Here is a 64,152-nt window from a genome sequence, read left to right as displayed (position 1 = left end):
ACTTCCATATAAATTTTGCACAAGCAAATTACGCTGAATAAAGTGTTGCACACCATCCCAGTCTTCAAGTGATGTGAGATTCCAGGGGTTTCAAGTACTTATCCAGGGTTTGGTTTCCTCAGGATGAGGGACAGCAGAAATTGTGGGTTGTTGTTTTTATGCCATATGGTTTATTTACACATATATACAACCTGAGCCTACGATGGCGAGGTTTACAACATTAACACCCCGAGAGGGTATTCTCTCAAGGCCACAGACTGGGATTCCACGAGAGATCAGGCCTGGCTCTGTTTCCTTGCTGCCCAGCCTGCAGCCTCCTGCTGCTAGCTCAGCGCTGATCTTTGTCTTTCTAACTAACAGACAGTTGAGGGAAGAGGGGGCACTCATTTTTCTTCTGGCACAAAGCCACTTTCTTTGTTACCTTAACCACCCATAGTTTGGGGGGCCATTACCAAGAAACTTGTCTGGTTATCCCAGCACTTGTTGGATCCAGGAATTAGAAGGGATTCAGGTATACAGCCTGCCTCCTTGCAAACTCACAACAATGTATTTTGGAGAGTGGTTTGTAGATCTGTCTGCCCATCTATTCTCTGTGGGTTCAGACACCTCCTGAGATATTGTTGCAAAACTCAGCATGAGAGGGGAAGCAGTTTTTGTCAACATTTGGATGCCAGCCACCATTTTGAGTAAAAATGGTGGACTGAAAGATTACTTTGGCATGACGTTACCCATCTTTCTGGTAAAGGTTCAGCCACCTCTCAAGATACCATCACCAATCTCAGTATCACTCCCTCAGGGGTAAATTAATCTTAGCTTGCAGTTTTTACCAACTCACTATGCTGGAGACTGGCTGACTCTCCTTTACCTTCACTTTAAAGAAGCATGTTGAGCAGCCATTGCGTAGAGGAGACTTAAACATAAACATATAAGTTACCTCTAAAAATGAAATGCACACAAACTTTGAATTGTACTGTAGAATTGCATTAGTTGTTAAAATGCAGGAGAAAGTACCAGAATTAGTCATTTTGTAGGGGAGGTCCAGCTATAACAAAGGTGTAAGAAAACACTCTAACGGTTAGTCTAACCTATGACAGATCTCCTCTGAGACTCCAGTGTCATCCACAAGCAGAAGGATTACAGGAAACTTTTAAATAGTGCTTTATTTTCTTTCCTGGGGAGCCAAGGGACTTCTGAGTACTTTACTAAGGTCATTTGCTATTTCTGCTATAATGTTACCAGCCCTGGCTTTTTTCTTTTCTTTTTGCATCACCTCAGTTAAAGCCTATTTAGCTTAAATCCTCCTTAGTATTCTAACTAAACTGGTTCTAACTAACAATGTTGTTGTTTTTGTGATGAGGATATTTATATTGCTTTGGCATTTTGAAAGTTGCCAGAGTGATGCTGGCTTATGATTCAGTCATAGAATGAACTACTTTTGCAAGTTTAGATAGCCTATGGAAATCCACATAGGGATGCTTCTGAAATTGTCCTGATCCAGTTGTTTGCCCAGTTTTTGGACCTCCAAATTTACCTAGGCAATAATTTAGGTAGAGGGATGTACCCGGGCTCACTTGTTTTCATCTGCATATCAGAAGGGTCTTCTGTCTTGTTTCCAACGTAATCCCAGCCCATTAGGAATCTGTTGCCTGAATTATGAATCTGAATAGAGTGCAGAAATCTCTGTGCACACAGCTTGCTACCATTTCCTTTAGCTCATTTCTATTTGCATACGCATCTCATAAACATTGTACATGTATATATTGCTAAATATTCCAAATATAAAAAACCACCAGACATACAATATCATGATGTGGTCATACATACCGCTGCATCAAGCTTCTTTGCATGCAGTGCTTTGCTGATGTTTAGTTGTGTGAATTGATATAATCCTACAAAAAAGGCTATAAATAGTTACTAGTTATGATAGCTATATTGTCTCCAGTATGCCTCTGAATCCCAGTCCCTGGAGATTGTGAGCGGGAGAAGGCAACTGAACACATATCCTGCTTATGGGAGACCAACGGGCATCTTGTGATGTAGGCCATTGTGAAATCCGAACACTGCACTAGGTAGACTGTACTTGTGTTCTTATTTTTCCTAGATTCCAGTAAAAACAGTGCACAAATATATATATATATATATATATATTAGGAGCATAGAATTGTAGAGTTGGAAGGGAAGTTGGACAGGACCCTGAGGGTCATTGAGTCCAACCCCCTTGCAATGCAGGAATCTCAACTAAAGCCTCCATGACAGGTGGCTATACCTCCTTAAAAGCCTCCAGTGACTTCTGAGGGAGTCCGTTCCACTGTCAAACAGCTCTTACTGTCAGAAAGTTCTTCACACAATCACATTGATATGGGGGGCGGGGGAGGTTGCTGTGTTTTATCAATGCACACATGAACATTGGTAACGTTTGAGGGCAGTGTGTGTGCAAATATGCCAAAGAAAACGAATCCTGCAAGAAACTGCATGTGTTCTGATTCCAGACCGGATCTGCCTAGCAAGAATTCATGATGAGTGAGACTTGAAGCAGTGTGTGCATTATCAGCTAAATACCTGGCTTGTGGCCTCTTTATGAGGAAGAGTTATGACCCAGGAGGCCAGCTCCCAGAGAGCTGACTCAGAGGTGTGGCGTGGCTGGAAGAGTTAGTTACTATTCCGTGCTGGCCCCCAAGCCTCATCAAGAATAAAATTTAATTTCTCATTAACTCAGGTCGTAGCGAGTTCATACGTAAGCAGCAGAAGACAAGACCGAGTGGATCTACTGAAAAATAATGGAACAAGTAAAATCCTCTCGCCTCTACGTAATACTAGAATCTAGCAGGTTCACCCAGTAAATTGTTTGGGAGTAGATTCAGAATGGACCAAATGCAGCATTTCTTCCCACAACACACATACTTAATGTCTGGGATTCCTAACTACAAGATGTGTTGATGGCTACTAGTTTAGATAGTTTTAAAGGGGGATTAACGTATTCATGGAGGCTAGGTGTATCATCAGTGGCTGATAAGGATACTTGCAGGGAAGGAACCGCCATGTTATGTGTTCATTTTGTACATTTCTATCTCTTGCATTTTTCCCTATCTTGGGATTCAAGGCAGCATCCATAGGGTTCCCAGGCAATCTCCCATCTGGATACTGACCAGGCCCAGTTCTGCTTAGCTTCAGCAAGGTGGCTGCTTCATGTGTGAACAGCAGTTACTGGGGAGCAACAGCTGGGAAGAGCTATTGTCTTCAGACCCTGCTTGTGAGTTTCCAGAAGCATCTGTCTGGTCAGTGTGGGAAACAGGATGCCAGATTTTAGGCCTTTGCACTGAACCAGCAGGTCTCTTGTGTTCTTATGCGCCTCCTGCGAATGTGCTTGGTAGCAATCCAGCCAGGCCCCAAGTAGTAGTCCTCAACTGATTTAAGGGGAGGCACTCTACCTTAGCTGGTGAGAGAACCAGGGTTTGAAATTTGTAGTTCTATGTCTCTAACAAGCTGGAATCATCTTTCAGAACTATATCCAAGTCTAATTGCTGGGAAAGAAACCCAACAAATGATTTCTTATCAACAGGTTTCATCATGCTTGTAAACCACAAAAATGTAAAGGATTAGCCAACGTAGAAACAGCATGTAAAGAGAGATTCAGAATCAAAACACTTTTAATCTTTGGGTTATAAGTCGTCGTGAAACACTGGAGTCGCCCCCCTGCCCCAAACACACTCTAAGGCTTTTCTGAATATTTGGAAGAAGGAATTGCAACATTTGGTGTGGTAAAACATTTTATAAATATTTCATAGAATTGTGGAGTTAGAAGGGACCACAAGGGCCAATTAACCCCCTGCAAGGCAGGCATCTTTTGCCCAACATGGGGTTCAAACCCACGACCCTGAGATTAAGAGTCTCATGCTCTACCGACGAAGCTATACTGATGCATTTCTCGTCACTAAGGCCAGATTCAGCATTACGCTTAAGAAACTCGCAGCCTCTGCTGTGCTCTGATTACATCACTGTGACTCTGTGTGGAAAGCATGTCAAACCTTTTATCTGTACCGGTCATTTTTTAAGATTGCCTACAGCTCAGTGTGGCTATTCTTTCACATGATATAAGGCCATATTCTTTGTTGCGGAGAAACCTAGTTGTGGCCCAACTGTAAAACCAGATGTATTATATGGTATGTAATATTGTAATCAATTTCAGATGTGACATTAGCAAGATTGCAGTAGTGTGCAAAGGTCAGGCTATGGAATCACTAATAAATGCAGTTCTGAACTGGACCTGCCAACTCACTGAATCCATGGCTGCTTGGCAAAATGCGGGCATTCTCACTGCAATTTTAAAACATTAGCTTATATCAGTGGTACTTCTACCACATTTGGATTCAAGTCATGTGCACATTGAACTGGACATTTTAAAGCCTATGTACATCTGTACCTTCTTTAACCACACACACACACCCCTAGCAACCATAGTGTTAAAAAACACTGTATTATTATTTTATTTTAAAATGTCATTCAAGATGCATAAACTGAATATTAGCAATTTGCCCAGGCAGACTCTTTCAGAATATTGACCAGTAATGAATCTGGGTTGTTGTGAAATAATGCTAAATTCATGTTTTGATACAGCTCAAGACATTCCATATTTCCTGCTCTTGAATGTTCAATGCTACATCCTCCTCCATTACATGCTACTGGTACTTAAAAGGATTTAGGGCATGGGCCCCCAGTGGTAGAAACCTCTGTTGTTAACTTTTACTTCGAATCCAGACTCTTGCAAGCCTTTATCTCGGCTTCAACAGCCATGCATGAAAGTATCCAGGAACTCCATTGTCTCTTAACCCTGCACTGTCCACTAGAGTTCTGGGTAAGAAACTTTCATTTTGTGTGCCATCACTTCAGCCTGCTCATGTTCAATGACATGAGCGACTGTCTACCTGATATTTTGGTCATCCTCAAACTGAGGGAGGCTCCTCGTACAAGTTTCTGGTATCAATCACTTGGATCATAAATCTTGGCTGAGGAAAACGGCCATTTAGAGGTCCACCTGCACAAACAACAATCAGGCACGTAAAATAAGAAAGACCATAAATCTCAGACCTGATGATTAGTAATTTAAAGGGGGGCGGCTAGAAGAAGGGATGGTCTAAAGTAACAATTCCTAATAATTAATTAAGCCCGAAATGCTGACAGTCTGTTTAGTTAAAAGTACAGTGAAAACACAAACAGACTGCATCACATGAAGCTAACACTTGTAGATGTGTTGACTCAGAAGAAAGACTCATTAAGTTTAATGGGACTTACTCTCAGGTAAGCCTGCCTAGGGTTGGAGCCTAAGAGTATGGAGGGTGTTAGCCAGTGCATGGAGCGTGTTAGCTTGCACTGAAATGGCAAGGGGTTCAATTTCACTCTTTGCTCTTTGGTGTTTTCCATGGCTGAATGACGCACATGCAGATAAAGAGGTAAGATAGTTTTGTTGCTCATTATTAAGAAGGAGGATCAATATCATGCAACAACCTTTAGCAGACTTTTAAATGCTGAGCTCTCCATGGAACTGGGTCTCCCTATTATCACTTAATCATTATCACGTCTTTCTTGGGGGGGGGGTTAATTCTCTGAATCCAGTTCCACATCTTACAGTTGGCAAGATTCAAATACAGCATGTGATAAGGTTCAGTCCCTGGATCCAATCTTGTGACCAGAAAAGCATAAGCTGAGGGCCAAATAACATCCAAGAACTTCAGCTTCTGCAGATACAGGACACAGATGCAGGCCAAAATAGAAAGGGGGATGTGGCTAGTACACAAGATTCTTTTAGGTGTACCCTGCCAAAATAAACCTAAAAATGTGGCCTCCTGTTCTGCACAATGGCCTTTTATCACTGGTGCCATGAGAAGGGAATAGACAGGACTAAGATGATGTGCTAAGGTAGGGGTGGCAGGGTGAGGTGGCTGCCTCAGGCAGCAGGATGCACAGGGGCAGCAGATCCAGCCTCCTCAACTAGATCATACATGACAGATGGCCAACCAACATCAGCTTAAAAACTTCCAGTGAAGGAGAGTTCACAGCCTCCCAAGAGAGTCTGATCCACTGTCCAACAGTTCTCACAATCAGATAGTTCTTCCTGAAGTTAAGCCGGAATCTCCCTTTGTAACTTGATGCCATTGGTTCAGATCCTAACCTCTGGAGCAGGAGAAAACAAGCTTGTTCCATCTTATGTTACCACCACATTTGAAGATGTCTCTCATATCTCCTCTCAGTCTCCTCTTTATCAGGTTAGACATACCAAACCCCCTCAACCATTCCTCATTAAGCTTGGTTTCCAGACCCTTGATCATCTTCTCTGCACACATTCCAGCTTGTCAACATCCTTCTTAAATTGTGTTGCCCAGAACTGGAGACACAACACCAGGTGTGGTCTGACCAAGGCAGAATAGAGTGGAACTATTACCTCCCTTGATCAGGACACTATACTTCTGTCCCATCAGCCCCAGCCAGTATGGTCAGTGGTCAGGAATGATGGGAGCTGTAACCCAGCAACATCTGCAAGGCCACAGATTCCACATTCCTGTCCTGTGAGGATCCCTTTGTGTGTGAGTGCATGCTGCACTCACAGTGAACTGGATTGAGCCCTATTTGTTTATTCAAATGCCATCCCCCAGGAAGTGGATCTTATACACATCTTTTCCATGCATATAAAAGAGCCAGATAAATATAACCATAAATCCAGTATATAGATATTGGAAGAAGGAAGTCGTTACTTGACATGACATTTTGGTTTAAAGGCAACTGGTTATGCAATCTTTTAAATGTACCGTAGGTAATCATCTGTTTAGGCTTTTATTTTACTTTTTATTTTAGGATAGGAGAGGGAAGGTTTCTTTGTGTGTTTAAAAAATGTAGCATCAAAGAAAATATTTTTAAAACACTTCATTCTACATTTACGTCAGCAGTACACAGGGGAAGAGCTCTAGATTTCCAGCAAAACATTGATGAATTACATCTCACACCACAGCTGTGAATAAGTGAAACTCTAGTATCTATCATTCCCATTTCACAGATGGGGAAACTCAAACCCTGAGAGGTTAAACTGACTTGCCAAAGGTCGTGCAGGAAGTCCATAGCGGAGCTGAACAATATCCAGATCCCTTGGCTCCAAACTGTAGGTCTTAATCACAACTCTAGCCAGCTTCTGGGTTTCAAACTCCTCTTCCCTGCAAATTTACTTGTGAACAAAAAAAGTGGCACCCTCCAATAACCAGACACACAAGACTGACCCTCTGCGTGTTGACCCAAAATCCCAAGTATGGAGTCTCAGACTGAAGCCACAATTTTCCTTCAGACAATAGCCATGATATCCAACACACGGAAACAGTTCCCATGATGGAACTATTCAGAAGTAAATGAGTTGCACCCTTTTGTAAGGTGTACTAACTTTAGAACTGACTTCACGGACAGAGGTGAGAGTAGGCAGGGTCAGTTGAAAAATAACAATAAACCCTGAAAACGCTAGAATACCACTGTAACATTTCAGCATCATTCACTATTGCGAGGACTACAACTTCCATCATTCTCTATCCTTGGCCATGCTGGCTGGAGCTGATGGGAACTGTAGTTCACCAACCTCTGGAGGACACCAAGTTAGCTATCCCTGCACTTCTGAGTATATTATTATTATTATTATTATTATTATTATTATTATTATTATGGCAACCTAATACAGGTTGTAGCCCAACAGAAACAAGGGCAGACATGAATTTAAGTCTACACCATCTTTAGGACAAGCGGCTGGTGCTTTAATGGGTTGTGCTGCTGTGCCTATCTTTGGCCTGAACGCCTGGAAGAAGAAGAAGCTGGTATAATCAGCAGGGCAAATGATGTGCAAGGTCCACATCATCAGTTTCAGCTCCACTGAGACAAGTTCCTCTCTCTGCTTCCCTCACAAGCCTCCTTGCTCCATGGGTCCAGGGGTCGCTGTAATGACAGAAAACTGCTTGAATGCTCAAGAGCAAAATATCACAGTTTCTCTCAGTGTGCTGGTAGAAAGAGAGAGAGAAAGCTTGGCATTGGATCCATTTGGCAAAAGGAGAGTCGTGATATTTGAAATAGGAGACCTCCATTCAGTTCTGAAAGCAACAAGGCCTGTTCTTGGAAAGGCTCACCTCTAGGGAGACATCCAAGGAGCTAGACTGGGTGACAAAGGAGAGAGAGACAAAATCCAAGGGAAGTGAAGAAGGTGGCAGCCCTGCTAAGAAGTTCTGCTGTCCCTGATCTGCTTCGGGAGTCCCTCTTGCTTCACCCAGGAACGAGGGTGGGGAGAGACTGGCGTGAGCAGGCAGGGGCCTTGGCCAGCCCCGGGGAAGCCCCTCCCCTGGGCCGGCCGGCTCCCCATCCATCCCCCCAGGATAAATGACTCCGGCGTCCGCCTCGTCGAACTCCTCGCAGCCTTCCCTCTCACCGTCCGAAGGCGGGCGAGGGAGGGAGGTCCAGGAGGGGATCCGAGGCGCGGCGGGCTCACCCGCCTGCGGCTGCCCACTCCTCCCAGGTGGCATCTGCCGGCCCCCACCATGTCCACCGGCTCCCTGAGCGATGCAGAAGACCTTCCCGAGGGGGAGATGCTGGAATGCGACGGCAGCCTGAAGATGGGCAGCTGCTCCCCGACGCCGCGGCCGGCGCCTCCGGCTCCCCACCGCTGCCACGAGAGCAACGACGAGGGCTCCGGGGGAGGAGGCGGCGATCGGGTCTCCCCTGCCAAGGGCCGAGGCGGCGCCCCCTCGTCGGGCAAGCGGAAGAAGGCGCCGGGCAAGAAGAGCCCGCTGGGCGGCGTGGGCGTGCTGGGCCCGGAGGGCAAGCAGGTCCAGCGGAACGCGGCCAACGCCCGCGAGCGCGCCCGCATGCGGGTGCTGAGCAAAGCCTTCTCCCGCCTCAAGACCACCTTGCCCTGGGTGCCGCCCGACACCAAGCTCTCCAAGCTGGACACGCTGCGCCTGGCCTCCAGCTACATCGCGCACCTCCGGCAGATCCTGGCCAGCGACAAGTACGAGAACGGCTACATCCACCCCGTCAACCTGGTAAGCGGACTGGAGGGGAGGCAGGGAGGCAGCACCCGGGACCAGCCCGGAGTCCTGACAGGCCCCTTCGTGCAAAGCAGCCCATACCTCCAGCTCTGCCCTCCTCCCCTTTCCCACCACCTCCGCTTGGGAGGGGGGGGGGTCACGTCGGTTGCTGCAGGCTTACAGGCAGCTCCGGGTAGCTGGGGTTTCTTTTTAGACGCAGAAACTTTACCATCCCCGGCCCTCCCCGTCTGTCGCTTTTTAAGTAACAACGGTACGTTATCGTCCTTGCTTGGAAACGTGGTCCATCAGCCCCGGTCATTCCGCTGAGTGGAGGCTCTTGTCTTCTGCTCCCCCTCCCCCCACCCGAAGTGTTGCCCCGACGGCACGAAAGCCTCTTTTTTCAAAGCACACGCCATCACCACCACCACGGACGTGTTTGACCTAAAGGCGACCCCGATTCCGTGGGAGGAAACGGGGGAGCAGCCCCCGCCCCACTTGGCACAAACCGGGCAGGAGCTGTGGGGCGCCCCAAAGATCCCTCGACGCGCTTGCTCTCGAGGGGTTCTGAGAGTAACACCCCGCCTAGCAAACCTCGCTTGGCTGCTCTGCTGCTTTATTTATTCGGAGGAGCTGTCATTCCCTGAGCTCAGTTCTCTGTACCTAAGTTTTTGTTGCTGTTGTCATTTATTAAATTTGTATGCCGCCCTTCATCTGAAAATCCCAGAATTTCCTGTTCACAACAGGAAAAATACAAAAAGAGAACACAAAATAAATAACTAAAAAGACAAGGAACCCCAACCACCCTTGGTGTTGCTGCTTAAAAAATTCGTGGAATACGGCCTGGAACGGTTGGGCTGGGAATTTCCTCCCTTCCTCTTTATTCCAGCCGAGCTGGATCACCCCGGGGTAATTGCAGGGAGGGGAGAGGGATGCTCCTTCGCATTAAGTCCTCTCCAGTCGCCTTTGGTGACTAGACCCCGGGTGGCAGCCTGCTTCAGACACAGCGAGGCTCTTTCAGAGCCAGTCCTTTCTCACCTCCAGGGTTGAAGTTTGGGGCTTGGGTGGGCGCCACAGAATTAGGCTAGGCACTTGGGCCACCCGCTTCGTTTTATTCAAACGGGGAGATGCGCTTCTCTCGCCGAGGATGCTAACTGAACTGCGAGAGACGCCCGATTAATTCACTGAAGGGCGTCGAACGTCGGAATGCGCGACCTCCCGTGTCTATTTCCAACCCTACGTCGTAACTTTTATTATTGGAAGTTCAAGATGAAACAACAACAAACGAATTTTAAAGGTCAGCGTGCAGCTGCCCCATTATTTTCATGTTCTGTCGTCAGGAGTCTCTGTCAGTTCCAGTTGTCCGGGGGTCGCGGGCGATGACACACCTTCACATTTCTGACCACTGGGTCCAGTAAGGGGAGGGGGAGTAGGATTAGGGGGGCTTTGAATGTTTGGGACCGTCTGCATCCCACCTCCAGATAACTAAGAGGACAGGGGGAGATTCTAAATGGGACAACCATAAGGCATAAAAATATATTTAAAACCCCGTTCCACGGGTGGGTGGGCAGCCAGCCCCAGGAATTGAAATATTTATCATCTCTTACAGCGCAATCCAATACCTGTCTAGTGGTTACTCAAATGTAAATCCCATATAGTTCCATGGGGCTTAGTCCCATGTAGGTAGGCAGGGACAGGGTAGCAAACTCAATACCTTGCTGCAGCGACTAAAATGGTTTATATTTTTAAAACACAAAAGCAAATCCTTACAGCTCATTGGAACAAACTCTATCCCGCAGGTTTTAAACGTCCGAGACTTTTTATATTAAATGAATGAGAACCATGGAAAAAAATGCATTCCTTTCTCTATTTTCCATAAAAATTGTTGTTCTGGAAAATTTAAAAAGTAGTCATTTTTTATATAAGCAAAAACGATTACAAAAACAGCAACAGCAATTAAATATGTTAATATTAACAGAATCTTTTTGAATTAAAATGTATTCGTTATTGACAAAAATTAACATAATATTGGTGTCCATACTTATATGAGTATAATTATTTTAGCAAAAAGATGCCCCATTAATCAGTAAGCAACGAAGCACAAAAAATGTTTCCAAAATACGTTCTGATTGAAGATAAGATTTTTGTTATATAATATGTCCGGACTATGTTAATTTGGTCATTGTCATTGCATTATTGTTTAATATTATTCTAAACCATAAGATGGTAGTGCAGCGATTGCTGTAACAAGCATAAAAAGCTGGGCAGATTTTTAAATTATAAGTATTTGCATATTTAAAAATAAAATAAAAAGCAACCTCAAGTAATTGTAACGCTTTATGTTTGGAAAGAAATGCAGCGGATATAATGGGCTTTTGCAATTTTAAAATTTACACACCCACTGCGTTCAAACTGAAGGGCTTTTCACCTCAAAGGAACTTTTTGGAAACCAAAAGCCAAGTATATCGTGGAAGAGAAACGAAATGGCCAATTCTGAAACGCTTTTAGAACCAGATAGCGCTGTTATCATTTTCAAAACAAAGCAGCAGCCGTGCCTTGACGTTACCCAGTAGAGAATGGACAGGTTTTAAATCTGTCTACCACAATCTGCCTGTGTGAGCCGTGTCAATTAATATGCTTTAGGGAAACATTATCATTTCTAATCGAACGTGGCACATTTTGCTATCGAGGATAAATAAAGCGTGACCCGTCACCCAGAGGATTACAGAGAACTATGGAGAGAGGGGGAGAGCGCGCACCCGCGCGCGCAAAGAGAGAGAGAGATGCTTTTATGGACCAAGTGTTTTGTGTTTGCGCTGAGATTCCAGACAATACGGCGGAGCCATCTTAAAGACCTGGTTACGCTCAGTAGCTGAAACTGTCTAGTCTAACCACTTCTTCTCATTGTTTAGAAAGAACACCTGGGTAGTCTATGAAATTCTGACAGTTGGCTTTGCTTTATCGCCGTCCAAGTGCTACACCATTTAAAGCACACTGATCTCTCTCTCTCTCTCTCTCTCTCTCTCTCTCTCTCTCTCTCTCATCTCTCCTTTCCCTCTTATTCTGGTTTTTCTGTTCCTCTCCCTCTCTCTCCCCCTTATGGCTCCAGACATGGCCCTTTATGGTTGCTGGCAAACCGGAGAACGAGCTGAAAGAAACAGGGAGCACCACTCGGTTGTGTGGCCCTACAGCATCCTGACCCAAGATGTCCAAGCCTGGGAACAGCAACCTTGTTTGCATGCAGCGGTTTCTGCCTGTGCATGCAAGTATGTGGGCTTACTCGTGTGCAGGACTGGCGGTGGTGAGAAAGGAAGGAGCCGACCAGATCGCTTCCCCGTGAGGAATAAAAACACACACTAAATCTGAAGAGGAGACCAAATACGCCATGCCAAAGGAAGAAGGGGGAAAATCCCACAGTGCACGTATTTAACTTTATTAACTTGTATATATTTGACTATCCTGCAACAACGCCTTGCTGGTTCAAGGGCTGTTTTCTGGATTCCTCCTCCACTGTCTTTTTTTGTGTGCCCCCCCCCTTTCTTGTGAAAGACTGCGATTCCTAGAATCAATTATTTCGATAGTCACATCTCTCTCAAAGAATTCACATTAAAGATATTCTATGGATATATTTTCTTCAGACAGGCTTTGCTATATTTTGTTTCAATTAAAAAAGAAAAAACCACTGGTCCTTAGCTGGAAGGGAAAATAGCACATATAGTGGCTTGGGTTTCTTTTAAAAGATACAGTATTTTTTTAAAAAGAAATTGCTGAACAGGACCATATTATCAGTTCATCTGCAAACCTTTAAATGGCGTGATGCATCACAAAGCAAAATTGTTTGACCCTAGATTGCAAAATGTTTATTTTTATAATTAAGAAGAGCTAGACTGTGTCCTTGCGGGGTGGGTGGTTTGGAGGGCTAGAAAAACAGAGCACAGGGGCTGCCAAACTTGTAGAAAGCACACACACACCTCCAAAATGTAATGAGAGTTTTGATTGGGAAGTGAAGGCATTGTGACATTAGTTGTGGAATCAGATGTTTTGTGAGGTTAGCTCAATCCAGTAACTGATCAAGGTGGAGGAACTAGATTCTGAAACATTTTCACTATTTACAACTTTAATAGACTCCTGTGCATAAGTAAGTAAATCCAATGGGTAAATATATATAAGATTATAGCCTAAGACTAGGATTTATCATTTGCAAACATGGCTAATATGGAAATGGATGTGGGAAACACAGTTTTAAATTGTGCGTGTACTGAAGACACTATAGGGAGCACTTTTACTGAAGATGCAAACTACGGTATGTCTTTTAGTATAGAGTGTGTCCCTTTTGAATGTTGCCAAAGCAACGACTGAAAGTGGAAGAGAACTGCTTTCAATGGAGTTGTCTGGAAGCAAGGTGCTTGCAGGATTAAAAAAGTTGTTTCCTATTGGGAAATATGTTCTGTGGTTTCAAAGGGATTTGATGCCCAATGTGTGTCTAGAATTAGGTTGCTGGCTTTGTCTGCTTTCAGTGGGATTGCTCTTAAGCCATTTTATTTGAAAATGTACTCCACTTTCAATGGCACATACACATAACATGTTTAGGATCTGGGTGCAACGTGGAGAAAAGTTATGCGTTTACATTTTAACATCCTCGTGTCGCGTATTCCACGCGGCGTTTTCAGCGAAGCACTAAGAGTTCCAGGTTTTTCAGTGCAGTCCTTTTAATGTGAGCTATATACAGGCATTTACAAAAGAAACAGTCCATACAGAGTACTTACAAACGAATACTCTCCACCACACTACAGCACAACCACCACACCACTGTTAAACAGGCTTTCCTTTTTAAAACAGGTGATAGCCAATTACACTAATCACACTCCTGCTGAGTCACTCTGACCCAGCAGAGTATTGCATCATCCTGTTGAAGCCTGCAGACTTATCCAGTATCCTGCGAATCCCAACACTCCTCCTTAAGTCAAAGGCTTGAGACCTAATAATTCTCTTAAGTCTCGAAATTTAGGAGCATCCAAACATTTTGTATACAAATCTGCCACATTACATTTCGTGTTACAGTGCTGTACCTTTAACACATTTCTTTCCAAAGCATTTTTCACATTTCCGTATCTTATAGCAATATGTTTACTCTTGCTTTTAAAGTTCTGTTGGTTAGCAAGCTGTTGTGCAGCCATGTTGTCACTTAGCACAGTGATTGGCATTTCTGAAGGTATTCCAAGCTCTTTTGTTAGGCAAGCAAACCATTCTATTTGTGATACACATTCGCTTATGGCTGAGTACTCTGCTTCACAAGTACTTGTGGCAACAAATGTTTGTTTCTGGGATTTCCACTGAACGAGGGCATTTCCAATATATATGGCATAGCCAGTGGTAGACTTTCCATTTTCTCTGTCCCCTCAGCTGGCATCAGTGTATGCATACACTTGCTGATCATATCCTGTATCCAGCACCAGTTTGTAATCTTTTGTGCCTTTCAGATACCTTAGGATTCTTTTAAGTGCTACCCAATCTCTCTGAGCCGGGTCTGCACTTCTTTGGCTTAACATGTGCACTGCCAATGTTATGTCGGGTCTTGTCCAACAACTTAAATATAACAGAGAACCCAACAGAGAATGAAACGCTGTTGCATTCTCACATTTTTGCCCTTCTGGTTCATTTTTGTACTGGGTAGTTATGGGAGTGTCAACCTCATTTGCCCTCTCCATTCCATATGTCTTCAGTAACTTTTCGATTTTTTCCTTCTGACTCAGAGAGTAGACACCCTTTTCATTTCTCTGAACCTCTACTCCTAAGTAATTTTGAATCTCTCCCAAATACTTCAGTTTGTATTTGTTACCTAGGCTGTTTATAAACCAAGACACTTGCTTTTGTGCAGTTGTTATTAGACAGATATCGTCAACATACAAAAGTAAATAACAAACACTTCCTTGCACCATTGCTGAATATAAACAGGAATCAGCCAGGCTTTGTTTGAATCCCATCTTTTTCAAAGTTGTGTCTATGCATTCATGCCATAGACGTGCACTTTGGTGTAACCCGTATAGTGCCCTTTGCAGTTTTAACACCATGCTGTCTTTTTCCAGCTCATAACCTGGTATTTGTTGTAAATACACCTCGGCGTCAATAGGAGCATTTAAATATGCTGAGGCAACATCAAAATGATTAACTTTTAACCCTCTCAGACTTGCCATTGCTAAAACTGATTTTACTGTTTCAGCCTTTGCTGTTGGGGCAAACACTTCATCATAATGTATCATTTTCCTTTGTGTAAAGCCCCTTGCAACCAACCTGGCTTTCCTCTGACAACTACCATCAGCCAGTTTTTTCACTTTAAAAACCCACTTACAGCTTATGGGCTTTTTACCTTTAGGCAATTCTGTAGGTACAAACACATTGTTGTTTAGCAGAGAGTTATACTCTGCCTGCATTGCCTTTAACCACGCCTCTTTCTCTAGAGTAGGTAACTCTTGCACTTCTTCAAAGTTTTCTGGCTCAGTTACACAAACCTGGTTTATGGTGGCTGGGAACCCATAACGGTCTGGAGGTTGACCTTTATTACTTCTTGCAGACCTCCTTGGTTCATTAATCTCACCCCCTGGGCTACCTTCAGGACTGCTTTTGGGCTGGATTGACTCTGGAGATTTACCTCCTCCTGTCCCTGTTGCACTTTCTTCTCTCCCCTGCTCCATGCTAGCAGCTGGAGAAAAATGCTCAACCTTCACCTCCTCCCTTTCAGTTTCTCTGGGAGAGCTGCCAATTCTTAGCTTTGTTTCAACTGCCTTATCAGGTATGCTCGGCAGTAAAACTTTTTCTGGCAGCAGGTTTGCATGTATCTTGGGCCAATTTCTTTGCTCATTAAAGCTGGCTGATCGACTATAACTCAAAAGATTTTTATCATCTTCAAACCTATAGGCTTTTGTACCACTTTCATACCCAAGAAACAGCAACTGCTGTGCCCTTTTCCCACCTTTTCTTCGGTTCTTTACAGGTATGTCAACCCACGCCTTTGTCCCAAAGATTCTCAAATGTTGCAAACTGGGACTTTTGTTATAGAGAATTTTATAGGGTATGTCATCTAGTACCCTCGACCACAAGCGATTCCCAATATAATTTGCGGTCTTAATACTCTCAGCCCAGTACTTAATTGGAAGATTTGCATCTGCTAACAATGCTTTCATTTGTGTCTGCAAGACACCTCCCCTACGCTCTGCTACCCCGTTCTCCTGAGGCGTCGCCACATTGGTAAGCCTATGTTTAATCCCTTGGGAACGCAACCAGTTTCTTAGGGAGCTTGCCATAAACTCTCCTCCCCTGTCTGTCTGAATAGAGCACACCTTTTCGCCAAGTTGCCTTTCTACCCTTCTTACCCAGAACTTCAAAGTTTGGGCAACGTCAGACTTTTGCTTTAATGGATAGACCCAGCCAAATCTAGAATAGTCATCCACTAGAATCAAACAATACTTGTTGTGGGAGACACTTGGTGGAAAAGGACCAGTTACATCAGCATGAATCAACTCCAGTGGTTTTTTGGTTTCTCTCTGGCTTGCTCTTGCTACTGGGCAAGCCCTGCTTTTAACCTCCTTGCAGATATTGCAGTCTAAGTAATTATCACAACTTTTTATGTTTTTCATCCCCCCACACAACTCCAATGTTTTGTTCAGCACCTTATAGCTAGCATGAGCCAGACGCCTGTGCAGGAGATGAATACACATATCATGGGTTGGGACATTTTGCACATTCGCAACCTTAGACTCACACTGCAGTACATACATATTAGCTCTAAGGTTAGTATTTGCCAGCACTGCCCCATTTTGCTTTATCTGGCATTGATCTCCCACAAAGTTTACTTCAAAGCCTGCTTTTGCCAAGTCAGGAATGCTCAGGAGATTGTTTTGCAAACTAGGCACACACAACACATTCCTGAATGTGTGTCCCAGCTGTGGGAACACAACCTCCCCCTCACAAACCACATTAGCTTTCTGGCCCGTAGCAAGACTTACATGTTTTTTGTTTGAAGCCCTAGCATCAGTTAGCAGTCCTTTTCTTTTACAAAAGGTTTGAGAAGCTCCACTGTCCAGAACCCACAGCTCTTCATTTTCTTGACCATCTGCAGACACCCAAGCGGTGGTCTCTCTCTGCTGCCTCTTGTGCTTCTGCTGTTTTTGTTGTTTCCTCGGGCAGTCCCGCAGCAGATGTCCACTGGACTTGCAGCAAAAACACCTTTTTACTTTGTTGACCACCGGCTGGTCCGCAGCAGCTCCTCCTGGCTGTTTCTCCGGCTCCCGACACCTCTGCTCTTCCCGGCTGTTGTTCCCTCTGGGATGGTCCAACAGCTGGGCTGAGGTCATCTTTCGCTCTGCACGCCTGTCCTCCTCTGCATACAACCGTCCGGTAACGTATTCCAGAGTCAGCTTATCAGTCTCTACAGACTCGAGGGAGTTGACCAGCATATCATAGCTGTCATCAAGGGAACTCAGGACTATAAAGACTTTGTCCTCTTCCCCCACAGGCCTCCCTCTTAAGGCTAGCTCCTGGAAACAGCCTGTTAGGAATTTTAGGTGGTTTACCAGGGAGTCCCCCGGTTTCTTCCGACACCGGTACAGTCTCCTGGTCAGTGTTATCAGTGAGCCAGCTGTCTCTCGCACATGGACAGCCTTGAGCGCATTCCACGCCTCACTTGCTGTCACCTTATCAGCTACATAGACTAGCTGGCTGTCGTCCACTCCAAGGATTATCGTAGCCAAAGCTTTCTCATCCTTTTCAAGCTGGGCCTCTGCTAGTGCCAGCTTTTCATCGTCGTCCTCATCCTCCTCAGGGGGCTGCGGTGGAGTTTCCACCACCTTCCACAGGCCCTCACGCTTGAGGAAGTGTTGCATGCGGACCGACCAGATGCTGTAGTTCGTGGCCGTCAGCTTCTCCAGCAACATGCCAGTTCTGGACTGCTCCATCCCTGCAGCTCACCTCCAGCACCCACGGCTAGATAACTGCCACCTGTACTCTTGCGCAGCGGAAGCGTGCTGGGCCCATAACCCTGTCGCGTATTCCACGCGGCGTTTTCAGCGAAGCACTAAGAGTTCCAGGTTTTTCAGTGCAGTCCTTTTAATGTGAGCTATATACAGGCATTTACAAAAGAAACAGTCCATACAGAGTACTTACAAACGAATACTCTCCACCACACTACAGCACAACCACCACACCACTGTTAAACAGGCTTTCCTTTTTAAAACAGGTGATAGCCAATTACACTAATCACACTCCTGCTGAGTCACTCTGACCCAGCAGAGTATTGCATCATCCTGTTGAAGCCTGCAGACTTATCCAGTATCCTGCGAATCCCAACACCTCGTTCAGCTGTGGACCTTCCTTTATGTAGAATAGGTTACTTTTTGGGAAACCAAATTATAGGGGGTATCAAATTAAGCTGACGCGGGTGGCGCTGTGGGTTAAACCACAGAGCCTAGGACTTGCCGGTCAGAAGGTCGGCGGTTCGAATCCCCGCAATGGGGTGAGCTCCTGTTGCTCAGTCCCTGCTCCTGCCAACCTAGCAGTTCGAAAGCAAGTCAAAGTGCAAGTAGATAAATAGGTAAATGGCATTTCCGTGCGCTGCTCTGGTTCGCCAGAAGCGGCTTAGTCATGCTGGCCACATGACCCGAAAGCTGTACGCCGGCTCCCTTGGCCAATAAAGTGAGATGACTGAACCTAATGGTCAGGGGTCCCTTTACCTTTACCCCTAAATATTTTATGAAGGATCCCCCAACCATCCAGAAACAATGGGGGCGCAGTGAGACTCCGGGGGATGCAGTCAATAAAGCCAGTTTCTGCTTCTCAGCCTAGCTTACTTCACAAGGTTGTTGTGAGGACTAAATGAGGGAGATCCATGTACTCCAACTCAAGAGAAAAAGGTGGGATAAAAATGCAAAAAAACCACAACAAAACCCACAAAACCCTTAATCTCCCCACTCCCCACTCCCAAACCTTGAATCCTCCAAGTTCAAGCTTTAGCACCTTGAGGAAGTGTTGTAAGACCTACCAGGGTGAGATGTTCTTTAAAGCTCAGGAAAGAGATGGAATTTTAATAAATCTGATGAAAACTTGCTGGGATGCTTTCTCTGTTATCCACCTGATGTGGATCGAGTTGAATGGGTCGTGCATCTACATTAACACTTATATTTCCTAGCAATCACTAACACAATCCTGACTGGCTGCCACACTTCATCCTCCTTATTCCAATCCTAGGCTTACTGAAGTTGGTACAGAGCGTCCCATATGCTTGGTTTCTATCAGAGGTGTGTCTCATTTTGTTGTCTGCCAGACGGATGACCAGAATTAACTAAGAGACATTGCATCACAGCTTGGGGGCAAAGGTGTTGTCAGAATCAGGCTGTCCCCCCAAAACACATACCAAATCTGTGCCTTCTGTGCATTGCAGAAGGTACTTAAACAATGTTGTTCAGTGCTTGATGATTGAATCACTGAAGCCTTGTTATATGCACAGATATACACTGATGAGTCAGTGATAATCTCAGTATAAAATATTAGCGATGCTTAATTTCTTAAGAGGTTTGCTGGCTCGGATCTCTTTCAACTTCGTGTAACTTGACATCCTCCATTCCTAATCCACTGAAGAAAAAATGTAATTGCTCTCAAGTGAACACATAGCATTCTGTAGTACAGTGGTTCCCAAAATCCTTTGCCACTGAGCCACTTGGAAATTGCTGGGAGTCCTCATGCTTTTCCTTAATGCTTTTTCTTCTGTTTGTTTTAGCAATTGCAATGAGTGGTGCTGGTTGCCGTATGCTTTTCAATTATATTTTTACTTTCATTTTTTATATTTCATTTCATTGTATTACAACCCAAATTCTATGGAATTCAAATTGTAATACATTAAAATACAACAGAAGAAAAGAAGAAGTAAAAATACGATTAAAAACCAATACGAAATATTTAATACGGACACTCCACGGACCATATTAATCTTGCTGGTGGACTGCTGGAAATGCACGAACCACAGTTTGGGTGCCCCTGCTGTGGTATATTCTCAAATGAATTCTCATCTTTGTTTTACTTCATATGAGCCTTGACTATCTAAACAGGTTTGGTGCTAATCCCTTTGCAATATGGCTTGAAGGAAACATTGTCCATGAGTGGTAAAAGCCTGATTCAAAGATACCACTAGGAAGCCCCTGGAGAGACATGATCACATTTCGAGGTGGTGGAGCCAGGGGCTTCACCTAAGGAGAATTAAGGAGTACTGATGGAGTAGAGTGATTTGCATTTGGGGGAGGGGTATACCTCTGCTTGGCCCAGCTGTATGGTGCCTTCTGGCTTCTTAACTTAAACAACTTTCTTTCTATTGAATTGAATTGATTTGTTAGTCGGTGGGAGATTAAGCCGAGAGATAAACAGAAAGTGCTGGTCTCTTTCCCCTGAACAAGCTCAGTCCAGAGGCAGATGATGCGCCAGATCCCAGAGAGCTGTTTAATGTTTCAAGGTTATGACCGCACTGTTTACAAGATGTCTTCGGTTATTTATACTGTTTTTCCCAGCAGAGGGGCTTTAAATTTCCGCTTCACTTGCTCTTTCAATATATATATTTTTCTATATATTTCTGTTCTGTTCAATTCAATAGCCTAGATATATTATTGCCCTTCTCCTTTAGGGAAGAAAGGGAAATACATCATAACATTATCACAGAGGAAAAGCATGATTTGGAAATGTACAAACGCCCAGTAGAAAGTATGCAAGTAAACAAAAGGAGATTTGGTAGCATGGAGAGATGTCATTAAGAGCTGTTGCCCACTGGCTGCTTTTGACTACAGCTGCCATCAGCTCCAACCAGTGGACATAGGTCAAAATAAGAGTCATGCAGTAGTTGCTTCCCAACTGACACTGTTTTCTAGATGTGATCCATATCTAGATCCATGAGAGATATCATCATACACAAGCAAACTGAGGTTGCACAGTTGAAGGGAATTTGGTGCTCCCATGTAACAAACACACTTTTTTAAAAAATGTGATAAGAAAAGTGCAAGAAAATGCACTGGAAAGTGGTGTGTAATGATGCTGTCAGTGCTGACCTTTAAAGCCCTAAACGGCCTCAGTCCTGTATACCTGAAGGAGCATCTCCACTCCCATCGTTCAGCCCGGACACTGAGATCCAGCGCCTAGGGCCTTCTGGTGGTCCCCTCATTGCGAGGTTACAGGGAACCAGACAGAGGGCCTTCTCGGTAGTGGCGCCTGCCCTGTGGAACGCCCTCCCTTCAGATGTGAAGGAAATAAGCAGCTATCTTCTCTTTAAAAGACATCTGAAGGCAGCCCTGTTTAGGGAAGTTTTTAATATTTAATGCTGTATTGTTTTTAACACTTGATTGTAAGCCACCCAGAGTGTCTGGGGAAACTCAGCCAGATGGGCGGGGTATAAATTATTATTATTATTATTATTATTATTATTATTATTATTATTATTATTATTATATAGTAGCAATGTATGTAGTGGAGCAGAATCGTGGAACTGCCCTGCTTCACTGCTGCTTACCTGAATGGGGCTGGAGCAGGTAAGGCTGTGGCTGGGCGGCTGCACTGAAAGGACCACCATCGGCCAATCCGCTGTCCCATCATTCCCCCCCCCCACACTGCCCTGACCTTGCCGTTATCCATCCAGGCAAGCAGTGTTGCTGTGAGGAGGGTGGCTCTGTCCACATCATCTCAGCACAAATGAGAATGAAAGCTTAGCAAACAGTGGCAGTGTACAACCTCCGCACAAACTTTGTGCCAACCAATCAGGAGGAGTGTGCGATTACATGGGTCCAAAGACCTTGCCTGTGGCAGAAGATTTTGTGAACCAGAACCCATTTTTCAAGTGCATGAAATGGTCTCATAAGTGGGTTGATTACACATAGAAGACTTAAAAAACACACAACTCATGCCGCTGTGCCTAACCTACTCCATAGGGATGTTTTGGGGATTAAATGAGGTGAGTCAGAACCCTGCATGCCACCTGAGTTCCTTGGAGAAAAAGGTCTGGTACATATACAGCAAAGAACCAAGAACCCACCATCCAAGTCAAGGCACACTGCACTAGAAGCCAAGGTATTTTGGTGCTTGAGGCAGAAAACCCCAAAATTCAGCAAGTATTGTATTTTTACTCCAATTTCTTTTTACTGGAAAAAAATTGGCTAAAAGGCTAGGATTGCAGTGGTTAGAATTAACTGGAAACAAGTAATATTTACAGTAGAGGCTTGCAGCCTTTATCAATTAACCTGGACATGCAGAAGGCACACTGACAATATATAAGGTAGAAATAGTTGACATTGTGAATGAAGTCAGCCCCCAATAGCAAAAGTATGAACAACACATTTCACTGATAGGTGTGATGAAATACCTAACTGCCCTTGCATATGGCTTGAAACTCAAATTCTTACCCTATGCTACTTTAGATCTGGAGTAGCTAATGTGCTGCTCTGCACATGTTGCTGGACGACAATGCTTCTCTTCCCTTGACCACATGTGCTGGGGTCCAATGACATCAGGAAAGTACCGAATGGCCTACCCCAACTTTAGATGGTGATACTTGTGGGGAATGGTGACTGGTCAAATGTTGGCATTGGGATTATTTGTATTTATTGAATTTACATCCTGCCTTTCCTCCCAAAGGAGCCCAGGGTTTCAAACAGATCCACAATTTAAAAAAGAGAAGCAAAGCAACAGCATTCTAAAAACAATTACAGTTCTAAAAACATTCTAAAAGCAGTCGCAGTTAGAAAGCATTCTTCCATCTAGCGATCTCGGGTTTGCCAGGAACAGAATTCTGGGTTTGGAGACCTGACCTTTACATTGGAAAAAAGCGAGAAACTGAGAGAAGTGAAATTGACTGATCCTTCTACCCCAGGGCAGCCATTTATGCATTGCCAAAAAAAGAGAAATGCCTCAACACGAAAGAGCATACATATTTACATATAAGTTTAATATGCTAAATTGTATGCATAGATGCAATTTTATAAGGACAATTATTGAAACAGAAAGTCATCTCCAGGTGCTGTTTCTGGGCATTGCTAAGACCTACCCACCTGCAGATGCTCCCTTCTTGGAGTTCTTTACCTTTAAACCAGATGTGGACTGGAAACCCCTTCAAACAGAGGACTCCTTCAAAGAGAGGGCTGTCCTCCGATAACCTGTCAAGCAGAGAACTGTCCCCTGTAAGAGGACACATGGCCACCCTGACAGCTGAGGCATGCCATTCGTTTCATAAATGGGGAAGAGAGGAGGAGAGAACTCCCGCTTTCTGTGGCGCCCACACTTTAGCTGTAGTTACGGTCATAACCCACAGCCTCAGTGTAAACAGTGCACTAGATCAATGGTGATGGGAAACACAAAAGTTGTAAATGAAGAATGCCAGAACCCCCTCTGGTTATTTGACGTATCTCCTGGAAATCACATAAACTGGGACAGCTCAAGCAGGTTAACCAGTCTCTCTTCTGGATTCTTTAATCTTTCCTGGGAATTGTTTGTTGAACATCAGCTGAGTTTGCATCACAGCGTTCCTTTCTGATATACAGTGGTACCTCGGGTTACAGACACTTCGGGTTACAGACTCCGCTAACTCAGAAATAGTACCTCAGGTTAAGAACTATGCTTCAGGATGAGAACAGAAATTGCGCGGTGCGGCAGCAGCAGGAGGCCCCATTAGCTAAAGTGGTGTTTCAGGTTAAGAACAGTTTCAGGTTAAGAATGGACCTCCGGAATGAATTAAGTTCTTAACCCAAGGTACCACTGTAAACGTATTGTGGATTATTATGCTTCTTCTAGTTTCTCCCTTTTCCGCCCTCCTCCCTCCAGAGCCTTTTTCCTTATGTGTCATGTGTTTTAGACTGTAAGGCTGCAACCAATGCCCTGCAGCCAGTGCCCTGGCTTTGGCAGCAGCAAGGCTTAACAAAGCAGTGGAGGGCACTGCCATATCCACAGCCCTGCTGCTCACACTGGCCAGAAAGTGGGGTGGGGTTGCTAATTAGATCCATATTTTGCAGGAAGTCCAGCAGATCCCAGACTAGCTCTGCTCTTCCCCACCACTGCAGTTCCCTGATTCAGGTCTTTCTCCATGCTGCAGCTGGCAGAGATCCCGCCAGTGGCACTTCCACCCGCCTGCACGTTTGGTGTGTGAAATGGAGACCTGTGTGCCAGCAGACATCTTCATCCAAACCAACACCACTCCCAAGCTTTGTGCAAAGGCGCTTTGGGCTACAGTCCCCACCTGAGAGCAGAGACTATTCACATTTGTAAGCGACTCTAGGAGCCACCTTTTGGCTGAGAAGCGGAATAAAAATGATTTTAATAAACAAATGTACTCTGAACCCACAAATGTAGGTCTGCATGCAGGAGACAGAATCTAGTATGAAGAAGCATGATTGGACAATACAAACAACTTCTTATAAAGAGCTATAATTTCAGGTTACAACTGGGTGCTTATTGAAGTGGAACTAATCAGAATATATTAACAGCCAACTTGGGGCTTTTAAAAGGTTCATTTGAGGAAATGCTCAAAGGAAAAATAATTTTTTAAAAAAACCTTTGCACCAAGTTGTGGGTTGTGTAGCTCAACATGCCTTCATAACTACTTTAAAACAGACAACTATTTCCTCAACTGTTAGCAATGCTTAAGTGATTACCAACAACTACCATGCTGGAGGATCACTGTGCTTGTTTTTTTCCTACATTTAAGCTCTAACTGAATTGGCACACACTGTGCCTTCTACATCTCGTTGCTATTTAACTCAGACCTCTACATTTCCTTCCTTATAACCATGTGTATGCATACCTGCCAACTGAGGATTACACTTCATATATTTGATGAACTGGACTCTAACCTAGGAAAGTTCATGCCGTAATAAATATATTAGCCTATAAGGTGCCACAAGATTCTTTGTTACTTTTGCTGCAACAGACGGGAACACGGCAACCTTTCTGGAAATTATTTCCATCATTTTTTTTATTCATGGGTCAGCAACTTCACTTGCATGTAACTTAATAGTCTACTTTCAGATGCCACAGGGTGGCAGTCATGCTACATACAAAAATAAACAGATAGTATAAAATAGACTCTGGACTTTTCAACTTAACTTTTGCCCCGCTTTTTGCAGGTAGAGGTCTGAGCTTTAATCCCTCCCAGCTTTTCCTGCAAAATCACTCTCTTTCAAGCTGAATCAGAGCAAACCTCAACTTGGGATTTTTGCAGATTGATAAAGGGTGGGTTTTCACAGGGAAAGCTTTGAGGCAAACAAATATAAGAGCGTTCAGACACAAAGCTTTAATGTGTGGACCACGTGTGAAAAGAGCGGAAGAAAGTTAATTGTAAGCCCTCCATTGTTTACAAAAAGAAGACCTTGGCACAGACCTTGGCTTGCGCTTATCCTTGGCAGAAAGGAACTCCAAAAAACTGTATTCAAGAGCTATAGCTCTCTTCTGCCCTTGCCCTTGTTAAGCCCTTCAGCCTTGCTTCTGCTAAGCTCTTATCATGATAATTCTCTGTCAGCCCCCAAATCTTTGTTTGGGGCCTGCAAGTTCCTCATCCTTCCTTCCTCAACCCTTCTCTCAATTTATAGCTGCCACAGCAAAAACTCAGGTGCCCAAACTGGCAATTACCACCACCACTTTTTATTTGTATGCCGCCTTTCCAGTTAAAACAATGCTCAAGGCGGCTTACAAGATGGAAAGATTTTCATAATTATAAACATAACAAAGTAGTCATAAAAATAAAGCACATTAAAAACTACATAACCAAACTGAACAGTTTCCACATAAAGATACAAAAAGTATCAGTAATCTCAGTTACAAGAGCAAAAACTCCCAACAAAACTTCCCTCAAAATACCCTCATCCTTGCTGGTTAGCAGCCGCAGTCGCAGTTCTTATAGCCGCCCTGGGCCAGGGGGAGATTGGCCGGAACAGGGCCCTCAGGCAGGGAAGTCCTCCTCAAAGCCTCAACAGACTGAACTGGGTGGAGGTTGAGGCACCAAGTTATCCATTTGTGCCCTAAACCTATTCCCATATTAGCAGGTCTACTAAAATCTCAGCAATATATGCTGACCTACTGGTTGTCTGAAAAATACCTCCCAACGAGACTAATCTACTGATATTTGGCCTCACTATTTATATCTATATGTACATTCCACAACAAAGCAGAAATACACTCTGCACAAGTTGCTCCTTCGGCCAGGTGGCGCAATAGTCAAAGCAGTCCGACTGGCAGTCGTTCTCCGTGCTGCGATCAGAAGGATGGTCTGCCCAGTTGTCAAGGGCTGCCTGGATGAGGAACAGTGGTGAGAGCCGCCTGCCCAAGAGCCCCCCAGGGAGGACACAAAAGACTCAGATCCGGATCCTGGTGGTGGTACACTAAACAGCAGTCTGCAGAATGGACAAGATGGGAGGTGGTAGAAGCAGGGTCCGAGTAATGGGGAAGGCCAGGAAGAGGGCCTTCCAGAAAAGGGTTAGAGGCTGAGAGTCATGGTGCGAGTGCAGATTCAGAGGTTGACCCTGCTACACAGCAGCAGGAGAGCCCCAGTCCTACTGGCTCTACTCCCCCCCCCTCCAATCGAATAGTCAGGCCAGGCAGGCACAGAGGAGCTCACCCCCTCGACACAGCCTCCATTTGCATGGGAGGGATCCAGAGTGAAAGGCTCGGGAGGATAAGGGTGGAGCTAGTGGTCAGTTTCAGCGATGTCTCAACTGGATTAAAGCAAACCAGAGAACTCTGCTGTGTTGTTTTCTGTTAATAAAAAGCTAATTGCATTCCATACCTCCCGTGTGTGCCTGCCCTGCAGTTGACCTGGCTCACTTTTCAGCTCGACACCAGTTCCCTCTGCCAGAATATCTTGGGCTACCTGCAGAATCAAACTGCTAATGGAAGTCCCTGCCCCCCCCCCAACAAAAGAGGGTTTTAGGATTATCTGTAGTGTTCTAGGTCATCAGAGCCTACAAGATTCCTGCTTCCCGAGTTTGAGGAAACAGAAATGTAGCTTTCATAAAATTAATGGAACCAGAGCATCTTGGACTAATGTTGAGGTTGCGACCTTTGGTCAGACAAAATAAGGGATGGGGCAGAGGAATTGGGGCGCTAAAAATTGCCATACATGGTGCAGAAATGACTTCAATGTCATTACAATGGCACACATGGTTTACAGTGCTTTATTCAATGGAGAAAAACAAAAGCATTATGATTTGTAATTGGTCTGACACAAACCAACATGAAGCAACTTAACATGGTGTTTAATATCTTTATTTCTGTGGAAAGGGCCACAGAAGTCCCTCTGTTTTGAGAAAATAGTCTCTGTCTCTCTCTCCACTTCACCTTCCATGACTACTGTCACTCCTTGCTGCATTAAGCAGTGCTTTGTCCTTCAAAATAAGAGTGGAATTCGGCACATGGCAGTTCAAAGTTCAGAGAAATCAGGATCTCACTTTTTATCAGTTCCACAGAGCACCGGTTCTGAACATTACTCCATTTGTTCAACAGCATGGAGGAAATCCACTCCACAGGGCAAATTGGGTAGATCACATGCTGTAAATATAGCCATCCACTTTGCAGCCACATCTTTGTTCTTTCACTGAGCATCCTTTAAAAGCTGCTCCAGAATGCAGTTGGCTGTTATGCTTTCATCATACAGCTTATCCATGTCCACTCTGGTAGTGAAGCTGAGATTTTCATAGACGTTTTCAACGTCTCTGTAGATGAACTTGCCATCTTGGAGGGAGAGGGGCTGGAGGTAGAAAAGCCAGTTGCAATTTGAAAAAGCAAACCATTTCTCAATGCAATGGCAGTCTCAATGAATAAAAGGAATTCTCCCATTGCCCTGTTTGCATCAACTGGAGAAAGGCGCTGCAGCTTGACTTTGGTCAGGTCTCCAACAAACTGTTCATCACATCTCTGTGCCAGTTTGGCTCTAAAGGAATACATAATGGCATACAGCTCTATGCAGGTGGTGTTATTGGCCTCAAGCTTCATAACAGTATCTATAAAGAGGGACAATATGTGATTGCAAAAAAGGAGATAAACCTCCACAACATAATTGTCTTCCTCATCCTGCACTTCTGCATTAATGTCTAGCTTCAGCTAGTGAGTAGTAGTCTGGGAAAATCCTCAAGAAGCCTAATGAAGCAGGTGCAAAGACATGGTTCGACTGAAAGCCATGTTATGCACAATATGAGCCTTGCGATACCAACAAAGGGTTGTTTCTTCTTCCGTTTCTGTTTCTTCTTCTTCAACACTGTGTAGACCAAATTGTGAATACTGAAGTTTACATTGAGCAATCCCAGTTTTCTTAAAGTGTGCAGTATGCAATCCACAATCCCTTGGGATTCTCAATGAAATCAATCATCTTGTTCATGACTCCACTTTCAGAAGTGAAGAACTGCACTGCACGAGGGAAGGTTTTTCTGCTTTCCTTGTTGGAGGCATCTGTTTGAATGGAGAAAAAGATTTCAACTTTCAAATTTCAACTTTTTCACCATATCTTCAACAGCTTTTGTCTCAAGAACATCCCTAACTAAGGTCTCATATTTTGTTCTCCTATAGCTCAGTCCTGCAGTATCTTCTGGTTCAGTTCATATGCACAATTAGCACTGTTATAGTTGAAGTTGTGTTTAGCAGTCTAATACATGTGCACCAACTCCGCAGCTGTAACCTGCATAAAAGGAGTCCTAGTAGAACACAAAATATGAACTCAGCTATTAAATAGAAAAAGATTGGTTGCTTTTTAATTCTTAGGAAATAAAAGCAATTTTGAAATATGCAGCAAGCTTTTGGATTGCAAAATCTGGTAGTTATTTAGCTGCACTGTATTCTACATTGACATATTTAGATGTATATTATTTAATTATAAAATTAGTATAGGTGAAGACTGTAATAAAATCAAAGTGCCTCAAATAAGTAGGACCAATTTGCAGGTAACTGCCTAGATCCTTGCTGACTGTATAATATAGCCAACATTAAGCTATTAATATAGCCAATGTTACATTGGCAACACAAATAATTGAAGCATATACCAGGTCTGCTTCGAGGGAGGTCTGAGGAATGAGAAAAGTAGCAATGGAAACCTGTGTATTTTGCTGTTTATTCGCTTGGATACACTCTGCCCTATACACTGACAGCCTTCTCTGCTTCTGGGGTTCTGCAGACAGCCTGACTACACTTATGAACGGCAAAAGATCCTCTATGGAGAAAACAATGGAAATACTTATGTTTCTCTTATTCAAAGAATCACAACAGTAACAATGCCCCCTCCTCTCCTACCCTGGGTCCTACCCCACAGGCCACAGCCTGCTGCCTCTCATGCCCACCTGTGCTGTGCTGCCCTCCAGCTCCTTGCCAGCTTTTTCTTTTTTATTAAAGATTTTCTTGTTTTACAGAAGTGTAATGTCTCTCATGTTTTTTCCATGTAACCTTTTTTACAAATCCGTTTCATTTGTTGAGAAATTAGGTGGAGAGGGGGAAAAAGGGGGTGGAAGGAGGGAAGATGGGTGGGGGTGGGGTCGGGTGGCGATGTTTCTATTATGCTTAATGTATGTAGGTTTGGTGTCAGCGTTGCTCGTGCAGGTTCTCTACTGTTCACTTGTGTTCCTTTGGTGGTGAGAGAGGTTGGGGTTGGCCTAGGGTGTGGTTGTTTGTTTGTGATTGGCTGTGGTGATCTTTGTTTTCGTGTGAGTGGGGTGGGTGGGTGTTTTGGATCAGGTTAGCCATATTGATTTGTATGCTGTTGGTGGATTATTGTCATTTTCTTGTTGGGCTGTGTATGTGATAAAGGAGTCTTCTTGTGTTTGTCCCTGTGTCAGTTTGGTTAATTCTTCTAGTAGGCAACTCCTTGCCAGCTGAGCTCTGGCTGGCCTGCTGCTGCTCCTTTGTTCTCTCAAGAGGATATTTTGAAGGTGACTTCTTTCCTGAAATCCAAGAGAAACAAGTGTGAGGAGGAGGAGGAAGAAGATGTAAAACAGGGTGTATCCGTCTAAACTGGTGCAATCCAAGGTGTATCCAGGAACCACTGGGGAATAAAAGTTCTTACCTCTGTTTTACAGTAGAAGAATTTCTGCAAAAGCTGCCTTATACCAAGTCACACCACTTGCTCACTTAACTCAGCACTGCCTACACTGACTGGCAGCAGCTTTCCAAGGTTTTGGACAGGAAGTCTCTCCTAGCCCAGCCTGAGATGCCGAGGACTGGACCTAGGACCGTTTGCATGCAAGGAAGGTGTTCCGTATCTGAGCTATATGGCCCTTCCTTCTGCATTTGGGAGATTTAACAGAACAAGAAGAGCCCTGCTGGATCAGACGGGAGGGGTCCATCTAGTTCTGCATCCTGTGCCCTGCTGTGATCCTGCCAGGTACAACAATAAAAGTCAACCTGGCTTGAACAAATGCTTCTCACACACTTAACAAAAGAAATGTTTAAGCCTGGCTCCCAAGTAAGTGTGTACTGGGGAGAGTCCCAGTACATGAGAAAGATGCTCCTATACATGCAAAGTAGAACAGAACACATGCATCTGAACAAGCAGACTGTGCAGTGATGCCATTAGCCAAAATGAACAACAATCTAAATTTGATGCATATAATTATACAAAATTTAACTCAATGATAGCATGCTTCAATGAAACCATTAATATTCCTGGAGAATATATTAATATTCTATGGAGTTTTGGGGGCACAATCAAAATTTAAGGAAGTGATAGATTTAGTAAAAATATTAAACTTGCATATGATTAACAATTTAATCTATTTGCAACTAATTTAAGAGTAATATAAGTAATTTACTAGTGTCAATTTGCATTTGCTTCCCCACTGAGAGGGCCAGCTGCAATTTTATACATGAGGAAGGCCCACTCAGTTCAACTAACTACTTTCCTATGAGTAAGCCACATTAGTAGTAATAACTTTATTATTTATACCCCACCCATCTGGCTGTGTTTCCCCAGCCACTCTGGGCAGCTTAGAGCATATATAAAACCTAATAAAATATCAAACATTAAATAAGAATAATTTTAATTGAATTCAGTAGGGCTTACTTGTGAGTAGACATGAATTTGCTTGCACCGCTTACCAACAAGCACGAAGCATTGCCCCCACCCCCTCAATCTGTCTCACCTCACAACTACCCAATCTCCCATTTCAGCATCAGGCTACCACTGTTAAATCTCCCCTGCCTTCATTTCCCCCTACTGTGACAGAAAAGGGCCCTGCCCCAAAGCACCCATCAAAAAAAAAAAAGGAGGACAAGCAAGCAAAAGCATAATTTAATATTTTTTATATAAAAAAAATAACAAAATCACCTTACTCTTATTACTGGGAGGGACTCCATCCCAGCATAAAGCCCTGCGTCAGCCTCAGACAGGCAGCAAAAAGGCACCAGGGTCGCTCGCACACCAACCAAGAAAAGCCTCGTGGAGTCGCACCTGCTTGCGCGCTCGGCCTTCCCTCCTTTTATCCCTGGAGCAGGGAGGGCGGACAACGCTCACTCCAGCTCCACACCCAATCAGCCAGCGCCAGTGCGAATGGCAACCTAAACAACCAATCGCTGCAGCTTCTCCATGCCGTGCAAACCCCTCGCTATTTTAAGGCTCGCGATTTAAGACGTGCAGCGCGTGGGGAGGAGGAGGAGCAGCAGCAGCCGCAGCCGCCCCTCCCCCTCCCCCCGCCTTGAACTCGGGCCGGAAGACAGATTCCGCGCCTCCGGGCTAGCCACGCCCTCCTTCCACCGAAGAAATCCCACCGCCTTGCCTTTCGCCCCGCCCCCTCCTCGCCCCGCAAGGCCCGGCGGCCGTTATCCGGAAGTACACCTCCCAGGGAGAACATCCGGCTGCCGCTCTAGGCGGCGGGGATGCGGGCTCTGTCTATGGTGTTCGCGCGCTTTGTGATGTTTTATTGTGTCGCGGGGATTCGGTGGCCTCGAGACCCGGAACAGCTAGAGGAGGAGGAGGCGGCGGCGTCGTGTTGGAACGGCGGCGGCGACGGGTCGCGCAGCAACTGGGCTGCGCGGGAGCCTATAGGATTTCGGTGAGGAAGAGAAGGGGAGAGGAATCAGCGGCCGTTGCGCGGCAGTAACGGTCCTCGCGTCGCTAAGGCGTCCTCCGCCGGGCCGGGGGGGGGGAGAGGGGGGAGGGGCAGATCCGGGGGGCTTCCCTGCTCCCGCCGCCCCTTCTTGCACCTGAGAAGGAACCGAGCACCGAAAAGAAGGCGGGATCCGTGTGTCCTTTAAATACAAAACTAAGCAAAATTGGGCAGCTGCTTTTCTACCCGGGGCGGAGGAATCTCCCTCCCTCCTCCGCCCGCCCCGCTTCCCCCGTCTTCCTTCTTCACGCGCATACCGCTGCATGTGAAGCGCAGCCCCCTCCTCCTCCGTAGGAAGGGAAGAAGCCCAGGAGGAGGCAGGAGAGCAGGTAACCCAGCATCCACCCCCCACCCCCGTCCACAGATTCTGGTTTGTCTCCTGGCAACCCTGGGTGACTCAGATTAGCCAGGAGCCTTTAGGAATAAGGACCCGCTCTGATCACTGCCAACAGGGTTTAGGAGAGAATTGCCTTTTTTTTTAAAAAAAAAAACGAGTTCTCTTCCCCCCACCACCTACCCACCACCTCCATATCTCCTAATGGCAAACGCTGAACTCCCGTGCCATATCGGTATTGCAGTGAAATTAGCCTATGTGCAGACAAGAAAGAGGTTTCCGTTCTCAATGGGATTTCGGCTCATGTAAAGGACCAGGCTTGCACTCTGGGGTGGCCGGCAGAGCCAGGATTGTCACTTGAAGGGGCATGCAGCGCCCTTCGCAAGTTAGGGTTAATGCAACCCCTTCTGGATAAAGCTTGGCCAGAGTTGTTCATCGCCTTGGTAATTTCTAGTCTGGATTACTGTAATCACTTGTATATATAGGACTGCCTTTGAAGATTCTCAAAAATTTGAGTTAGTACAAACCACAGCTACAAGGTTACTAACTTGGGTTGGTTATAGAGAGACCATATCATTTTGCCAGTTCTTAAACAGCTATACTTGTTTTCTGCTCTGTTTCTGGGCATAGTTCCGAGTCCTGGTTTTCTATAAAGTCCTAAATGACTTCAAACCTGCCCAAACACTACAATGCGTACCAGAGGCTTTCTTCTGAGTGCCACCACCATCTGAGTTTTAGGCAACTGATGACCAGAGAGAAGGTTGTCTTGACTGCAGAGCCTTCATATGGAATGCCTTACTAAAGAAGCATCCCTCTAGGAATATATATACCTTTATTATGAGGTATCACATAAGACTGCTGTGGTTCAGTTGCCCTGCAGAGCCAATTGTTAAGGTTAAAGGCTAGAAACTTGTATGTATACAAGTATCAAGGCTTGGGAATTGGATTACTGCCTCTTGAAGAGCTAGAAAGTGTAATATCTCTGTATGTACTACAAAGACCTGGGTGGGTGAGCTGGGTGGATTGGATATGACTCAGCTTTACCAGCCCAGGTACTCTGTGCAGCACCAACAAATATGTGTATGCTCATCCATAGAGTTTCAATCTGTTTTACTCGAAAACTTGTTTGGGAGCTGGATTGTGAGGCTTTCTACCTGATGTTTGACTGGAGAGACAGAAAATGATCTTTGGCTTTCACTACAGGGTATACATTAGGAGTGAGCCAGTGGAAGGGGCATGTACATGTTGCCCTAATGTCATAGAAAGACTACTCCCTGGTGATATTTGGTGTGATCGTAGCTGACTTCCCCTGAAGGGATAGGGACCTATTAAGATGGCCCCTTTTCCAAAGATTTATGGTACCTATGGGATTCCTGAGCGCACTGGATTTTTCAGCCCTTGCTCCAAGGGATTTTCCAGGCAGCACTGCTGGTGCTCCAGTCTCACTGTGGAACAGCAGGATGATCAGGGCTATCAACACAATCATTCCAGAAAGTTATGAGGAGCCCAGAAGGTTCCTTGTTTTTCTGAGGACCTGGAAAGCAATGAAGCAGGTTGGTAGATGGCCACAGTGACACCAGTGCCATCAGTGAACCACCCAGCAGAGCTTTCTCAAATGGTGAGCAGGCTGGTTAAGTCCAATTTGGGAGTAGAAACTGCTAACCACTCAGTAGCAAAACACTGAGAGCAAAGTCAGTTGCATCCATTCCTAACTTGAAATGGCAGTTTTTGCTGTCTGTGGAGGCTTTTAGAGCACCGTCTGGTCAAAATTTGTGAGATAAACGTCAGTTGTTACAGCCTGAGGATGGTGGCAGGTTGCAGGGGTTAAGCCATTTGGTTCTCTTGACCCTTGCCCATCATGGCTCATCACTGACTTTGTAGGTCTAGGTAGCAATTTATGTCCATCAGTCAGCAATGATGCAAAGCAGAAAAGCAAGCAATTGGTGTTCCCATTTTAAATTAAATCTCCTTGATTAACTTCCACAAATATAAGTGGTCAAGGGAAAGAGTGTTTGTGTGTCAGACATCCTACCACTGGTTTCAAAAGGGATGGAATGAATAATTTTGCTTTTAGGTTTCCCACGTAATCCTGTCATCTCTTTCCCCCATCCCACCTCCTGAAAGATTTGTGTAGATAACTTTTCTCTCTTATCCCCAACTGCCAGATTGGGACTCAAGATAGGATCTGTGACCTTATTCTCTGGAACCTTGTAGAGCTAACTTTTTGGGGGCCCACATTGACCCATGAACAGCCATCTGGGGGCCACATGTCAAATGGATGTGCCCCCCAAAATTAAATCCTTGGTGGACGTGTTGGAGGGATCACAATCCTTTTCACATCATAGAATCACAACAGTGGACCTGTGAGAGTGCTTTCCCCCAAAAAAATCAAAACAGGGTGGCATCCATTGTTATACCCATTGAAATCAACGGACTTAAGTTAGAAAGGCTGTTGATTTCAGTCACCTCTGAGTATGACTTAGTTGGATATCACCCAATACTAGTAGTAATAATAAATAATATTATTTTTAAAGTGACATGTCTTTGTGACACTATCTATAGAAAAAAATATAGAATTATCTCCTTGGTGCTATCCTGAATTCATCCTTAGGTGTTTTGCAAAGACTTGTCATGCTTTTCAAAGCAGGACTTGTAGGATATTGGGGCATTCAGACTTTTTTCTAGATAACTGACCTGTATACCTTCTCTCCTTCACCACAATAAAGGATGTGATCTTCATGGTGTCGTGTTGGAATCTTGAGGTTTTAATCTGAGTCACCCCAATGGATGCGGAGAGTGATGTTGCCTTGGACATTTTAATCACAAATGTAGTCTGTGTCTTCCGAACAAGATGTCATTTAAACTTGCGAAAGATTGCGTTAGAGGGAGCAAATGTAATATACAAGCGTGATGTTGGGGTAAGTTACTTCTCAGTTTTAGTTCACTCATTGACTTCTAATAAGGCATATTCAACACATATACACCAATGTGTTGGTTTTCATTCTCTATGCAGCAGTTCTGTTAGTGTTTCAGGGGCATTTTTCTTCTAAAAAGAAATTGCAGAATTTAACACCGTCATACCCGATTTCAAAATACTGCCGTTGAAGACTTCTGAAGTCGGGTGATCTGATAAGTTTCATTTCTGTGTATTGTGTCATTTTTTAATTTATTTTTCTGAAGTGACGAAATGCATCTGTTTATTGAGCAGTACATGATTCAACACATTCTGAATTTTCATTAACCCCACCTTTTTAAATAAGTATTGTGTCATTTGTGTGAAGGTCTTTTCAATATTGCGGATACAGCAGCTTTGAGGAAACATCATGTGTTGACATATACAGCATATTTGTTTGATCAGAGGTGTGTGTGGTGTTTGAAAACAATTTTTTTAAAAAAGACCTAAACTTGCTAAGTATCAGTTTGTAGCCTAGGTATGTGAATTTCTTGACAGTGTGCTTTCTTTTTATTAGCTTGAAATTTGGTTATTAAAACCTGTAGCAAAGCAAAATGTGCATTACAGTGGTACCTTGTGTTGCGAACCGTCCCCCTTACGAATGCTGCGGGTTACGCGCTCCGCTAACCTGGAAGTAGATGCCCCTTGTTGCGAACTTTGCCCCAAGATGCGAGTGGAAATCACGCTCCGGCGGTGCGGCAGGCACCATTAGGGAAAGCACGCCTCATGTTATGAGCGGTTTCTGGTTATGAACAGACCTCCGGAACAGATTAATTAATAATTCGCAATTATTATATAACCGGAGGTACCATTGTACTATAACCAGTAATAAGCAGTAGATATTTCAGTGACCAAACATGCAAGAGAATGTTATTTTTGGTAGTGTGACTACCATGTGTGCCATTAGGAGCTGGCTTGGTGTAGTTGTTCGAGCATCAGATTAGTACCTGGGAGACCAGGGTTCAAGTACCCACTCAGCCATGAAGCTCACTGGGTGATGGATGACTTTGGACCAGTTGCCTGACTCTCAGCCTCATCTACCTCACAGGGCTGTTGCGAGGATGAAATGAGGAGAACTATCTACACCACCTTGTTCTCCATGGAGGAAATGTGGAATATAAATGCAAGAAATAAATGAGTTTACTCCCCTTTCATTAAAATAATGAATATTGGGGAAGTTCAAGGGCTGAAATAGTTTTTAAAAAACAAAACAAAACTTTGGAGTTCATTAACGCCTTTAAAAAACAGGAGTGCATACATGAACAACAATAAAAAATATTTCCTGTCCTGTTACAACTGCCTGTCTACATGTTAGAAGCAAAGATAGCAAAGGATAGTTGCAAGAAATACTGTATAGTATGTTGATTAAATAGAATAAATTAATATCTAAAAGCTTTACCCTTTGGCTAAGGTTAAAGTTGTCCAGAAAGAAGCCACGATGAAATTAACAAATAATGGGAATAGTAACATGAACATAACAATAAAAGTGTATGAGCTTTAGCAAAAATGGCAACATTTGAACCTGTAATTCATTGTTCTCTTTTGCTACATCAGGAAGTTTCTTTGTCTAAAGTATATTTTTTCTTGACTGATTTCAGAAAGTATTAATGAAGCTTCGGAAACCAAGGATTACAGCAACAATTTGGTCCTCAGGAAAAGTAATTTGCACAGGAGCTACAAGGTATGTATTGTTTGTGTTTTTATTATTCATAAAATCACTTGTGTGTTGCTGTATTTTAACCCTTGCTCCCTTAACTTCTTAACCAATCGCTTGTGTGGTTTTTTCCAATCTAGTGAAGAAGAAGCTAAATTTGGTGCCAGACGATTAGCTCGTAGTCTGCAGAAACTAGGTTTTCAGGTAATTCTTTCAATCACTGATGAATTGTGGCCTTTTAAAATATTTTTAATTCAGAGAATTGCTGTTTAAAGAGATCTGTTTCTAGAAAACCAGGTGATTAGGCTTACTGCTGAGCAGATTTCCAGAAATTTGCTTGGCAGTCATGAGCGCTCTTCCTTTGCGTTGCAAGTCCCTGGGTTTTGTGCTTATATAAAAAACCACACCATAGGAGATAAACCATACCTTTCTACTTGTGGGAAGGAAACATGGGGTGACGCTCTGTTCGTTTTCTGCAAAAGTTTTCGCTGCTGGTGCTGCCTTATAAAAAGGGAAAGGAGAAAGCAGGCCTTTTTATTTGTATTTATTCAATTTATATCCTGCCCTTCTTCTCAGAGGAGCCCAGGGCAAACAAGTATAAAACACTAAAAACATCTTAAGACGTCGGTTTCTCATTTGCTCTGGCAGGCACAAACCTTTGCCAAGTCGAGGGAGATCACTTTCTGCCACTAAGAGCAAAAGAACAACTGAACTGTTGCTTTTAAAAGTTGGAGCCCATCAACATTTTCTATAAAAGGGTTTGTTTGAAATGAAGCAGGAATATGATTACAAGAATGATTATGGTTACAATGATTGTATTTCCCAACACTCAGCAGAATTTGTGGTTGTTGACAGCCATTGTAGCAACTAGTATAAACTATGAACTGAACTGATGTCAATGCACTTCAGTTAACTGGAAGTTGACATCCTTTCTGAAAAGGTGTAAATGGCACACCCTAGCAACAATTGAGCACTTTTAGGTTTAATGTGCTTAATTCTCTCCCATTGAAATCAATAGGACTTATTATCTTTAGCTTTGGAATTATTGTGCCTAAATGTAGCCTTTCATAGTTGTCTGTGGTCTCCTTCAGGTAATTGAAAGCTATATTAGTACATTGTTAGTAAGCAAGAAAATTCCAATATAAATTACACTAACTTAATTAGGTGTAATGAGACCTGAAAAGAAACTTACCTTGCCCTAGAACTGTCAAACATTTCTAACCATTATAGAGTTTTAATTGCCCTTTATGTTGTATTTTTGTTCAAAGTTGTATTAAGCCACTGTTGGCCTTTTATTTAAAATGAAGCCAAAATGTGCATAAGTCCTTGGCTTTCAGATTAGTTCCTAATATTTTCCTTTGTGTTCTTTTTCTTTCTAAAAGGTGATTTTTACAGATTTTAAAGTTGTCAATGTTTTAGCAGTATGCAATATGCCCTTTGAAATCAGATTGCCGGAATTCACAAAAAGCAACAGACCCCATGCTAGGTATAGTAGATTTTACATCTATTCTCTCTCTCTCTCTTTTTATTTTGCATTTTCATTTTTAAAAGCGAACTTTGCATTTCTCCTTAGTTATGAACCGGAGCTTCATCCTGCAGTGTGCTACAGAATAAAATCTCTCAGAGCTACTTTACAGATTTTTTCAACAGGAAGTATCACAGTTACAGGTATTCACCTTTTTGTGAATAAGTAACTTTCTCCGTGTTGTAGCTCAGGTAATTAAGTGTTTGATAAGGTCAGCATGTGTATATGACTTCCCACTAATTTCTGTGTACCTGTGCCATCTGATAACTATTGTTGTAGATCAGGCATGTCCAACAGGTCAGTCGTAGGTGTGTCCCAGGTCAATTGCAAATTGCAGTACACAAACTTTGGTCAACCCTCCCCCGCAAAAAGCTCAACAAATCCTGGCAGTGACAATGGGTAGATCACACCCGGTCTCTTTCTACTGTGAGTAGATTGCACTCTCTTGGGAGTTGGACGTGCCTGTTGTAGATTAAAATGAGAGTTGGATTATGATTTGTTTTGGAGATTTCGGTGGTTGCTTGAGCTAACTCATTAGCAAATAGGATTGCCACATATTTAAGAAGAGATACTTTGATTTAAGGTGTCTCATCTCAAAGCCAACAGGGCGCTCAAAACTTAAATCAAAAGTATAACAACTGGGTTAGGTGTTGGACCGCTGGACTTGCCGATGGCAGTGTCCCAAACAATTTAGAATACTAAGTGCAGGAAGCATTCTTTGAAAAATGAAAGCATCTCTGCTGGGTTTTGTTCTGCCACTTCCTGTGTGGATTTCTGGCCTCTCCTGGTTTCCTGGTTGTCAGTGTGAGACAATGGAGATCAGACCAGAATGTACACAGATGTGATGTGGGATGTGGTGAGGTGTGGCATGTGCTGAACAAGCATTTTCAGGTTAGTCTGAATTTACTTCCTACTTTGCCATGTAGCAGTTTTAAGTAATGCTAGCAATGTTGATATATATTGAGACTATTGGTCGATTCAGGTTTTGTTAGAGTTTAGTTCAAAAAATATTCACGATCAAGGAACTGAAGCCATAGAGTTAGCTTTTGTGTGTATCCTTATTCTAATGTTTTATCTTGTCCAACCCTCAGGGCCAAACGTAAAGGCTGTTGCCACTGCAGTGGAACAAATTTATCCATTTGTGTTTGAAAGCAGGAAAGAAATTTTATAAGTTGCCACTTCACGGTTAGGCGACCTAACCAAGCACCTTTTATAAGACTGCTGCGCATTGGACTAATAGCAAAAAGAAAGAAGGTGGGGAAGAAAAGGACAACTGGACCACACAGCTGAGGAGGTGCAAACTCTTGGCCGCGGTGATAAACTCCAGTCCCTTTTGGATTTTATTTGGAACAGTGCTGTATTGTAAAAACAAACGTTTACAAGATACGAAATTGCTGCTTTTTACAAGACATTCTATTTATTTCTGCAGTAATTTCTGTGTGTTCATAAGCAGATTTGTCATGATATGCACTAAATTTGAAAACACTTCTATAGGTTGAGCTTGTGTTTTTATTTGTGAATATTCTTTACATTTTTGTACGCTGACTGTTGGGCACCAAAGAAGCTGTAGACGTTACCCTTTTTCACCTGATAAAACGTGCACAAATAAAAGTCTGCAAAACTTTTCTTTATACCTGTTCTGTTACGTTCCTTCTCCTTTTTCTATTAACAATTGTATATTGGCAAAGTAACTAGAGCAATGTTAGTGTGATCTTCTGCTCTGATTTTATTCCAATTTTTGTGCGCCTGTAAAGTGAATTGTAGCAGACTAGGTTGACATGAATGAGAGATATGTATGTGTTCTAAGGACAGAATTTGGTTTTATTGTAATATATTTGTAACTAAATGCAGAATTTAGGGGATCTCTTTCCAGCCAGTCTAAGCAAGGGTTAAGCATAATAGGCTTGAGTGATGAGATACGTTTCTGTTCTGAAGTATTTGGCGTTAGTCAAATCAGCTATCCTATTTCCAGATGCAGGGTTGTTTTTAAAAAGGAAACCTGCCTTGAACTACTGCTAGTGACTGATTTTAATTTTCAGGAAAAAGTGTATTTTTTCATGGATGCAGTTCTATGATACTTCTAAAGAACTCTGCACATATTTGCCAAATGTTGCTATAGCACTGTTAGAATTATTTTTTAAAAAATGCTAACAAAACAAGAAAGCTTGGCTTTGGCATGTAATCTTGGACTTGAAAAGCCAATATTGAAACTGCATATGGAACAGATGAGTGGTAAATCATAAGGCAAATGAAAATGGTACCCTTGCCAACTACAATAAATATGTCAAAATGCATCTATGTCTCTTTCCCGTATCTAAGTCTCGAGGTGAACAGAATGTGGGCCTGACTGCTGCAGGTGCTAAGCATTCATTGTCCAGATTTGTACTTCACATTGAAACAAACTCAGTGGAGTACTGTAAATAAAATCCTTTTGAAAGCCTGCCCTTTTTTATTTTTGCAAAATACTGCGAAATATAATGAGAATCTTGGAGGGGGAAATGAATACAGAAGAATCAACTTGTTCGTGAAAGGCAGAGGAGATGTTTGTAAAAAAGGGGGGGGAGACAATGCCATCCAACCCTAAAAAGTTCTCTAAAAATGTATTCTCATGCACTCAAATAAATAGAGACAAGTGCAAGTGCCATGCACTCAAATAAATAGAGACACATGAACCAGGTGATCAGGAGAAATATAGCCATAATTCTAATGGAAGGTGAGAAATGGCTGCCACAATCAGAAACTGCCACTCAACAAAGTACAGTGGTACCTTGGTTTTCAAACGCCTTGGAACCCAAACACTGCAAACCCAGAAGTAAATGTTCCAGTTTGCGAACTTTTTTCGGAAGCCGAATGTGCTCTGTTTTGAGTGTTACACTTCCGATTTGAGTGTTATGCTGAGGTCTGTCTATTTTTGCTATGTCCAGAACAGCATGCAAGGGAAGGTTGTTTCATTGTGCAAAAAAAATCTTGTGCTGATGGAACATTTGTTTTGGTGTAGCGTTGAATTCCTTTATCTTTGGCTGCCGGTTTTACATAGAACGTTACACACCATAAGTGCATGCCTGAGAACTTTTGGGACCATTTGCATTTTTAAAAGTGTGTGAAATAGGAGGGGAGACAATTTGGCAAGTCTGATAAGGGGAGATAGCTTAATTAATTACTTGATATGTGTTGACTTTCATGACAGTGGGCCAACCACTTACGTAAGAGTTTGATACGTGGCACAAAGGCCAAATCACACAAAGTCAGGAATCCCAGAAACTCCTCCCACCCAAGAAGCAGAGGGCCACTTACCAGGGTCTGGGAAGGTTGCAGGGAAACCCCGAGAACCCTCACACCACCTTCCTAGAGGCTGGAGAGGAAGCTGCCACCATACTTACTAGGCTTTGGGGAGGCAGTGCAAGGGCTCTGGGATGCTGTCCCAGAGCCTTCTTGCTCCCTTCCTTAAGCAAGGAAAGCCCAGATAAATGGAGAGCAGAGAATGGTGGGTTTTTCCGGCTTTCCATTTATTGATTCCCCTCACCCCCATGTAAAGTTGCGATCTCATAAGCAAAGCGAGTGCAACTTGCAGCCTTACGGTATGTGTTTTACTAATCAGACTTAAATAAAAGTGCCAAAATTTATAAAAAGAAAGTTTCTGCCTATGAGCAGCCTGCTTGTGAGGTGAGTTGAGGAGCTGTAGAATAGAGTGGTTGCCACCCTCTCATCTGCTCCAACCTTAGAAGGAAGGCTGGAGGTATTCTGTCACTGCGTTTTCAAGACAACTGAATAACCAAGGCATTACAAGCCAACCACATTAGTTCCCGTCACCCTTTTCTGCACACAACTGTTAAGAAAACAAAACACTGGGAAACCAAACTTGTCATGAAAATAGAGGGTCTTTCTTGCTTTTTAAAAAATGTATTCTTGTTTCAAAGAACCCACATGTGGCAGGTGAAGATGCTTCTGAATCAAATTATGCTTACCGTATTAACTTTCATGGACTAGCAGATTGGTGGGGGACAAGGATGGTGAGCGACAGCAATCAATTGCAGGCTGATTCATACATTTTACCGAGTCATGTTGTATATCTGCTAAACATGTAGTGTTTCAAGTACACTTGAATAGCTGTGATAGCTCAGTCAGTAAAGCATGAGACTCTTAATCTCAGGGTCATGGGCAAAATATTCCTGCACTCTACAATGCTGCAATTCTATCTGTTTTGGCTACTTCCTACTTAAGATAAAAGGGGATCAGGTCTTTCAAGGCTGCTAGGCCATAGATGTTGTTTCCCTACTGAAGTTTTTAAAATAGTTTGAAAATACAGCATAATGGTTGACGCAGCAGTCATTGAACACAACAGTAGTTGTTAAACTATAATTCTTTTATGAGTAATCACAAATAATTATTTTAAGAGTGATCTGCCTATGCCATCATGGAAGTATGCTTTATCATTCTTGATATTTGCTAGAGAAGTTGTAGCCCAGGGGTAAGTAATCTGTGACCTTCCAGATCATTTTGGATTCATCACTTCCATAAGCCCCAGGCAGAATTGCCCAATGGTCAGGGATGGTGGGAGCTGCAAGGCCACAGGCTAGCCATTCCTGCTGTAACCCCCTATGCCTGAGATTTGCTAAAATTCAAGTGTGCATAGTCTTTCAAGAAACAGCAGAGAGGCCTGTTGAGGACCTCCTTCTTTAGTGCTTGTGCATTTCCTCCCCTCCTGCGTTGTGGAAACATCTGCTTTCTCCTTTAAACTAATCAGAGTTTCCTGTTGCAACCTAAAAGGGCCACACTGGTTAGTTTGTGGTGTGTTCAAACTAGAAAGCAGATGCTTCTCTCTTCACTGATGTGCTGTAGGAGAGAGAAGTGGTTGAGCAGGCTCATTCATTTAACACTAAACCATGGTTTGGCTGCTGTGCTTTAGTTTGGTCATTATGCTAAACCAGGCTTCCTCAACCTCGGCCCTCCAGATGTTTTTGGCCTACAACTCCCATGATCCCTAGCTAGCAGGACCAGTGATCAGGGATGATGGGAGTTGTAGTCCCAAAACATCTGGAGGGCCGAGTTTGCCTATGGCTAGTATATTACTATCATGATCATTACTATTCTTGCCCATCCTTCATAAGGTTCCTGGGTGAGTTGTAGCATAAAAAAACAATAAAAACAACCCATCCCATAATAATATCAACAAATGCCCACATTTTGGACAGATTCACAAGCTCTAAACCACTGGTGGAAGATTCTCTCTGGTATATCCCGTTCACCTACCATAATGTGACATTGGAGAGATTTGTGTGTTACATCGTGAAAAGCATTTTATAGAGTCCATTGAACAAAAAAATACAGAAAAGCTTATTTATAGTAGAAGAATATGCATATGGAAGTACTGCCAACATTTCTGAATATTCTACCATTTTGTCATCCTTTAAAAATTATATTGATGTGGGTTTTGTGCACCATCCTGCCTTAGTAGAATTGTTCATGGGTCTCTTTGTTGGGAAGTTCTATAGGCATCAGTTGATCCTGGCGTCGGCCCCTCCAGCATTGAGTACTTGTTGCATACTTTCTGGAAGAAAAGGGAGGCGGGATCAAAGCAATATTTTTTTACTACAAGAAGTTCTATCCCTTACAGGCAACACTGGCAGTTGTGCTTTTGGAGCTAATTGAGTTGTGGTTGGCATGGGTCTTTGCCATCTTAGACCAGTGTGGTTTAGATTTTATTTTTTATTTTTTTAAGTTTTAACATTAAATGGAATTTAGTCAACTTCACACTTGTCATCAGATATGGTCTGACAACCATCATGTGACAGACAACTGCTTGTTAAAATATGAAATACGAAGCTTGTTTTGAACTGTATAAATCACGCAAATAATACAAATCTGCATTTTCTTTGCATAAGGTAAAGGAAAAAGGACCCCTGACCATTAAGTCCAGTCGTGGCCGACTCTGGGTTGCAGCGCTCATCTTGCTTTATTGGTTGAGGGAGCCGGTGTACAGCTTCCGGGTCATACATAACATCAATTTATATGCATTGTTCCAAAATTTATAGAATTTGGATTTCTCCTAGTTTTTGCAAAGAACACACTGATGAAGAGACAGATACCATTTACAAAGAGCAGGTGAAAATATTTTTAAAAGCAATTTCTCAAACAACTACAGTGGTACCTCGGGTTAAGAACTTAATTCGTTCCGGAGGTCCGTTCTTAACCTGAAACTGTTCTTAACCTCAAGCACCACTTTGGCTAATGGGGCCTCCTGCTGCCGCCGTGCTGCCACCACGAGATTTCTGTTCTCATCCTGAGGCAAAGTTCTTAACCCGAGGTACTATTTCTGGGTTAGCAGAGTCTGTAACCTGAAGCGTCTGTAACCTGAGGTACCACTGTATTCTGAACAGGGAATTTAGACAAATAACAGTATTTTTTATGTAAAAGAAACAAGGCTGCAAGAGTGTTTTTCAATGCTAACTTCCCACCCCAGCTATAAAATTACTATGGATATATTACCTGGCTGACCTTACGAGTGAGTTAGGAATAAAAAATAGTACTGTATATATCAGCATCAGCTGAGGTGTGAATTCTGCTATTAAAACAATGCACTGATTCAAAAAGATCTTCAAAGGCCATGGGCGTAGCCAGGATTTTTGTCAGGAGGGGCAGAACCTCAGTTTGCTATGCATTTTTATTTATGTTTATTGATGAGGGGGGCAGCTGCCCCCCCCGGCTATGTAACAATATCTTACCTGGCTTTGTTAAAGCTCACAGAATTGGGCTCAGTGTGGCCTCTTCATGTAGAATTTATTAATAACGAAGCCACAGTATAGACAGCCCTGCTCTATAAAATGCTTGCATATAGGTTCTGAGCCCATGAAGAAAACAAACCACCGGGAATGGTGTCAGTGAGCTCTCAGTTCCCTTCAGCTGCTGCCAAGTGTGACACAATACAAGCCCGCTAGATGGCAGCTTTTACTTCCAAGAGCATTTGTAACCTCATGCGGAGGGATGTGCCATTTTTCACGCTGCCGTTTACTAGAATTCTGTTAAAAACACAGTAACTTCCATACTTACTGTTTTGCCAGTTTCATAGATATCTGCTCTAGGGAACATCCTTTTGTCTCGGGGATGAAGAAGACGACAAACGCCAACGCTGCCAGGCTCATCATGGCATAAACAAAATAGACCCACGGTAAACCAATGAGATCTAAGAATTTTTTTAAAAATAAATAATTAGTTATTTTAGGAACCTTGTTCTCAGTCCAGGTCAGCAGAGCGGGGGGGGGGGGGGGAATCTATGGCTTTCCAGATGTTGCTGAACATCAGCTCCAGCCTATTATGGGCAATGGCCAGAAAGGACAGGGGCATCAGCCATTGCTCAGTCCCCTCTGTCCTCCCAAAATGTCACAGGTGCAGGAATAAATAGCAGCAGCAACAAAATCGTTCATTAAATGAGTCTCGTTTCCCAGACATGCTGTGTGCATGAATGCGTTGTCTCTCATGCAAGGGTTGAGTCACAACAACCTTAGAGAAATGGGCCAAAGGGTGGGATTTTGAAATTCTCCCAACAGTTTTCCCTCAGGAAAATTGTCAGCTAAGAAATGTTGGTTTACTGAGTGCAGAAGCAGCAATGTTATAGTGGTGGATGAAGGAAGCAAGCAAGGGATTAGAGGTCAGGAAGGAGCCAAACCTATTGCTTCCTTCAACATTAAGAGAACTAGGTTCACAGTTGCACCCGGACAGTGAAAATGGGGTGCCATTTTGTAAAATAGTCTTCTTTATCAATGGTTTGTGAGGAGATTTTAAAAGAACATTTCAAATATGACTTTTAGAAGACATCTGAAGGCAACCCTTTTTAGGGCAGCTTTTAATGTTTGATGTTTTATTGATGTTTTATCTGTTGGGAGCCGCCCAGAGTTGCTGGGGAAACCCAGCCAGATGTGTGGGGTATAAATATTATTATTTATTTATGTAAGTATAGTCAGCTAAAGCCTAACCAGGCATGGGGGAGAAACTAGATTCAGTTCGTATCGAAGGTGAATCTACCTAATTCATGCTTTCTGAAATAATAAGCGAATCAGGAGAAACTGCCATGCTACAAAATTTGCGCTTTCTAAATGTTGCAGTGCAGTTCTCCAGCCAAGTAATGTATGCATAAAATGTGCCTTTAAATGCATGTATGTGAAAATAATATATAAAAACACATTATATTAGGGAAAATATACTTTGCGTGTATATTGGGCAAACTTGCACAACCCCTGGTCTTACACACATGCAAAATTTGAAGCCAACCTTATTCTTGTGATTTAAACACTCTTCTTAATGCTGCATTTTAAGTTGTGGTGACCCATTACGCTCACCCTTACCCATACCAGCCTTACCTGTTGTAGTCAAAAAGGTTGAGGAGATTAGAAGATTAACACCCCAGTTCATGCTGGAGGTTAGAGCCATTGCTCTTCCTCTGATCCCACCAGGAAATATTTCACTCAGTACCAGCCAGGACACTGAAATTAAAATAACAAATGTAACAGTGTGCGGTGTTATTTAAGGGCCATCTAGTCTACCTTCACAAACCTCTGTCCTGATCCTATGCTCCCTCGTTCCACTAAATTGGGCAACGGTGGGGGGGGGGGGGCACAGGTGCCAGAAGCAGCACAGCCAGTGGGAGTTTTGGGTATTCCTTGATATAAGCTGTAGGGCACACAATACAGAATCAGGCCTACACTCCTGTTTGTCTCTCCCCAGTACTGTACTGAGCTTCTTGCTGCACCTAGTTCAGCATACTAAAGTAAAACCACCTCAAAAGTATTGGGCCAGGGGGCAGCATGTGACCATGGATGGAGAAGTCTGGATAGCTCAGTTGGTTCAAGCGTGGTGCTGATAACGTCAAGGCTGCAGGTTCGATCCCCGTATGGGACAGCTGCGTATTCCTGCACTGCAAAGGTTTGGACTAGATTATCCTCAGAGTCCCTTCCAACTCTACTATTCTGTGATTCTAAGTCATGGGAAGAACACATTATTTACATTCCGAGGGTCACAGGTGCTTCCAGACTGTCAATATGTTCTGGGTGGGATACAAGTGGCAAACTATAGTTGCACAATTCTGGCAGATTTGGTGCTCTTCCAAACTGGACTTTTTGCGGTAAGGAAAGTGATGGCAAAATGTACTGGGAAGAGTGGGAGAACAGTCATTTTACCTGCTGTTGTATAACCTCATCACAAATCACTGCTCAATAAACAGCCAGAGAAGTATAATCTCCATGCAGATTTCATGCAAATAGGAGAGATGCTCAATAAACAAATCGGAAAGCAACCACAGCTTCCATTTCTAATGTCTCTAATTAAAAGGCCTCAGGTAGCTGGGAAATATACTTAAGACATGTGTATGCTGTCTTTGATGGCAAAGCCCTCCCAAGGAAGCAGCAAAGCAGAATGAAAACATTTTTTATTAATCTACCGCAATCCAACTTCACCACGGAAAAACAGCATCAATTTAAAAGCCCAACATAACTGTTTTGTGAAAATGCGGTTTGAAATACAAATGTTTCATATGTCTGGCCAAAGTGGGGATATGTACTTAGCATTGTAGAACTGTAGAGTTGGAAGGGACTCATAGGGTCATCTAGTCCTGCAACGCCAAAATCATTTGCCCCACATGGGGCTCAAACCCACAACCCTGAGACTGAGTCTCCGGCTCTACCAACTGAGCTATCCACCACCTCCCCGCTTCTCTGGGAAACCATTCCAAAGATATGGAGCTGCTACTGACCAGGCCTGCTTCCTAGAACAACACATCAGATGAACCAATGGTGGACCTGTGTACAGGGCCCCTGAAGCTGATCTATAAATGAAAGCCAGGTTTGTAAGGGAGGCAGCAGTCTTTCAGATAACATAATCCCAAAGTTTCAGTTCTTCTGTTTCAGCATCTCCTTGCATTGTTATAAAACTCTTTTCCTTCTGCCAGGAAGCAGCAAGAACCCAAAGGGATATTTCCACTTGGGCAATACCAGTACCCAGATGGCAGCTTTTTAAATTGGCAGCTAAAAATCTCAAAATCTCCATCTATCTTTTCTCAACTGAAGAATCTGAAGCACTCTATCTGGCACAGTGCTTGGCTTCCCATGCCCATTCAATGAAGAAGCTACATTTCAGAATAGGATTAGACTGATGCACCCACTGCCTTTTACGGACAACATTCCAATATTTTGTTGAAGTTCCTCGCTGATAATGATTGATAAGTTTGGGTTTGAGGGTTAAACTGTACAGTTGTCATAATAGTACTCTGGCAGATTAAACATGGATGGAATGCAGGAAATAACCTCTTTGGGAGGCGAGTTATGGAAGGCTTTCGTTGTGGCTGATGATATGAAAATAAAGTAGCTTAGAGTCTTTGGTCTGATGAACAAAACTTGCTCTGTTTCAGCTCTTATGTGAAACCCTCTGGCTTCTTATTGTGGGCATCCAAGCTATATTCCCAACAGGCCTATGCAGAGTGTGCTTCTGACCTTGGAGGAGAGGACTACCTCTGAAACAGGCACTGAGCCAGAGCTAAAGACTCCAGACTTCCCAGCTCCATTAACTTCACTGAGCTATGCATGTTTGCAGATAAGGGACAATACATACTGTTTTCTCCTGAGCACATATACCTGAGAAATTCATTTAAGAACTTTCCTTTTGGACCTTAACCCTTGCCACTGTAACAGATGCAGCTATGTGGCTGTAATCTAAACAATATAGCAAAGAATTAACTTGGTTTTCTGACTTTTCTTCTTCTCTGTCTAGCAGCTTAAAGACTATTAAAGGAAAGTGTGTGTGTGTGTGTGTGTGTGTGTGTGTGTGTGTGTGTGTGTTTCTTTAAAAAGTAGAGTTCAAAGTACTTGAAATGGTTTATTGGGTTACAAGGGTACGCATGGGGGGGGGGGAGATCAGACAGATTTACAGCTTAGAAATGAATGAGGCATGGGATATGAAAGCCTCTGAAAGAAATGCATGATTAAGAAGTGGTGCAAGCTGAGGAATGCTAAGTAAAAGGGATTATTCCCCAAGCAATAGGGGTGGAGAAAAGAGAGCCAAACACAGGCATAGGCAAACTCGGCCCTCCAGATGTTTTGGGACTACAACTCCCATCATCCCTAGCTAACAGGTGGTCAGGGAGGATGGGAGTTGTAGTCCCAAAGCCAGTGTGGTGTAGTGGTTAAGAGTGGTGGACTCGTAATCTGGGGAACTGGGTTCGTGTCTCCGCTCCTCCACATGCAGCTGCTGGGTGACCTTGGGCCAGTCACACTTCTTGAAGTCTCTCAGCCCCACTCACCTCACAGAGTGTTTGTTGTGGGGGAGGAAGGGAAAGGAGAATGTTAGTTGCTTGGAGACTCCTTCGGATAGTGATAAAGCGGGATATCAAATCCAAACATATGGAGGGACGAGTTTGCCTATGCCTGGCTGAATACATACAGCACACTTCCAAAGGCAAAAGCAACAGATGGACTAATGAATGCAAAAAACCCTGCTCTGTGAAGAAGGGACTCAGAAGGTACAGCTGATGACTTAGATGATGTTAGGAAGAAGCCCAGTGTGGCTTATGCACAGTCCTGTGGAACTTCTATTTATACATGCATATGATTGGGCTGTCTGAATGATTTGATGAGTTTTCTCAACAGAGATACAAGCCCTGAGGGAAATCTGATATTTGGGAGAGCTGATACTCACAGGGACATATTTTCTCTGCCTTCTCACCTGAAGTAACCAATAAATAAATAAATATAGGATTGTCCAAGCAAACCCAAAGCTTGTGCCTACAAGGCACTGAAAAGTAAAGCTCAGAATAGGCATCTTTATTTCTTAAACTTCAGGCATCACACAGATGCTTGAGACGAAAATCTCATACACAGAAGGGGCTTGACTGATTTGCTCCTCTGCTGTGCTTGTACCATGCTGGCCCTTTCCCCTCTCCCTCCCAGTAGGCAAGAGCAACTCACCTGCCAGGAAGCTAGCAGGGTGGGCTCGCCCACACTTCCACTTGCCCTATGCCTAGGAAACCTTGGTCTGAGAGGTTTTCTGCTTGTTCCATCCCGCTTGCCCTGCCATTTCCCCCCATTAAAACCTGCTCTCTACCACTGAATGGGAGCAAACCTCAATCTGCTGTAAACCCAAATGACATTTGCTCCAATTCAGCAGTAAAGAGTGGGTTTTCCCAGGGGAAAGTGGTATGGCAAGGAGACATGTGGATGAGCCTGTCTAACAGAGCCCATGTCCCACCCAGCAAGCCACTCCTGCCCATGGACACTGTGGTCTCTTCTTACTTATCAGTCAAAACAACTTGCAATTAATAAATTGAAAAACACTTACTTGGTCCAAGTCCTATGGAGAAAGCAGCAATGTAAACAAGCAAGGAGGCCAGAGAGAGCCATTTCAGAGCTGATTGAACTTCCATTGCTTCTGCTGCTACCTGAGACTCTGTGTGGCTTGTGTCGGGGGCTCTGCCCACCACTGACAAGGTCTTGTTCCACCTTTCCGTATTAGAAATGTCAGCCTTCCATTGCGAAACTGTGCTGGACGAAGCCAGGCTAGCAAATTGCTCCTCAAGAGTTTCATTTGTGGAGGTCAATTGTCCCACTCCGTGGAATGTGGCATCTTCCCAGGACTGGTTTCTACAGACAGCAGTGGCATTCACATGTATATTAAGCGTGATCAATCCCATGGTGAACAATGACACAGACATGAGGGATGAGCCAATGATAAGAAACGTCTTGCTTCCTATTTGGTCGACGAAAAGGATGGCTGGGATTGTACTGACCACTTTGACCACTCCAACACCAGTAGAGGCCAAACTGGCTGCCTGATTGCTCTGAAACCCAACTGCTTTCAAAACAGTGGAGGCATAAAACAAGATGTTAGGCTGTCCTGTTGTTTGTACAAAAAACACTAGAGTGATTCCGATCAGCATCCGAGTCCTCATATTGTCTTTTGAATGGAACAGATCCCAGAAACGGTACTGGTGCTCATCTTTCAAGGAAGATTTGATCATAGCAAGTTCTTTGGTGGTGTCTGTGGTTGTCCTGAGTTTTCCAAGCACTTGGCTGGCAGCTTCGTCAAAGCCTTTCATAACGAGAAAACGAGGACTTGGCAGAAGGAAATACAAAGCGATGGCTTGTAGAATCCCCAGTGGAATGACCAGGCCAAACATGTACTTCCAGCCATGGGAAACACTGGCAAAGGCATAATTTGAAACATAGGCAAAAAGTATGCCCACTACAATCATGAGTTCATTCAAAGACACAAGCAAGCCTCTTCTGTGCTGCGGGGCAATCTCTGCGATATACACACAAGTTGCGGTTGAGGAGAGTGAAATGGAAACCCCTATCACAATCCGCCCTATTATGAGGAGTCCGTATGAGGCGAAGAGTATCAGCACTAGACTTCCCAGTACAAGTAACCCAGATGCCAGCATGATGGCAACTCGCCTCCCATATTTGTCGATCAGGATCCCACCAGTCAACGAAGCAAGAAAGGCACCAATGAGAAGAGCACTTACAACTATCTCCTGTTGTCGGCATGAAAGGACTAGGATGCTAGTTAGCTGAAGAAGAGCTCCAGAGATAACTCCAAATTCATAACCCATCAGAAGGCCACTGATAGCAGCAATGCCAGATGACAGAAGAGTGAGCATTCCGAATCCTGGAAATAAAGGTTATAGAAATATTCAGTTTTAGTTTAGTATTTTCAGAAAGTATATCTTTGCCCAAGATTCTTAAGCCAACAGAGATGAAATTTCCATCGAAGATGGTTAAAAAACAACAACCCAGATCTTTGTTTCTGATACTTCCAGTTATTAGAATTGTATAGTTAGTTTACTAATAATAACTACTTAAGCTTCATATTTTAAAAAGAGGGTATATGTCTGAGTGTCCCTAAATACTCACGTGCTTGCTTTTGTAGTTATTCCCCGTGTTCTGAGCCCAACTGATCATGTAATCCTTGACTTATTTAAATTTGCACTCATACTGTAATTTTAAGATCAGCTCAGCCAGCTAATTTCTCAATGGTTTTTTAATTACTGCTTTTATGGTTTTGTTTTTGTACTTTGCACACATGTGTTTTAATTTTTATTGTGAGCCAGGCCTGAGGCCAAAAAGAAGGCAAGATATAAATGCTTAAATAACAAATAAAATTAAAATTGCATTGTGGGCCATAGCATGGCCCATTTAGAACTACATTCAGTTTCAAGTAAGGTGGCTCTGAAAAATCATGGATCTCATGTTGTTTCTTCCTAAAAGCCAGGTTTAGTTCAGTTATTATGATTAATAGTTCTGAATCACGTGCCTAAATCCTGTTGGTTGCCATGGTCGTGTCTTGGGCTGGATAATTCCACAGGTTAATTAAACAGCACTCCCTCTGTTTGCAAAATTCAGGCTGTGAGTGCCATAACTAACGCAGCCAAAAAGGCACCAGACGCATACAATAAGAAGACTACTGACAGACTGGGGGGGGGGGGCAAGGTTTGCAGAAGTGTATATTTTTATATATAAAGCTTCAGAAAAAATCTTCTGGGGAAGGGGGGGTGTTGCTGTGAGAACTGAGCATGCTCTGGTCATGGAATGTAGGCTGACTACTAGATAGGATAACGGGGGTGGGATGGGGGTGGAGATGCTGGGGCAATTGCCTCAGGTGCATTTTCTGGGGAGAGATGCTCATATCCCCCTCTTTGAGCCAGCCCTGCACCACTTTGAGAGGTTGGGATCTGATCAACTCCTAGCCTCACAAAGCGGCTTGAGGAGGGTGGCATGAGAAGGACGCCGTGCGCCCTTTGATCACAGCCTCCCCCTCCCCAAGGGCCTTGGACCAAAGGGCACATGGTTGTTGCATCTTTCTCATGTTGCCCTGCCCCTCACAAAGTGGGACCACCCTGCGGACACATTGTGGCCTATCAGGTGTACAACAGTGCATTGTGGCCTGACAACCTCCTTACACTCCTTGTTTTGGCAATCTCAGACAGGCAACAAGAAGAGATTTACCAAATATCTGGTGGGCTGTTTCTCATGGCAGATGGGCTGCATTTGGATCGGTGGGTCAGAAGTTATGAAAGGGAAAGGGGGGGCAGCACCAAGCACAAGAAAGCAGAAAAGATAAAAGAAAGAGGCAAAGCCTCAAAGTGGTAGTGAAAAGGAGAAGGGAAGAGAAAGCAATTTAACAGTAACCTATTTATTTATTAGATTTATAGACCACCCTTCATTATAAGAGCTCAGGGCAGTCCGCAGAATAAAATGCAGGATAAAAATAAGTAAATAACTGAAACTAAAAAGCAAAGCCAAACAGCAAAGAACTTATTCTGATAATATACACATAATCGCTAATTATAATGAAACAACCCATTTTTAAAAACAAGTAAAGGACTTACCTTAATGCAACAAACCTAAACCTCTGCTAACCATCATCCAAAACATCACACCTGAGCTTTTCAATGGAACATTAAAACTCTCAAGATTCCTCCTTACAAAACCACAATGTTATAATTAAAATGCATCTTGATGCATAAACCCCTACAAGAATTATAACTGACAAGTAGAAGCCGCAACAGACTGGGAGCGTTGCTGTTCCGTGTTCAAGTTAGTCAGCTAGCCGTGCCTTTGCTTTGCTCTACTCTATTCCAACCACAATGGATTTGTTCAAAGTAACATAGGTCTCCTTCAGGTAAAGGGCTGTAACTCAGCCAGAGAACACATGTATTTCATGCAGTAGATCCCAGAGCAGATACCTTGCATTTCCAGGTCGGAAACAGGAAAAGACCCATGTCTGAAATCCTGGTGTCACTACCAGTCAACATAGACAGTACTGAACTTGATGTACCAATTGTCTGACTTGGTGAAAGGCAGCACCCAGTGTTCTTACTGCATAAAGTATTTTACAGGTTGACTGCCATTCAGCCATGTTCCTATTAGCAATTGTGTGCATTGTAAAATGTCTTTTAAGAGAGTGCACTTTATAAATCCACGGCTAATTTTGTTTTAAAACTACTTTCTGTATGTATAAGAAACACACAAAAGCTTGAGCAGACACTGAAAAAGTTTAATGCTTAAAATTCACTTTCAGTTGTCAAATGAAAAGGCCCCAAGATCAGTGGATTAAAGTATAACCTTTTCCTTATTCAGCACCAGTACATTCTGTGTGAATATATTTACCCCATGTAGCTGTTTTGTGTTACTTTTGGAACTCAAAAGCTTGGAAGTCAGTGAAAGACCAAGAATGAACAACATGTGGGATAAACAAACTGAAGCAACACTGACACTGAGGTTCTTTTTTAAAAAATTAAAATAAATAAAAAATCTAGAAATAGCCACACTGCTCTTGGTGTGCTTAGAAACCAAAGCCAAAATCACTGGTGAAACATGGAAGAGAAGCATATTCTATAAAGTCTAGAGCAGGGTTTCCCAAACCTGGGTCTGTAGCTGTTGGACTACAGTTTCCATCATCCCTGACCACTAGTCATGCTAGCTAGGGATGATGGGAGCTGTCGTCCAAAAACAGCTGGAGACCTAAGTTTGGGAAACGTTGGTCTATAGACTTGTTTTCACAGCACAACCCAACCAGCCAGCAGCCATCATAGGCAACAGTGGTGCTCCAATGATTAATGCGACAGAGCTGCAAAATCAGGGTATAGAAATTTATAAATAAACAAATAAAAATTGCAAGCCCCATAAGAAAAGCCAGAAGCCAGAAGGCTTTTCAAAGTCCCAACTAGCCACCATCTCTTAAGTACACCTCAGTGATGCTGAGAAAATAAATGAGATTACTGGGGTCCTGTGTGTTTACTTCCCCTAGTTCCCTGAAAGCAGAGGTATAAATGTGATGAATATCTAACATATTATAAAACTGTTAGTTCAAAAATAGCTCTTCCTTGTATATCAATACAGTGGCACCTCAGGTTACAGACACCTTGGGTTAGACACTTCAGGTTACAGACTCCGCTAACCCAGAAGTAGTACCTCAGGTTGAAAACTTTACCTCATGATGAGAACGGAAATTGCACGGTGGCGGCGTGAGGGTAGCGGGAGGCCCCATTAGCTAAAGTGGTACCTCAGGTTAAGAACAGTTTCAGGTCAAGAACGGACCACCAGAACAAATTAAGTTCTTAACCCGAGGTACCACTGTAATTAGAAAGCCTAAAGACTGAAGGATTATTTTAGAAAGAAAGAAAGAAAGAAAGAAAGAAAGAAAGAAGAAAGAAAGAAAGAAAGAAAGAAAGAAAGAAAGAAAGAAAGAAAGAAAGAAAGAAAGAATAGATTGTCCCTTTGGCTCTTGTGTTTATTGTTGCTGGGACTTAGTCACATTCTATCACCATCTGTTGCCCTGTAGGCACAATTGTCACTCAGACTATGTGGCTGTACCTGTTTGAGCAGGAAGCTTGTGCAGGCTGCAATTGCTGCATTCCTCTCCTATATTCTGACATTGCTGGCTGAGGTCCTCTGTGTCCTGCGCAGGTACCATGGCTGTAGAAAAACAGCTTGCCAACTTGGTTACTTCCCAGCGATGACGAGAGGCTCTACAGCGAGAGCGTTTCACCCTTGCTGTCAAATCTGGTGCCTCTGGCTCTTCTGCCCATGGCAGCGTGGGACAGGAGCAAAGTGAAATCTGGAAGTTACTGAGGGATCCGGGAGCAACTTTTTCTTTCTCTTCCAGCAGGTTTTGCCCTTTTTGGTGACACAGGCTGTTGCTATTTTGGGTAAGCCTATCATGAGCAAGTGGGAGGGCTTTTGCTCAGAGGTATTGTTTTTGCCTTTGAACAAATAGCTGGAGACCTTAGAGGGTTGCGCAGAGAGCTCAACAGGAGTTTCAGAGGTTTTGCTTACAGCTTTCCACTCCTCCAAGCTGCGTATTCCCCCTTCTCCTTTTTTCTAATCTGTGAAAAAGAAAAAGAAAGAGTTAAAAGAGGCTGCTGTGTCAGCAAGAAGTGGTGCACTGAGCAAGCACAGAACAGATGGTATTCATTACTGTGCCATTATGAGCAATTAAGAAATAAAGTAAGAAAAATGATCACTTTCAGCATACAAATTAGGTTTTAATAACAACAATAACAATAACAATAATCATCATCTGTGCCACAATAAAGAGAAAACAGAACCGCCACCTGAGAGAGGAAAATAGGTATACTCATAGACTGGAGAAGCTCAAAAGCTTCAAAAAATAAATGTCTGCCGCAAAAAGATGGCCAGGTCGTAGCCAGGCAAGCCTTTCTGTGGAAGGAGATCCATGTGTGGAGAGCCCTAATGTGGCTGCTCCTCACCTCACAACAGCAGTGGCCACGGCATGGGAGCAAGAAGGGGAGGTGTGGGAATGGGCTTGACCCCGAAAGCCGGGGGTGGTGGCTTCATAATTGGGCGGAAGGTGAAAAGGGTACTTGGTAGTTGCAGTGTGTAAGAGAAGGCAGCTGCCCAAGGTTATCATGTGGGTGGCTTGTGGGTGAGGAGGGTTGCATGGAAGGAGGGCAAGGAGGTGGGGAGCTAGGCATGAAGGTGCAGAAGGGTGCAAAAAGGGCTGCAGAAGAGAAGACCAGACGTGGCTCCCAGAAATGGGGCTGGGAAGGTAAAAAGCAAGCTTAGTAGTTGCATGGGGTGGGGAAGCTCTAGGGAGTTAACAGGGGGTGGTAGGGGGTGTTGGGGTGACCAATAGTAGAAGCCCCTAGTATGTGTACACACACACACACACACAGATCCAGGTTCAAATTTCCATCACTCCTCCACAGTTGTGACTGATGCCTTTCATTTACAGTTACAGAAACATGGGAACACAGAACATGCTCAGTGTCCCTTACACTGAATGCCAATACCCCAGACCTTATTGACAGGGATCTTAGGTATGTTCACATGATGCATGTGTCAATTTATTTATTGAATTTATATACCACTCTATACCCAGAGGTCTCGGGGCAGTTCACAGTAATGTCAGTTAATATAATGTACTCCATGTATGTACTTACTTTAAAAACAGCCTTTACACCATTTCTACAATATTGTGTCCTCTAACTATATTAGTCTTTAATGACCTCTGTGCAGTAAGAATCCATTGTAAACAGTGCGAGTGAGAAACAAATGTTTGGCTTTAGAGGAAGAACACTGCTACCGGGGAAGCAGCAAGAAGAGGCAATATTAAACTTATCCAAGACGCTTGGTATTTCAACACTTCAAAACAAAACTGGACAAAGACGCACATCAAAAACCGAGGTGCTTCACTTCCTTGGAACTAAAAGGAATAACATGCAGCCAGCCCACGCTCCCTGCCGCTGCCGAAGAGCAGCTCAAGATCAGCACATATCTGATCACCAGTACTGCAGGACTAAAGTCTCTCTGACCATGTGTTGACTGACAGTGTGTGAAAGAAGGAGGCTTGAGCAACTAATCCCCAGATAGTGAAGCAATGAAGATCTAAGAGTCTGGACCGAAGATGGCACATTTTTGTGAGATGGACAAGAACTCTGCACCCACTTGGAACATCCCAAAGTATCTAATGCAACAGCTCTGCTCCTTCCTCTTCCTTAGTTTGCTGAAATAGAATGTGGCATTCTTATGTCCCCGCCCCCCAAAAAAGTGTCTCCCTATTTCCTTGAGGTTGGGTTTTATGCAAAACATTATGCATAACACCACACACAGAAATTCATTTCCTACCCCTCCTACACCAGGGGTGCTGCAATATACAGGTCCTCTCTCCACACTCATCTGCCAATCATAATGACGAGCATTCTGCCATCCAGTATGAAATAGCACCATCTCTTTTGCATTGAAAGAAATGGGGATATGCTTTTCTACCAGCCCGCTTGCAAATACAACAAAAAGCATGAAGCCATACTCACATCAAACAACAGTAATGGGGTACTAGAGGTCTATTCTCACAACCATTCAAGAAAATGTAAACGACAACGGCCGTGAGAGTTTTAATAGCACAAGGATGGAAGACTGAAGAAACCCCAACTAAAGAATAATGGCAAGAAAAATTGATGGATTATGCAGAACTGGCAAAACTGACATACAGGCTACGGGACATGGATAACTGTGACTTTAAAGATGAACGGGAACCCTTTACAAAGTATTTGAAGACACAACAAAGCGAACTGGACTCCTTGGCTAGTTTTGAATAAACATTCACAAACTTGTTATTGATAACAATCAGCTAAATAGTTTGAGGATCTGTACAACTGTGTAACACGCAGAAAACAGCATTTTTAGAGAAATCAAAGACTGGAACTGAGGGAAGTTATGGGGGGGTTCTGTGGGGGGAAGGAGGGGGAGGGAGGAAAAATGGGGGGGGGGAAATAAGGATGATATGTTTTTGGATAATGTGTTTTGTTTTAATTTTGAATAAAAAGTTATTGAAAAAAGAAAAAAGAAAATTTCACTTGTGAGGAAAGCTGAGCAGGTCCTGTGCATGCCTGTCATCTGCTGAATATTGATTATGGTATGCTATTACCGCTACCTTCAATCTGAGTTAGTAATGACCAAGTTCAGAACGCGGCGCTGCATGCACACAATGCTAGCTAGGGACAGGTCAAAGCAGCTGGGAATCATCAAGGGTTAGGATTTTCCCAAAGTTGCACTTAAACACAGTAGATTCTGGTTCCAGCAGCTATCCAGCATCAGCTGCTGAAGTGAATGTGGGAGTTGACAGCAGCACTCTCCTGGTAAAATTAAGCAGTGGATGAGGAGAGTGATGAAATTACCAGTCAAGTCAACAGGCCCCAAAATAAATCAGGAGCAGCTGTTGAAGAAGAACTTAATTCTGCTTCTTTCTGGTCTTGTTGTTTTTTATGGCTTCTCAAAGTCTGACTCAAATGAATTTTCACAGCTATTAGGATGTGTTCTTTGTATAAATTGGGGACAAGTCACATTGAATGGATTTCTATCTACAATGCTGCAACTGCTCATTTGTCTTAAAATTGTTGAATTCATGCTCACCAAAAGAAAAGAATTGTGTTTGTGACCTTATTACTAGTATTGCACACAACAGCAGATAATCTGTAACTCAGAGGGAAGCCATTCATGCCATGTTGGGTGAAAAGCTGAGACATCAATATTATTCATGCGCAGTTGTCGATCTACTGTAGGAAGGAACTGGAAAGGGCTCTGGCTGCAGTGAATGCATACAAACAAAGAGAGGAAGCACAGGCAAGTCCACACTGTTCAGTAAAGAAAATCCTTTGGAGAGAATGTATCATAAACCCAGAATGCACACTGTACGTGCACTCGGTCAACAAAAGGCAGGTCACATCGCTTCAGATTTTTTCTCTGTGGGAGGGAATTGCAAGTACAATTAGCTATGTTCAGAATTCAACAGACATATGACCTTATGAGCAATGCACTCCCCACAGAGCAAAATGTCTTGTTAACAAACATTAGTACCGTCCAATATCCCAGAACTGACGTCTATAAAGCAGCAGGCTATGTACATCATCTCTACAAGTTACAGTTACTGCAGAAAACCCACTGCTTTTATTCTGGTATTTTGAGAGGAAACCTGTCTCTTAAAACACTGACATAAATATGCCTAGAAGCCTGAACCCAATTAGGAAGTTTAAAGATGTGCAAGCATGCATTAGCCACACTTCAGGTTTTGCTGAAGAAACTGCTGGTGCACAACACTAGTGTCTCTACAGTCATAAGGTGCGGAGTTGACTTTAGTAAATTAAGTGTACACCTTTGACCTTTGAATTTAACAGTCCAGAAGGGTAGCTGTGTAGTGAAAACAGCAAAGATGCAGACCATTCAAATAGGTTAAACCTATCAGCACCAGCCTGCAAAGAAGATGCATGCCTGAGACAATTTTTATTGATGCCTAGTGATTGAGTTAGATAATTAATGTACCCAAGCTTTGGGGATATTTCCTTTTTCTCTTCTTGTGTAGCGGTGGGCTCTCTGCTTCCTCAAATCTGTGTTCATAAACATCTAACACGTTCTCTGTCCGCAGATGAAGGACTCTCTTGCCCATGATAGCTCACACAACAACGCATTTATTGGTCTTCAAAAGGCCACTGGCCTATTTGCCATTTCACATATGCCTGCTTAAGGCACTTCTGAATATGTCTCATAAACCCTGAGGTTGTTACGGCAATAAAACAGACTTTGCAATGCAAATCTCTCCCCTTCTTCATAGCTATATATGGTACCGAATTGACAAGCAACAGAACAGCACCAACTGGCTCCCGCAGGCACCTACAAGGAGGAGGCGGGGCCCTGCAGTTATCCTGCCATTGGCCACCAGCACAATCCCTTCATGGGTACTTCACTCTTGGATTTAGCTGCACGGTTGCAGCTTCCGTCTGAAATTGAAGTGTAAAAATAAACAAAACAGCACCTTATTTATCACCTCATGCTAAGCAGCCATGCAAATTATGCCATAGGCTGCATGGCTCTGCACTCCAACAGGATTGTAACAGATGCCAAGTGCTGAAGGACTGGCTAAGCTGGACACTTGCAGCATCTAGGTTTGTTTTCTTTCCTTCCCTCCCAAATTCTTTTCCTTTTGTGCCATGCCTTGTAAGCCTAAGGTAGGGACTGTTGTCAAGGATACAGAATCATAGAGTTGAAAGGACCCCAAGAGTCATCTAGTTCAATTCCATGCAATGCATAAATTTCAACCAGAGCCTCCATGACAGATGGCCATCCAATCTCTGCTTAAAAACCTCCCATGCAGGAGAGTCCACCACCTTCCAAGGGAGTCCATTCCGCTGTTGAACAGCTCTTACTGTCAGAAAGTTCTTCCTGATGTTTAGTCAGAATCTCCTTTCTTGTAACTTGAAGCCATTGGTTCGACTCCTACCCTCCAGAGCAGGAGAAAACAAGTTTGTTCTCTCTTCCATGTGACAGCCCTTAAGATGCTTTGGGAGATGCTCTGTGAGCCTTTTGTCAGCTGCAGAGTGGGATAAATATGCTTTCCATAAATAAAAAAAAATATATTTGGCAGAACTCTGAAATACAAATTGACCTAGTAATCCTGTATTTCGATGCCAGACATGTGAAGATTGGCTTTTGTGGTTACAAAATGAATTACTCTGTGCATGCATACTGGGTGCTCAATTCCACTCAGCCTGATAAAATACCCTCAGTACCATTTCTGGTCCTGACAATGACTTCTAAAACAAATTTCCTACCTGAAATTAGGGAGCCATAGCTTGTATGTATGTATGTATGTATGTATGTATGTATGTATCATCTATCTATCTCTATAGCGCTCTCTCTCTCTCTCTCTCTCTCTCTCTCTCTATATATATATATATCTCAGGGTGGTGGTGGTTGTAAACGTGACTACCTCAGCACCTAGTCTATCTAAGGCTTATGCTATGTTTACAGGATGTGGTCATTCCCAGTTGTAGATCCCCACAAAAATAGCATCATATATCAGGGCCAGAGGACCTGTGGCCCTCCAAGAGGTTGCTGGATGAGAGTTCCAACTCTCCAACCCAAACATCCTCTTGAGGGACACAGGCTCACCAACCCTGTTATATCACATGTCAGGTGTCCAAAGGACTTTGCGTACATAACATTATTCGTTCCATTCCCTTAGTCTTCCCATATGTGGCAAATACCAGCATCAGCTTCGGTAGACAGGTGGTTATCACTGGCAAACAGCATGGAAGAAAAGGGTTAGCCCTCCCCCTTATCTCAGCATTGCAGTCCTGATCACATTCAGGGGCCCATGCGATGGCTACTGAGATTACAAAAAAACAAGTAGGGCAACCAGTCAAAGGTTTTCTGGTGTCATATCTAGGCTGCAAACACACTCCCATTTGCTCTGCATCCGGTGCACTCCCTCTGCCTCATTGAATTTTAAGTCAGTGATGTGTACACAGCCCTAGTTTGGTCTTGTGAGGCGTTGTCAACCCCCCCCCCCCAATTTTGACAGGGGGTGCTAACACAGGAACATAAAGGAAAGAACAGCTTTGGTCTGCCAAAGATCCATCTAGTCAAGGATCCTTTTCTCAAAGTTGCCAACCAGATGCCTGTGAGAAGTCCAAAACCAGGAGCTGAGGGCAGCAGTGCTCTCCACATTTGTGATTCACAGCAACTGGTGTTTAGAGGCATACAGCCTCTGACAGTGGAGGGAAAACACAGCCATGGTGGAGGAGCCTGGGGCGGGAGAGAAAATAGCTCATTTGGTTAGAGCGTGGGGCTGATAATGCCAAGGTTGCAGGTTCTATCCATGAATGGGACAGCTGCATTGCAGGGGGTTGGACTAGGTAATCAGGGTCCCTTCCAACTCTACAGTTCTATGAAGAGTGGTCCAAGGATGTGGCCACAGCTAAGTGCCGCCCTGAAGCAGGAGCTTCCTCATTCACACTCTAGTCTTAGCCACTTTTACCACCTTCTTAGTGGTACAAAACGACCTGGAATCTGGAAAACATCCTTTCTCCTTTCTTTTTAACAAAAGATACCAATGCATATGCTTTTACAGCTTCCTTTAAATTTTCCCAGCAGGACTGAGCTGTGGCATTAAAAACAAGCTCAGAGTTGAAGTGGCCCCTCTTCTGATAAAGCCCTGGTGAAAGATGCTTTCTCATATTTGGGCTCTACATAATCATGGTTTCTTTTAAAAAAAAGAATGTCAACCACAAGGGTTTTTGGAAGCCAACACTGAATGACAACCTGTCCTCTCAGTTGCCCGAGACCCTCCAGCCCAGCCTTCCCTTTCCCCCTGCCCTTTGCTCGCCCAGGTGTATGAGCTTACCTGCTGTTGCCAGGCAGCAGGGCTGCAATCTCTTCTGCAGGGTTTCCTTTCTCTCCCTGACCTGAGGCTGTGAGACGGGAGGAAGGCGGAGAAGCAGGGAGACGCCAGCCGACCTTCCTATAGCTGCCTCTTTTCAGCTGCTAGAGTGGCCCCTGCTGACAGGAGGGGAAACTGCGGGACTCTCTCCCAAGTTAAAAAGAGGCCTGCTGGAAAAAATGAGCTATAAGGGAATGGCTCGGGCTGTTTGGCCTCCATTAGAATGTGCCAAAAATGCAATTTGCAAATAAGAGAAACACAAGCTTGTGTCAAGGGAGAAACGTGCTAAGAGGAAGGCACGCTTGGCAAATCCACAATGTGATCAACTCCCTCCCGGAAACCAATGTCCCCACTGTGGAAGGACATATGGATCCACAATTGGCCTCCACAGTCACTTACGGACTCATTGTTAAAACCATGTTTATGCAAGACAATCTTACTCGGCTACGAGTGATCGCCAAAGAAGAAGACATTAAAAGCACACCACTTCCCTCAAAGAAGCCCAAGAACTGTAGTTTACCCCATTACACAGCTGCAGCTCCCAGGATCCTTTAAATGTACAGTATGGTATGTATGCAGCAGGAAGAAGAAGAAGAAGAAGAAGAAGAAGAAGAAGAAGAAGAAGAAGAAGAAGAAGAAGAAGAAGAAGCCCAGAGTAGCTCTTTCCTAGGTCCTGATCTGACATCATCCATAGACTTTTGGGTCAGGAATCTGAGACCCTCGTTCCAACAGATGATTTTTCCTCTGTTTGTGTGTTTCTGATTTTAGAGTCCTTTAGACATGATATAGGAATTTGCCAGCTGAGTTTCCTGGACTGGAACCCTGCTTCTCCCTCCAAGCGAGTTTG

The 64,152-nt window shown here is 43.6% G+C and overlaps 3 protein-coding genes and 1 long non-coding RNA gene across 7 annotated transcripts; 2 read left to right on the top strand and 2 right to left on the bottom strand.

Moving 5' to 3' along the window:
* Positions 1 to 8,093: 8,093 nt before the first annotated feature.
* TCF21 (transcription factor 21) lies at positions 8,094 to 12,675 on the top strand. The gene is made up of 2 exons (XM_028723471.2): positions 8,094 to 9,056; positions 12,148 to 12,675. The coding sequence occupies exons 1-2, from the start codon at positions 8,553 to 8,555 to the stop codon at positions 12,235 to 12,237; spliced, it is 594 nt and encodes a 197-aa protein (XP_028579304.1). The 5' UTR covers positions 8,094 to 8,552; the 3' UTR covers positions 12,238 to 12,675.
* Positions 12,676 to 27,201: 14,526 nt separating this feature from the next.
* On the bottom strand, positions 27,202 to 31,741 carry LOC114594159 (uncharacterized). Its single transcript, XR_013392241.1, has 3 exons — positions 31,353 to 31,741; positions 29,369 to 29,965; positions 27,202 to 28,487 (listed from the first exon to the last, which is right to left on the bottom strand). It is a non-coding gene; the product is annotated as an uncharacterized LOC114594159 (long non-coding RNA).
* A 177-nt stretch (positions 31,742 to 31,918) lies between these two features.
* On the top strand, positions 31,919 to 40,222 carry TBPL1 (TATA-box binding protein like 1). Of its 3 annotated transcripts, none has more exons than XM_028723474.2 (7): positions 31,919 to 32,071; positions 35,186 to 35,377; positions 37,011 to 37,093; positions 37,207 to 37,270; positions 38,449 to 38,552; positions 38,640 to 38,734; positions 39,683 to 40,222. In XM_028723474.2, exons 2-7 carry the CDS (start codon positions 35,243 to 35,245, stop codon positions 39,760 to 39,762), a joined length of 561 nt encoding a protein of 186 aa, XP_028579307.1. In that variant the 5' UTR covers positions 31,919 to 32,071; positions 35,186 to 35,242; the 3' UTR covers positions 39,763 to 40,222. The 3 variants fall into 3 exon arrangements, with proteins under 3 accessions (XP_028579307.1, XP_028579310.1, XP_028579308.1); XM_028723477.2 differs by having other exon boundaries at positions 38,640 to 38,782; XM_028723475.2 differs by lacking the exon at positions 31,919 to 32,071 and adding an exon at positions 32,177 to 32,454.
* A 2,714-nt stretch (positions 40,223 to 42,936) lies between these two features.
* On the bottom strand, positions 42,937 to 63,437 carry SLC2A12 (solute carrier family 2 member 12). 2 transcript variants are annotated; one of them, XM_028723473.2, is made up of 6 exons: positions 63,270 to 63,437; positions 55,946 to 56,457; positions 50,910 to 52,238; positions 46,946 to 47,068; positions 45,639 to 45,771; positions 42,937 to 44,135 (listed from the first exon to the last, which is right to left on the bottom strand). In XM_028723473.2, the coding sequence occupies exons 2-6, from the start codon at positions 56,043 to 56,045 to the stop codon at positions 44,087 to 44,089; spliced, it is 1,734 nt and encodes a 577-aa protein (XP_028579306.2). In that variant the 5' UTR covers positions 56,046 to 56,457; positions 63,270 to 63,437; the 3' UTR covers positions 42,937 to 44,086. The 2 variants fall into 2 exon arrangements, with proteins under 2 accessions (XP_028579306.2, XP_028579305.2); XM_028723472.2 differs by having other exon boundaries at positions 42,937 to 44,139; positions 63,270 to 63,429.
* Between the last annotated feature and the right edge of the window lie 715 nt (positions 63,438 to 64,152).

Source organism: Podarcis muralis, chromosome 3 (genome assembly GCF_964188315.1).
Source record: "Podarcis muralis chromosome 3, rPodMur119.hap1.1, whole genome shotgun sequence".
Taxonomy (NCBI): domain Eukaryota; kingdom Metazoa; phylum Chordata; class Lepidosauria; order Squamata; family Lacertidae; genus Podarcis; species Podarcis muralis.
The sequence above is the reverse complement of the archived record's forward strand: the minus strand, read 5'-3'. Positions and strand labels throughout refer to the sequence as shown.

Coding starts and splice junctions, on each gene's coding strand:
- SLC2A12 (XM_028723472.2), bottom strand. CDS start 56,045: ATGGTACCTGCGCAGGACACAGAGGACCTCAGCCAGCAATGTCAGAAT. Junction 45,772..46,945: donor AACCTTTTTGACTACAACAG/GTAAGGCTGGTA, acceptor AAAAATTCTTAG/ATCTCATTGGTTTACCGTGG. Junction 44,140..45,638: donor TCTATGAAACTGGCAAAACA/GTAAGTATGGAA, acceptor CTTTTCTTCCAG/AAAGTATGCAACAAGTACTC.
- TBPL1 (XM_028723474.2), top strand. CDS start 35,243: ATGGATGCGGAGAGTGATGTTGCCTTGGACATTTTAATCACAAATGTA. Junction 37,094..37,206: donor ATTTGCACAGGAGCTACAAG/GTATGTATTGTT, acceptor TTTCCAATCTAG/TGAAGAAGAAGCTAAATTTG. Junction 38,735..39,682: donor AGGAAGTATCACAGTTACAG/GTATTCACCTTT, acceptor TCCAACCCTCAG/GGCCAAACGTAAAGGCTGTT.
- TCF21 (XM_028723471.2), top strand. CDS start 8,553: ATGTCCACCGGCTCCCTGAGCGATGCAGAAGACCTTCCCGAGGGGGAG. Junction 9,057..12,147: donor ACATCCACCCCGTCAACCTG/GTAAGCGGACTG, acceptor TTATGGCTCCAG/ACATGGCCCTTTATGGTTGC.